At 44.3% G+C, this 71,658-nt stretch overlaps 1 protein-coding gene across 1 annotated transcript; it reads left to right on the forward strand.

The window, feature by feature from the left end:
- Window positions 1-1,625: 1,625 nt before the first annotated feature.
- On the forward strand, window positions 1,626-29,665 carry EGLN3 (egl-9 family hypoxia inducible factor 3). The gene is made up of 5 exons (XM_044230359.1): window positions 1,626-2,309; window positions 22,657-22,776; window positions 24,586-24,722; window positions 26,719-26,792; window positions 27,958-29,665. The coding sequence occupies exons 1-5, from the start codon at window positions 1,953-1,955 to the stop codon at window positions 27,987-27,989; spliced, it is 720 nt and encodes a 239-aa protein (XP_044086294.1). The 5' UTR covers window positions 1,626-1,952; the 3' UTR covers window positions 27,990-29,665.
- The last annotated feature ends 41,993 nt before the right edge of the window (window positions 29,666-71,658 follow it).

Here is a 71,658-nt window from a genome sequence, read left to right on the forward strand (position 1 = left end):
GAGACAGATACCTTGCGAACTGCCTCCTTCACTAGCCTCTTCGATTTGGTTCTGGACCAGGCTGATCTGGCAGACCCTCTTCCAGTGGCTTCTCTTTGAGCAGGTTCCCCAGGTCCTCAAGCAAATGGACCTTTCTTGTAGGCTTTCAGACAAGTCCAGACATGCCCCCAAACCCTTGTGGAAGTTGCACACCTATTTATTAGGCACCCTGGGGGGTCCCAGGAGGATGGGTTCCTGTCATCAAGAAGCTGCTGTGAATATTCTGGCCAAGTCAAGACTTAACCCCAGTCAGTGCAGCTCCTATAGAAGGGTCATGCGGACAGTGTCAACTAATCATCGTCTTGGCAGAGAACCTCCTCTCAGGATAACAGAAGTTCCACCAAAGGTTTCTTAGTGACTGCTCCTCTGGAACATTCCTTATGTTCTCACTCCACCAAGTGCCCCTTTCTGCTTCTTTCCATCATGTAGCAGCAGCCCCTTTCCTGTTCTACGCTTTGTTCTTGGCTTGGAATTCACCATTTCTTCCTTTCATATCTTTCCCCTCGCCTGCTGAGCAGAGAGGGCTATCGGAAGGAGAATGAAAGTGAAAAAGCTATAGAGGATTGTGTACAAAATACACAATACCTGTAAAACTTGTACATTCTTTTGTTCCATTTAAATGAAGAACCTGAATGTAATCTAATGTAAAATTTAAAATATGGAAATAACTTTGCATGCAATTTACGAACCTCTGCCCCCCTGATTCTAATCTCTGGTGTTTGGTAGGAAAGGGAATGAAAAAAATTCATAAAGCAGTCAGCTTACCTTTGGATAACTAAAAAGTTTTTCAGGTGGTGTCCATCCCTCCTGCGTAAGTGTAGTTTCTTGTAAAAAGAAAAAGTGAGCTTGGAGACCTAGAATTTAGAGTGTCTTTTGGGGGATATACTTAGATGGTTGTTATATGAGCATGTGATTAATTCTGAAGGCAGACTTTCAGAACACCCTATTTGAGTAAGCAGCTTGCAAGAGAAGTTGATGAAAACATCCAACAAAGCAAAATACAACATTTTCAGGGTTCAATCAGATAAGATCCAGCATTTCTTCATTGTGCACCTCCCCCTCTCCCCCCCATTGAGAGGACGCAGGGCTTTGGGGACACAGGGGTTAGGGAAATGTTTTGAATTCAAACTGGATTTCTCCCAGTCCTCAGTTGCTTGAGTCTCCTGACCTGGGTCAAACAGAATCAAGGGGAATAAGGAAAGGAACCAGGTGAAGCTAGAACCAGATCACGGTTAAATACACATACTTGTTCCTGAGTTCGTTATTCTGTTCAAGAGGTGACCGGCCCAGAACGCGGCCGTAAACTGTGCTGATTTCATTTACATTTCCCGAGCTGGGATCCAGGTTTTCAAGTTTGCGATGGGACTTTATGCAAAACATATGCAAATCGACCACAGTCTAAAAATTCCGTCTGTTCTCCAGCCCCTCCTCTAGTCACAAACAAGCGCGGCTGGCGCGGGGCAGCGGTAGTCGGGGATCGGGTGGGGGACTGGCACGGGGAGGGCTGTCCCGGAGGCGGGCCCGGGGCGGGGCCTGGGCGGGGCCCGTGACGCGCCGAGTCGGCCGGCTTGGGGGCTGGACCTCAGCCTCTCCCCGCCTGGGGCCGCCGCGGCACCAGTGGTGGCTCCGCATCTCCAAAAGGGGCCCTCCGACTCCTCGCTGGGCCAGTCCGGCGCCGGGTCGTGGAGCCCCGCGCAACTCCCACTGGCCTCTCAAGGGATTCCCCACTCCAGAGTTTAGAGCAACTTTCCCCTCTCCCCCGCGCGGCGGCGGCGGCTCGGGGACAGTGGCCACCTCAGGTAGCTGAACCCCGGGCCACGCTCCCCGCGCCTCGGCTGCGCGCGCGCGCGCGCGTCGGTCGCCCCGGGTCTCCGTGCACGCTGGGGATCCCCGAGCTCGGCTCTGAGGGCGAGATGCCCCTGGGACACATCATGAGGCTGGATCTGGAGAAAATCGCCCTGGAGTACATCGTGCCCTGTCTGCACGAGGTCGGCTTCTGCTACCTGGACAACTTCCTCGGCGAGGTGGTGGGCGACTGCGTCCTGGAACGCGTCAAGCAGCTGCACTGCAACGGGGCCCTGCGGGACGGCCAGTTGGCGGGGCCGCGCGCCGGCGTCTCCAAGCGGCACCTGCGGGGCGACCAGATCACGTGGATCGGGGGCAACGAGGAGGGCTGCGAGGCCATAAGCTTCCTCCTGTCGCTCATCGACAGGCTGGTCCTGTACTGCGGGAGCCGGCTGGGCAAATACTACGTCAAGGAAAGATCCAAGGTAGGACGCGCGGGGGTTCCCCGCCGCCGCTGTAGCCCGCGGGGACTGGGGACTTGCGGATCCCGCGGTCTGTTGGCTTCTCCGGGCTGCGAATGAACTTTAGTTTTTCACCTGAGAAGCGGGCAGTCGGTCTGCCTCCCCCTCCCCCACCCCTCCTTCGAGCGAAAATCCAGACTGAGGGACTCAGGTGTGTCGTTACGGTGACCTTCTGTTAACTGAAATAATGGGTCCGGTGGGTGGTGCGAACCGGACAAGCTCTGGTTTTTTTTTTTTTTTTTTTTTGGTCTGATTGTAACACGTGAATGTTCTCCAAGGTCCATACGAGGGACAGGTTATTGGAAACACTGCGTGTGATCTGAGACACGTGCGAATTCATGCTGCTAAATGGCCACTTGAAAGTCACCTACTGTTGTACTTCATGGTGTTCAGAGCTCTTTTTTGAAAAAAAGAGCGCGCTTCAATGCTTCTGGAGACGGTTGTGATTTTTTAGTGTGGCATTTGGTGTGTGGAGTTTGGCAGGTGGGAAGAAAGTTGCCCCGTGAAAGAGTAAGGCTGCTTTTCCCTTTTGAGAGGTGCCCTTGGCTTGTTGCGCCCAGGACGCTCCTAGATCAACTGCTTGATTAGAACATTCATTCTCTCCTGGTGCTGAGCCCTACACCGCCACCACCTTCCCTTTCCTAACTCTCAGATCCACTGAAAACAGCTAGTTAAGTGATGGGGAGTACACCTTCGGAAAGAAATCCCTATTTTTGTTCACAGGGCCAGAAGTGACTCCCTGGGTGGTAATTTATCTTGGAAACATTTACAGGTAGATTGGCAGAACTACAGGGGCCGTGTGGTACCCTGATGTTGGTCTGTGTACCTTACTCTCCGATAGTCCAGCTACTGGGGTCTTTTCTACAGATGGTAATTCTGCCATTTTCCAGTGGCAGTTCTGAGTGATTTGCTCTTTTATTGTGGACTGGTCAGGGGGCACGTGGAGCTATGGAAAACTTTTACATTAACACTAGTGAGGCAAGTGTGTGCTAGCTCGGGAAGAAAGGCGCACCATTCTTCAACAATACATGTAGTATTTCTCAGTTCAAGACTGACTCTTGGATAAAACATATCCTTATCGTCTCATCTCTCTCATAGATCAGGACAGTTTAAATAAAGGGCAAGTGGTGAAGACTGGAAATGTGTGGAAAGCAAGAGGTTGGAGTGGGGGAACCCAGTTGTTGAGAAAACACATTGCTGTATGCCTTCCAAGCCGGGAGGACATAAATAGAATGTCTGTGAGCACTTACTAATCAGACACAAATAAAGTAAATCTTGGGAGAAAATGCTGCTTTCTAAATTTTATTTTGATTTGGGGAAAATTCGGTTACCTGGACTCTGGAAGGTTGACGTTGAAGTGTTTCTTTGCTCCTTTATCGTTTGGGTGATTAGAAAGCCATTTGTCTCGGTTAGTTTTGGTTTTGCACAGAGTGACCTTGCCTCCCTGGGGCCGGAATGGGGAGGGGGGAAGGGCCAGCCTCAGTGTTGCAGAAGTGGGTGTTGCTTCAGTCTGGAAGAGCAGATGGCTGCCTTATCAGTTTTTCAAGTTTCATTTCAGCTCAGGTGCTAAGTTTTTTACCCCCAGCATTCTGGGAACGTAATTTGCTCAGAGGGAGGGCAGAATTAGCTGGTAGAAAGATGTCACGAACAGATTTGAAAGTTAGGTGTTTGTATTTACCTGTGACTTAAAGGACCGTCCGTGCTAGGGTTGTAGGCTAGAATTTGACTCGACAAATTGAATGAGAAACACTGTGTACGCCTGGGTAAGGGAAAAGAAAGATCTCTAGATAAGATTCTTCAGTTATAGATTCTCTTCTGGAGAGAACACATAACTTCTCAGTTAACCCTTTCAGAAGGTGACTGAAGTGAAAAGAGAAATACATGTTTTGTCCCTAGCTAGATCTCCAGCTTTTCTTTGGTTGTTTTTGCACAAAGCTCTTCATTCTGGTCCTTTAGAAAAATCACCTCTAGGCTGGGGTATTCCTTGGAGTAAAAAATAAAAAGGCTTGATTGGCTTGTTATACAGTTGTATTAGAGTAAAAAATAAAAAGGCTTGATTGGCTTGTTATACAGTTGTCCTTAGTTTTGTGGCCTTGGGTCTTATTAAAGCATGATTTACAGTAGTTTCACATTAATTTAACTTTCTTCTCTTCCCTCATCTGAGTGCCTTACTCCATGCTGCTTTCCAGAGTAGTGATGTAAACCCAGTTTCTAGCTGCATTCTCCAAGCAGGTTTTGAGTAGAAACTAAATTTTTGAAAGGTGGGATGTATACATTTATCTTCAAAAGTTATTTCTAAGGTTTTATTGTGGAAAATTTCAAACATGTATATGAGGTATAGAGGTCAGTGTAGTGAATTTTGCTCCTATGACCCATTTTCAGCCATCGCAACAGGGTTTTTTTGGATATTTCTTGGGGTTTTATCTGTTAACCCACTCATCCTAATTAAATACTTTTTTCCCCTTAGACTTTTAAAGGTCATTGAATAATGCAAGAATGCCCTCCATCTCAATGAAGCAAAAGCAAAAGCAAAGGCGTTGGGAATAAAATAGAAATATATATATGTTGGACCTAAAGTTGAAATTGTGAAAGAGACTGGAAAGAAATGTTAAAGGGTTCCTCCTTACTGCCAAACAAGGTGTTACCAGTCAGAATTTATCTTCCTCCACTTTGTTGGAGAAAAATCCAAGGGTGCTGGAGACCCTCTGGGGAAGGAGTTTCCTAAAATGCACAACGGCATGGCGCCCCCTAACTTCAAGCATGGTCATTGCTTCCAGGCTATCAAGAGATTTCTTATCTATTACTCCCTTTTGGAGAATTCAGACCCCATCCAAGAAAAACAGTGGTCATAATTTGCTCCTTTTGCTTTGGCTGCCTAGATCTTGGAAATGGCTGTTTTCCAGAGAACGTGTAATTTATGGAACCAAATGTTCTCCTGCTTGAAGCATCTCACTGTAGGCTCACTATTTAGTCACTTTCAGAATAATAACTACTTTTTATTGAGCTGTTTGCCCTGTCTGGCACGGTGCTAAGCACTTTATAAACACTGTCTATCTGATTTAGCCTTCAGAATCACAGTCTTCAGCAAACTGAGTGATTAAATCATTTCCCCAAGGTCGCAAATTGAATGGTAAGCCACAGTTTATCCTATAGGTGTTAGGGACTTAGGCATGGGCTCGGGAACTTTGTGGCCTCAGGTAAGTTGTTTACTTTTCATAAAGTGTAAAACGAGGGGTAATAATACCTTAAAGCTTTTGGGGGGAAGGAGTATTAAATAAGATAACGTACATAAAATTCTTAGCAGAATTCTGTACCCTGGTGAATGTTACGAGGCTGTAAGTGGAGGATTTAGAATTCTAACCCAGATCTGACTCCAGGGTTTGTGTTCTCGACTGTTCTCCTTTTCGCCCTTTGATTTGTTGAGGGGCGTTTGCTCTATGTGGGGTGCTCTGCAGGGCCCGAAGACACCAAGGTAAACAGGCATCAACCCTGCCTTATAGAGCTTCCATTCCCATGTACTGTGGAATCGTAGGATCCTGTAGTCCCCACTCAATTAATTCTCAAGCTTAAAACAGCAAAAAGACAAAAACCTAAGCATTGAAGAAGAAAGCGGAATGCTGGGCTAATGTTTTCCTTCTGTTATTTGCAGGGAAAGTGTTTGCTAACAAGGTTGGTTGGTAGGATCCCCTGCCTGGTGTAGTTCTGGACAGTGGGGTCACGGGAGTTGTATTGTGAACAGATAGATCAGCCCTCCTGAAGCAGCACAGACAAAAGATGACTCAGCGATAAGTTGTGAATGAAAGAAAAAGTGTTGCAAGGTAGTAGACCTGTTCCTCTCCAGCTGAGCACTGACAGTGGCCCGTTGTTCTTCCGTGATATCGGGAATATCTTTGCCTCAGGGGCGCTTCTCATGGTTGCAAAAATGGCATAATATACGTAAAAGATTAGGATATGTCTCGAGACCCAAATGCAGGAAATGCGATCAGGGTTCACAGAAGACTGGGGCCGTGAACTAGGAACCTGAAAGTCCAAAGGACAGCTGGTGTGTTAGTAGTTTTCTCTGAAGGTTTATGGCCCTCATCTTTGCTTCTCTGAGTGTGCTCTTGAATTCTGCCCCAATCTACTTACCATCTAGCTTCGGCTCCTTCTCCATGCATCTGGCTCAAGATGGCTGCCTCACAATAGCCACCTCAGCCTCAGTCTGAAATCAACAGAAACTTGACGAACATTCTAGAATCCTTGTTTTCATTCTCTGGAGGAAAGTCTGAGGGTTTCACCTTGGTCTTGGGGACCTGTCAGTCTGGGTTGGGGTGGTAGTGGGAATGTATAATCATTTGAAACCACAGTTGCCAGGGCCGAAGAAAGGTCTTAGAGCATGGTGTTTGAGGACTAGACACCATGCACAGTGTCTCTGTAATTAAGACTTTAAAAGTCTGTCTGTGAATAAGATATTTTAGGGGGAGAGTCACTGAGTTTGAAGCACTGGACTATCTTCTAGTAGGGATGTGAAGAATGTCTAGAAAAGGTTTTTATTTCAAAATAATTGAACTCCTGGAGGAAGGACATTAATTCAAGGAAATAATTTGTAGGATACAACCTCAGTGACGGGAAAGCAAGTTTCACCTTTGGGTGGGTTTTCATAATATTCTTGGTGAATTTTGTTGAAAGACACTTAGGAGCAAGGAAAAGACTTGGTGTGTGTGTGTGTGTGTGTGTGTGCACGCGTATGTGCATGCATTTACCTTGTAATTTCTTTTGCTCAGTTTTGGGTCCCTGGCCATTCCACCACAGCTTACCTGCTTGCATTGAAGTTGCAAATCAGTGGGTATCAGCTTAATTTATTTATTCACAAAACATTAAATGCCTTGCACTATGGTGGACCTGTACACGGATATGCAAAGGGATGTGGAAAGTGATTATAAAACTACCTAAAAAGAGGGGCATCTGGGTGGCTCAGTCGTTAAGCATCTGTCTTCAGCTCAGGTCATGATTCCAGGGTTCTGGGATCGAGGCCCAAATCAGGCTCTCTGCTGAGAGGGAAGCCTGCTTCTCCCTCCCTCTCAGCATGTGCTCCCTCTCTTGCTCTGTCTCTGTCTGTCAAATAAATAAATAAAATGTAAAAAACAAAACAAAACAAAAAAACTACCTAAAAAGAAGTGCACTGAAAACGGAGGAGGGTGAGATAGTTGTCACCAACTTTGCTTTTTCTTTTTCTGGTTAAACAGTCCCCTTGTTCACTGATTCGTCATGTTTGTTTCTCTTCTTTGGGCTCTCAACAGTTTCTCTGTTTACTTAAAATGAGAAGTGACCAAAATGTACTTAAAATTTAAGTGACCAGAAATACACAGACCTTTAATAAGAGGTCTTTAGAGCTAGAGAGGTATGAGAAATCACACCTATCTTGTCCGTCAGTCAGTCAGCAGGTAAGGTGTTTTTATATTTGGAGAGATGAGCTCTTTCGCAAGCCATGGGGAAGGGATTAGGGTGTGCCTTGGGCTGGAGCAAGGAAAGGTGTTCTAGAGAGGGGCTGGCCTCGTGAGTCAGGTAGACTAGGAAACAGGGTCCTTAGGTTAATTCAGCCACCTCAGCATGCAACTTGGGAATTTAAAATACAGTGAAGACTTAAAATTGATAGACACCCTTAGGTGGAATTATGTGCGCTCGACTTTTGGGTATCATGAATTATTTCCCTTTCTGACCTTGTTCAGCCTTGGCAAAATATGTAAATTTCTTCCTGTATCCTGACTCTGGCTAGAAAAATTTCAAATTTGTAAATAACAAGCAGCCTTGCAGGTTACAACACCATTCTGAAGACACACCATGTATAGACGATTTCTCTGCCGAAGCTCTAAGGTGGGGTGGTTTAACCCAGCAGGAGTGGAGGGCGTCTGCGAAGTATCTCCAGGCACCAGCGCCATGCCCTTCAGGATGAAACGTGGAGGACCTCGCCTGTGGGCCACGTTTGCTCCGTTTGGCAAGACCTCTGCCTCTGACACACCCTTGTGGCCTTGGGTACATTAAGTGACATTTCGACCCAAGTCTATTGAGCACCCAGGAAGCAGTTTGCTGGCTAGCCTTCTAGGCTTTGCAGGTAACCTTCCAGGGAGAAGGTTCTTCGTTCCTTTTTTCATTATTACAGCAACAGATTTGACCATTCCTTTGTAGTATCACTTCATAGTTGTTAAGTAATATTCCTCTAAGAAATGGGTGTCATTTTCCTCTAGTGTTTGTCAAATGCTGACGTTCTGACAGTAATGATAGTTCAGATGTATTCTGCTGGGCCCCTGCCAGGGGTGCCCAGCGGGTAGTGGAATCCAGAGGCACTGGAATTGTAAATGCGACAGACAAATCATTTTATGATGCCAGACTAAGGAATTCTGTTTTGGCAGGTGGCCAGGAGCCGTTGATTTGGCTCTCATTCAGAGCCCTGTGTCTGTTTGCCAAGAGAGATTAGTTAGCTTGGTTCATTATACATAGAATTTATACCCTGTTTCCCTTGATTATCTCAATCTTAAACCAGGGTGGCACTTACCTGAATTTCATATCTTCTTTCGATCATTATCTGTGGGTTACATTCCTATTCTTGGTTTGGTGAGTCAGGAGGGACTGAGGGTTGTATTTTTTACCCGCTCCCCCAACTTGATCCCAGCCTTACGGACCTGTGGGTGTTCGGTCTTATAATGCAGGCTTTTAGATCCGGGACTGGATTCAGTCCGTACCTCCTTGCTGGCCAGCCCTCCTGTTCTGTGCCACAGGAATCCCTCCTTATCAGGCCATGCCAGGTTTTCATTCTACAGGAGATAGAGTGATCAGTGTTTCTCAAGTTCTGGAATAAGTGTGCCTCTTTCATATAAATGTTATTTTTCCTTCCAAAATGAGGCCAAAATGCTATTACCATATTTAAAAAGTTCCGAGCTACAAAGGATCAGAGAATATGATGGTAGCCTTGATTAGTTTTTCACTGGGAAGGAAGCAAAATGACAAACTCAATTCCAGGTGTCAGTGACATCTATTTTTGGTTCTGCTGGGGGAATGTGAAGTTGTTTTGAAGTGTTGGGGATAATATTCTTTTGAGCATTGCTTGGAAGTGGTAAGGACCTACGGTTTTAAACAGTCTGGATTTCTCTGGGAGCTTTGCTCTGTGTTCTCCCGACACAACACAGCACATACAACAAAGATTCTGCCTGTGCCCCTCATTCCACGCCCTCTCCTATGTCTCCCTGTCTTTCTAGTTAAACCTGAAGAGCGCTTGGTGCTCCACACAGAACTGACAGGGAGTCTTTGTGTGTGTATGTGCTTCTGGGTTTTTCTGGATGGCTCCTTTTGGACTCATACTGTTCTGCAGGTTAATTTGAATTACTGGAGTAGGGGGAAGAACAAAACCTTTTCATTTTTCATTTTAAGTTTTTAATAATTTCTTTTAAGACTTTATCTTCTAAGGAATCTCTGCACCCAACGTGGGGCTCAAACTCACAACCCCAAGATCAAGAGTCCCATGCTCTAGTGACTGACCCAGCCAGGCGCCGCCTATACAGGACCTTTTTAAAACACAAAATATTGGGGCACCTGGGTGGCTCGGTCATTAAGCGGCTGCCTTCAGCTCAGGTCATGATCCCAGGTTCACAGAATCGAGCCCTACATGGGTTCCCTGCTCGGCTGGAAGCCTGCTTCTCCCTCTTCTAGTCGCCCTGCTTGTGTTCCCTCTCTTGCTGTGTCTCTCTCTGTCAAATAAATAAAATCTTTTAAAAACAAACAAATAAAATATTGAACACTCGGGCAGGAACATGCAATATTATTGGTTCAAACTTGGCCTGTTTTGGATTTTTGTTTTTGTTTTGTTTCAGGTTCATTGTGGAACCTCAGGTTTTGTCTTTTTTTCTTCAAACCTTTTAACTAAATTTTGTTTTGCTTTCCTAGTAGGAATCCCTGAGGAGGAAATTATTTTAAAGAGCTTTATTTTAACCATAAATCACCTACCTGCCTTTGTTTCTTGCGAACTATCACTCTGTGATCCATTTTAATGTGATTTTAATGTGGTTTTGCCAGAATGTAAGTAGTCCAAAACCCAACACTAATCATGTCATCTCCATGCTTTCTGCAGACTAAACCACGCTCTCACCCCAGTGTCTACCGTATGTGCTACAAACTTCTTACCGTGTCATTTAAGGCCCTCCATGTCTGACCCCATTTGACCCCATCTGACCCTACTATGCTTAATCTCCTGATGACCGACTTCTCCCTCCCACTCCCTGAAATGCTGGAAGCTGATTTGCCAGGCACACTGAGCATCCCTGTTGTCTTCTACTGTTCAGAATCCATCTTAGTGACTTCTCCATGAAGCTGTCCCTCCTGCTTCCCAGAACTCTGTGGGTAGCTCAGTCCAAGCCTCCCTGCTACCTACAGACATACCTGTATTTACTTACTTAGTTACCCTACCCTCCATATACTTACAAACTCCGGCAGAGACTGTTAAGCTTGAAAGAAACTTCTAGTGCCTTGGAATAGTCTCTTAAAATTCATAGGTGCTTGACTTAATTTCATTATCTTCAAAAGGAACTTTGATTTCAAAGGATGTCAGGGTGTCAGAAAAGCTATAAATATTTTGTTAGGTGAAAAAAAGATTTTGCAGTGTGGCCCCTAATTTGATGTCAAAGTCTTTAAATATTTTATTATATTAACATGCTATGAAGGAGCATCTCAAAGACAAGACTTTGGCTTTATGAGGTTTTTTTCCCCCTCAGTTGTGAAATTTTATTCTTGGCCCCAGCAAGTACCGGGGTCACGCCCAGATCTTGGCAGTTCACACATTCGGACGGGTCTGGCGCCGGGAAGAAAGAAAACCCCGGACCGTGAGCTTCGAGCCCTGGCTTCTGGCAAGTGGTGTCTCAGGACCTCCATCTCCACTTCTTTATGAATGAGATGGATTTTTTTTTTATATATATAAAGTTCTATTTAGTTGGTACCTACCACTAGACCCTAGGATGGGCATTTTACATTTTCATTCATCTCGCCTTGACTCTGGGCAAGCCTGTTTTCTGAGCCTTGCTTTCCTCATCTACACCATGGCTATGATAACTATTTCTCTGCCTCCGGGATTATAGGGAATTAGATGGAAAATTGAGACTGAATTTCCATCTGAGAGGGCAAATGGGTGCTCTCAGCACTTCTTATTTGATTCCAGAAGCGACTCCTACCAGCGGTCACACTCCAGCGCTGACATGACAGTAATCCTCAGCCATGCCACCGAGTTAAAATTGGGATGTTTCCTGCCAGCTTTAGGAATCACACTGCCAAGCCTGGGCCGGAAACTGCCTGAGGAATTCCTCTCCCTTCCTGCTGTTACCAGCCTCCTCCGGGTACCCACCACCCTCCTCAGATGAACGGGCGCCGGTGGTTTGTGACTCTCCAACGTCTAGGAGGAGGCGTTGCTCAAAAACTCTTGGTTTGGCCACAGAATCGCCATGGTTTGCAGAGTGGGGTGGTTGGGTCAGCTGCATCAGCCTCATCTAGAAACTTGCCGAAAATGCAAGTTCTTGGGCCTCTCCCCAGACCTCATCAGTCAGAAGCTTGTGAGCCCGCCAGGTGATTCTCACACTTGCTCAAGTTGGAGAAACAGTGAAATGAATCAGAGGAGGCTGAACGGGGGTGGGGCTGTATCTTCCTACACTTTCCCTATTCGTGAGAAAATTAGAGTTCAGTCGTTTGCTCAGATCTGAGTGTATTTATTGCTAAGACGAAAACATACAAGCACGTGAGGCTCATCTGGGAGATTTCTGAGAAAAACCCACCACCTGTGAACATGTTAGGACTTTCTTTCTGTTGTTTGTATCAGTAAACAAGTTTTCTAGAGCCAGAATTGGAGCGCAGCTTGGAACTGATGGCCCCCTCTTTCTGTGAAATGGCTGAGGTGGGGGGAGGGCGCAGTGGTGAGAATCTTGGTTAAGGACTGCGGGGTGTGGCTGCCCTCCACGTGCCCAACAGTGTCGCAAGAAGTGGGAGCTGAAGGCTCCACGAGGACGGTGGACAGGCCCCTCATGATTTTGAATGAGCACAGACCACACGCATAAACTGCCTGGCTTAGATGCTAACTGCTCCCTGTGAATCCCACATGGAAGCCTAGAATGGTCTCTGTCCCACCAGGTTTGGGGATGGCTGCCCCAGGGGAGACCTGAGAAGGCAGACGGGAGGAGCTCTTTGGGGGTGGGCTGAAAAGCTGACAAGCGAATCCAGCTTGATGGGAATTGATGATAGGACCTGGAGAAGGGCTGGCAGGAGCAGCTGCTTGGCCTTTTCTTCCTTCTGCGTGGAGGCCTTTGAATTCCCAGTTAAAGGTTTGAGTCTGCATCTGGTAAGTCAGGAGAGTCATCCGAGAATCCACCTCCTTGCTTTATCTTGGAGTTGAAGCGGTTGCCCTGGAAATAAGAGCACCTGTTTCAGTTAACAAATGCTTCCTGATATTTTAGAAGTGGTGTTTAGTGGTAGAAGGACCATGCTTAGTTCTACAACGTTCCATGAGTTACTTTGGGTTTCTCCCCTGCTATAAACTGGGGCTTTGTATAGGTCTTAGAAGAACACGGGGACACCTAAATGAATGATCCAAGTCCCCTAGATTCAGAGCCAGCCACCCCTTTATTTCTAGTCTCCTTGCTGCGCCCCCAGATAGTTTATACTTTGCTCTTAGAGGAGCCTTTTCCTTTCTTCTCCTCTAAGTTACCCCTGTGGGTCTCACCTCTCCTCTGGGCTTCAGTGGGCCTGTAGCCAGCATATTCTAGTTAACGTGGTTTTTAGAAAGATCTGTGTACAGTGATTTCTGTTTGACACCGTACTGCTGGAGGTGTCTCCTGAGCAAGCTCGGTGCGTGAGTAAGGACAGCTTCATCTCATCTCTGGCATTCCTTTGTGTTTACCAGGTGCCTCTCCTTTGACAAAACACTTTTGTATTTCCTTGAAGATTTTTTTTTTCCTTGGTCATTTATCTTCCAACTTTGAAACAAGTGTGAAAACCTTGGCGGGTGTTGACCTGAGCTAACAAGAAAAGGTCCCGAGATGCTGACCTCATCCCATGGAACCCCGGGCCTGGGAGCAGCCCCTGGGGGCCCGGGGTTTAGAGTGGGCGTGAGTTTGCCCTTCAGTGGGAGGATCTGAAGCAAAGACCCTGTGGACAGCTGGTGCTTTCCACCAGGAGTGAATCAATCTCCTTTACCCTGTGCTTCTGTTAACCGCTCTCCCGCCTTGAAGATTTCGTTCACAGACTCAATACGAGCGCCCTTCTTTTTCATATTTTTGTCTTTTTTTCCCCCTTTACAGTTTTCTACGATTATGGAATGGGTGCTAGGCAAGGGAGAGAGGGATTTAAAAGCTTCAAGTAGAACTGAAGATCTCTGTTCTCCCCAAACGGGTGACTTGGCTAGTGTCGGTCATTAGGTAAGCAGTACTGATGAGGCATGGCTTGGTGATGGAGGCTTCACACTCTGCAGCCAGAGTGACTGGGCTCGAAAAGGCAAGGGACTGAAACTCCTGGTGCCTCAGTTTCCCCATCTGTAAAATGGACCTGAAGAGGGCTCCTGCCTCATGGGGTTATTTATGAATATTGAGTAAGGGAATATTCATGAAGCACACGGAACAGTGTCAGGCACGTAGTAAGCACTATACAGAATGTTCAGTAAATCAGTGTGTTTCCTCAATGTCGTAAGTTCTAATTCCAGCTGATTTGTTGTGTGTCAGTTCTTTAATTGAGCTGATACATTTTGCCAGGTGTTGAAGGGCACATGTAAATATAAGATCTGGCTTCCTAGAAAATAATCTGACTTTATTTTCTCCAGCATAGCTGCAGTATCCCTAGAGAATTGCAGGTAGTGTTTTGGCTGGCTTCTCTTAGCTTAAGAAGATTGTTTCAAGGCATTTTTCATGATGTGTTTTGACTGGTAAGTTTTTTTTTTATTACCCATTTATAAAATCTTGTCTTCCCAATTATATTTGAGTTATGATTTTCTTAATATATTTGAGGATTCATGGCTGAAGAGAACTTAAGGACAGACGCGCCTAGTTTCTGAGAGTCCTGCAACCACAAACATTCTTGTTTTCTCTTATTTTCAGAGCCTTTCTGAGAGCTGCAGGTAAAGTTTTGTTCTTCTGATAAGCCTATTTCTAACATCAAAAGAAGTCAAATATTGTGAGTCCCTGCCCCCATATTGCCTTAAGGATTAGTCATGAATTTGTTTTTCTATACAAAGAAGATAACTTGGAGGTGGGGGGTGTGGTGGTTAATGACTTCTACTGAGAACTTGGGGGCAGGGAGACTCCTGGCCAAGGCTGCTGCTGACCGTCCCCATAATCAGGAAATGAAACAGGATGGTGCGTGGAAAGTGCCACCCCAGAGGGCCACCTGGCTACACAGGTCCTCAGGAAATGGCAGCTGTTAAAGTGTGGAGAAAGGCATTGGAAAGGATATGGTTAAACGCCTCTCTTAATGTCCTTCACCCTGAGTCTGGCTGACTGTTGCTGATTTCATAAGTGCAAGGAAGCCCTTATTCAAAACATTTCTCTGGTGACTCGGGGAGCGCCGGGGGAGGGCTGTCCTCTACCGGTTCCCTCCGCAGTCTGCCCTGCGGTGTGCTCCGGGCGTGGGCTAGCTGCCACCCTCACGCAGCGCACGTAGGCCTGTCACTCAGCCGTCACCCTGCTGGCCGGGAGCCAGGCCTCTGGGGGGGAAGGGCTGCCTTTCCAAACCCAAACAGCCTGTATTGATATGTCCATGTTCCCCAGCCCGTTTACTGTGTTTAATTGCAGAGCTCTGGCTGAATCCTCTCCAAGGAGAGGAATTAACCACAATTCAGAAAGGAATGACAATAGTTTCTGAAATTCTTGGCCTCACAGAGTTTCCACGGTCTCTCCAGGGAGGGTGATTCACTCAAGTTCATGCACGAAGTGCAGGATTCCCTGGAATAGAATCTTGATATACTGCAGTCAGACTTTACAGGCGTGTGAATCCCCTGTGATTTTATGCAGACTTGTGTGTGTGTGTGTGTGTGTGTGCGCGCACGTGCATTTCTGGGGTGAGGGTGGGAACCTAACTCTTTAATGAAGAATTTCAAGGAGCTTTGGCATCTGGTAAAACTGCCGTCATTGAGCTAGGAGAACTAAATCGAAGGTTCTGGAGTCTGGGTAGTTGGTGGTGGTTTGGATGATTCCAGAGCTAGGACCAAATTCTTAGTAGAGTTGAACAAGGGCACGGATGGAAAAGTCTACCTGGGGACAGGTTTTTTTTTTTTTTTTTTTAAGGAAAATGTATTTTTTATTCATATTTTTACTTAAGTGTTGCCAGATCCTTCCTCATGTCCCAGGATTCTTTTTTTTTTATTTTTTTTATTTTTTTCCCAATTTATTTATTTTCAGAAAAACAGTATTCATTATTTTTTCACCACACCCAGTGCTCCATGCAAGCTGTGCCCTCTATAATACCCACCACCTGGTACCCCAACCTCCCACCCCCCCCGCCACTTCAAACCCCTCAGATTGTTTTTCAGAGTCCATAGTCTCTCATGGTTCACCTCCCCTTCCAATTTACCCAAAAGCACATACCCTCCCCAATGTCCATAACCCTATCCCCCTTCTCCCAACCCCCCTCCCCCCAGCAACCCACAGTTTGTTTCGTGAGATTAAGAGTCACTTATGGTTTGGGGGGGACAGGTTTTCAAGTGAAGATGGTAAATTCCCTGCCTTCACATGCACCATGCTCTCACCTGACCCGAAAGCAGTGGATAGACCCTCATCATCAGAGCAGCTGAGAGTGGGTTTGGCCTTATTACTTTATATTTTCAGAATTACCAGTGCTCTTGCATTTCAACAAAATCCATGCATGGGGGGGCATGATGATTATTGCTGTAAATTGAAGGTGAGGTTTTGTGTCCCAGTGCTCTGGGTTCAGGAAGAGGCTTTTCTTTTTTCTTTCCTTTCCTTTTTTTTTTTTTTTTTTTTTTTAAAGTCAACTTAGGGCTTGAACTCAGGACCCTGAGATCAAGATGAGCTGATATCAAGAGCCAGATGCATAACCCACTGAGCCATCCAGGCACTCCAGGAAGAGGTATTTCTAGTGTGGATTTAGAACAAATGAGGAAGGCAGAAGTGGTTCTCATTATAGAAATAGAATAGCAGAAAACATTTGAATGAACAACTTGAGGTTTATTGAAAGGATTACTTACTTACGGTTGTAGTTGTCTGGTGTTCTGACTCCTGAATTGTCTGGTCAGATACTGAGACTTTGGGAAGGGGACATGGTAGGTAATTGGCCAAAGCTCATGTTATTGCCCACCAAAAGCATATTTCCTATTTTTTCGTCATTTCGTTACATAAGTCTTTAACTAGAAGCACTAGGCGGAAGGAAACAGCTAGGTTTGCTCTTAACCAGCCAGATAGACAACAAGCAAGATGCCAAGATAATTCACGACAGTTTGCAGAGTTTCCTGCTTTGTTCTCAAAAATGCCTACATGATCTACAACTAATTTCTTCATGCCAGTCTGGATGAAGTTAGAGTGAGTGTAAAAGGTTTCAAAAGTACTTTTTATGTTCATGAGCGGTTCGTCATCACCTTGAGAGTTTGCTTTTTTTGGTTGTTGTTCAATTTCAGATGAAGGCTAGAACTGTCAGAATTGTGAACTTTGCAGAGTGACTTTTCTGGAAACTCATGAAGGAAACCGTACATGGTTGCCTTTATCTTGCAAAGATGCCTTATGAATATTGTACAGTAGGAATTTAAGTGACAACAGTGGGTCCCATGAGCGGGTCCTTGAAGATTACATACTCCTGAACAAAGAATACAAGGAAAGGCTAATGCAGTAATCCCACCATTTGCTTTCTTGTCCTCTGGATTTGAGTTCCTTGCCCTTGCAAAGGATTTTTGTAGTTCTCTTCTCTCAGTCCTTGTCAGAGCCAAGTGGAAAACCATGGAAAATGACATTTTGGCTTAATTTATCTTTAGTTTTTTGTTTCGTTTTGTTTTGTTTTTCTTTTCTTTCTTTCTTTCTTTTTTTTAAGAATAAAACTTGGAAAGATCATGCCTCTTCCAGTTTCTCTCTAGCCTTTCTTTTGGTTTACCGGCATATAGCAGTTTGAATACTTCTAATTTTTGCTTTTCTTTTTAAATAGGAGAACTTCAATTTTAGAACTAATGTCTTTGTTGCAAGGACTAACACTCCCCCTACCCCCTCCCGAATTACCAAATGGGACCCCTTCCTCAGTGGGGGCCTCTGTGAATACAGGATATAAAGCATACAGCCCGAGGACTGCCCTGTTCACTGTCCCCATAAAATGTGTGTGTTTAAATATGTGCTGAACTCCAAGCACCCAGAAAAATGATCCTGGGAGTATAGCCTTCAGCTCCTTGGGCCCAGATCTGACTAGGAAAATTGGCAGGTTTATCGCCTTGGCGGTTGTCACCCATCTATAAATTGGACCCATTTTTAGCCAGAAAGTTTGAACTCCTACCTTTTCTACTATGGTGAGCTGCTTGGCTATTTTTGCAAGCTAACAAAGCTACATGATCTCCTGTATTTCTTCTCAAGTCTTTACACACTCGAGTTCTCTGTGTGGTTAACTGTCTCATGGTGGAGAGAGGAAGGACCCTGTCCAGAGCCCACATGGGGGAAGGACCAGAGGAGGCCCATGGGATGTGGATGGCATTGAAGGATGAGGCCTTGCATTTGGACGGGGTACATCTGAGCTGGGCGAGGAGAGATGGGGGAGTGCCCCCCTGGAGCTCAGGAGCTGTCCCAGAGTAGCTTGACTTCTTAGGAGACCACAGATGGCGACCTCAGAGTACAGCCTGATGTAATTTTTTGTGACCTTGATTAAAAAATTGGGATAAAAACCATTCAAGAGAGTTTATACGCAGATCTGCTTCGGTTGCTCGTGTGTCTCCTAAAATCTGTAGATTTGGAACACTGGGCCTCCGTTGCTAAGACCTGCAGATTTCCTGGTTGTAGGCAGCAGAGCACACATTCCGGAGGTCACACATTATATTCCTGATTAGCTTCAGTCATTTCTGTTACTTGGAAGCACCAAAGCTATTTGAGTCAGCCAGTCCTGGATTTGAAGCTGCAGAGTACTTAAGTAGAATCTGATCCTTGAAGGGGAGATACTCAGAAGCCCTGGCTGAGGGGAATAGCTAAATATATAGTGAAAGAAGCAGCGTTTAGTGTATGCCAGGCCTTGAGCTCAGCATTTTACAGGGCTTAACTCCTTCAGTCCTCATAAGCCCATTTTACAGATGAGAAAACTGAGGTAGGAAGAGGTAAAGTACAGGTTATCCTGTACTTTGGTTGCATTTTATTCCATGTATGCGTGTGCTCAAGGGCATTCATAATTGAAAGCAAATCCTTACAAAGACTGACTGGTATTTCTGTCTAGCAATGAGAGGGGTCTAGCATTTGGCAGTGGACCAAAATACAGGCTTGAAGGTCACTCAGCCAGGCAGCTTTGAAGTTATGCTATTCTTGACACATTTTTTTACAGTGGATTCATATTGATTGCAAATTTTATGAATAAAATGAGTTGATTAATATTTTGATGTGCTACATTCAATTTTACGTAAAAGGCCACTTTATAACCTGTTTAAGACCAAGTCATACTAGTGACTCTGACTCCAAAGTCATGAGCTATGTGAAGTATGTTTCTCTAAAAATCTAGGTCATTCCTGAGGAAGTGGTTAGTCTAATCAGAGGTTGGATGGGGCAGATGTATCACCTTTCCACCTAGGGATCTAAAATGATCGTCACTGCTGAGTAGACAATGTGTGTCCCGGCCTGAATGTGGCCACCCAGATGTCTGGAGCACCTGTCTCTGGTCCTAAAGCCGGCCTGGGAGGGTTTCACCCCTGCACTCATTTCCTTCTGCTACAGAGCTCTGGAAAGGCTTCCAGGGGTGGTGGTGGTGGTGGTGGGTTGTTGTGGGGCACAGTGGGGTTGGAGGAAGAAATGATGAATGCATAAGGGAACACGGGATTCATTTGCACATCCAAGAATGCAAATCTAGGGCTGTATTGTATGGACTACTGTGGGCCACGCTAACATGTCACTAAAGTTCTATAAATTTCAGGTATCAATCTAGTCAGGAAGTTTTGGCAAATAAAGAGTCTGCCATTAATGAGTCATCCTGGTTAGTACCAGTGTTACTGCTTGGCATGTTGATCCTGTGATAATTCAAGTGCTCTGGCCCCGTTTTTACTATTCCGAATCGTTCTCTGCCTTTATACGTTATAAATCCCTTCCCAGCGTCGATGAGACTTAGATCGCCTGCAGTGGAACCAGTCTGTTTCCTGGGTTTGTTTCTGTCCCGTGCACAAGTTGGCCCAGAAATGCATGCCCAGTTGTTGAACGGAGCTTTGCTTCTCAGGACATCCTTACCTCCTGGTTCGAGACTGTATCAGAGACCAAATAGCTGGGAGCATGCCCAAGCCAAGACCTATCGCCTGTGGCTCATGTCCAGAAAAAACTGATAAAATTGGCCTGTGTCGTTTCGACAGGCCCACTGAGGCCCACAATAATTTCCTTCCATTGTTTCAGACTTGATGCTGTGGCTTCAGAAAGCAGGAGAGAGGGCGAAGATTTGCTCTGGCCAGAAAAATTCCCTCTGCTCCCCTTCCCTAAGCAATCAGATTCTCTGCTGACACTTAGGGGTTTTGTCCTAATAAGTCCCTGGGAGGGTCTAGCTCTTTTTCTGTGTGTCTATGTTTTATGGATGCAAATATTTGTAAAGGAGGTACTATTGTATACTTTTTTCAGTATTTACTGGAGACTGCATTCTGAGGTAGACAGGTGTTTCGTAACACCCTGAAGAACCCCGGCGCTCCTTCTAGGGTTGCTGCTTAGCTGGAGTCTCAGACCTTCAGAGGCCCTCCAACCTGTGCCCCTCCTTCTAGAAAAGAAACTAAGCCTGGGATCACATAATTAGTTGCTGAGTGAACCAGATGGCAGGCATCCAGACCACTGACCTTTTCCGTAGATTAGGGCTGTTTAAGAATATAAGATGATATAGCATTGACGGAAAGCTGCTTCTTTTCAGGGCTTCACAGTGGGGAGAGGCTGAGATGGTAGGGAATCTTGCCTATAATTGTTTGTGGCTTAAGTGACTTTCATTATTGGCTCAGTGGTGGCTCTTATAATCCTAATAGCTGCTTCCAGGGATGAGTAATTCCCTAGTCATTATAGGTGACTTCATTTATCTCTTCTTCCCAGCCAGGCCCATCATTTCTGCCTGCTACCGGTCAGCTTTCTCCAAGCCGTCCTTTGCTTGATGGTACCATCATTTGTTAAATCTTGATTGCAGTGGCCTCAGAACTCCACTTTCTGGATGAGGTTCAGGCCAACAGCCTCACGTCAGCTCCAAGATATGACATTGCATCAACATTGTAGATGGTCAAAGGCAGGATACGGGGATCGATAGGTGCATGAGGGATAGGTGGTTTCAGTGTTAAGGTCATTGTAAAGCCAAGTTACTGTTGAGCCTTACTCTTCTAGTATATGCAGCGTGTGTGATGCCTTTAAAGTGACACTCTTTGTTCGTGTTTTCATGCTACTGCTCACGGTGACTTGGCAGCCACAGCATGGAAGCTGATTCATTGAGCCGCTCGTGCATTAATTTGGACCTCTACCTGACTGATCATTTTACCAGCAAAACAGCCCTGCCTTTATGAGGGACAATACCAACTGATCAGTACATGTATTTTGAGGATAGGTTTTTAAAATGATGGAAATCTTGGGGCAGCTGGGTGGCTCAGTCAGTCAGCGTCTGCTTTCCGCTTAGGTCATGATCTCAGGGTGTGGGATCGAGCCCTGTTTTGGGCGCCCTGCTCAGCAGGGGAATCTGCTTCTCCCTTTCTCCCTGCTCATGCTGTCTTTCATGCTCTCTGTGTCTCAACTAAATAAATAAAATCTTAGAAAAAATTAAAAAATAGCAGAAATCTTGGGGCACCTGGGTGCCTCAGTTGGTAAAGCATCTGACTCTTGATTTTTGGTTCAGGTCTTGATCTCAGGGTCTTGGGATCGAGCCCCATGTTGGGCTCCATGCTCAGCAGGGAGTCTGCTTGAGATTCTCTCTTTCTCTTCCTCTGCTCCTTTCCCCTACTTGTGCTCTCTCTCTAAGACACATAAATCCTTAAAATAAGATGACAGAAACCTCTGTTGATCTAGGTAGAATGTAAACTTACTCTGTAGAGGACAGAGCCATTTGCTAATTTATTTACTTAATCACATTTTAAACAGACACCTTCCATGTGGCAGGCACTGTGTTAGGCACTAAGAAGGCATCAGCCAATAAAATAGGAAAAATATCCCTTTCCTCATCTTATGTTGCCAGTGCCAGTATCTTCCCTGCATATGTCTCATCCCGATGAAAATATTTTAGGAATAAAGGCAGTATCCTGTGAAGAGAACTAGTTTCTGCGCTTTGCCCATTGTTTCTACTCCTTGCCGTAATCTTCCCATGGATCAATTAGAGGTTTGGTACCTGCATAATAGTAATTCTCTAATAGTAATTTTTAGTAGGATTTCTTGGTATGGCTTTCTACTTTATTCCTCCGCCTGGCTGATAGAGGTAGTGCCTGGGCAAAGGAAGAGAAGAACTTCTCTGTCTGATGTGATAGTTATCAGTAGGCAAGAAGACAAGCATTGAGAAACATACTCTGATGTTTCTGTGGCTTCATCTATGAATTGGACCTGATTACGCTGCCTGTGGTAACAAATTGGGGCACAGCTTCCTTCCTTCCGACTGACCCTTCCCTCTTTTTTCTGTCCTAATCATTTTATTGAGCAGGCCTGATCTTTTCCTTCGTTGTGATTGGTTCCTGTTTCTTTGTCAAGGCCAGGATCTTTAGCCATTATTCTAAGACAGCGGGTGATTTGGTGAGATTTGGTGATTCAGGAGCACTTCTTATAACGTATAATTCCTAAACTCCATTATCTAGTGGTCTGATTTTGTGGGTCTAGGATGGGAGCCCAGAACCTGCTTTTTCAAAGAGGAGGATTAGAGAAAAGAAGGGTATCCTCATGATGCTGTAGCTGGGTTACTGTCTAAAATATTTTAGGACTGTGGGAATATTGCTGAACCATTTTCCACTGGGGCTGAGCCATAAGGTATGACTTGGCTGTTAATCCTACATGACGAAGGATCTCGATTTATGTACTGTCCATGCAGTTAAGGAGCCCACGGCTGCCTGTAATGTCACATAGCACCCAAAGAGATTTCATTACTCTGCTGTTCCCCAGTGGGAGAAGGTGTCTCAGCTTTGTTAACCGGCTTTCTTGGGATGTCTCCACAGGCAATGGTGGCTTGCTATCCAGGAAATGGGACGGGTTATGTTCGACATGTGGACAACCCCAATGGCGATGGCCGCTGCATCACCTGCATCTACTATCTGAACAAGAATTGGGATGCCAAGGTACAGTGGAATAAAGGGAGTAGCGCGCGGGGCTAGAGAACTCTAGGGAAAAAATTCAGATGACTTAGAGGAGTTCATGATTCCCATGGATGACTCTTTTCTACTTCACCATTTCCTTGTTTGTTGTTGTTTTTTTAACCATTTCCTTTTTGTCTCCTACTGTGGTGTTAGTACTTAAATTGACCAGATGAAAATAATGGATGTGAAGTTAATCGGGAGGGGTGGGGGTCTGTAGGGTGGGGGGGCAGTAGGAGAGGGTCATTATTAGGTTATGGGAAGGGTGGTTGATAGGAAGAAGGTAATTTACTATTTCAGGAATGGGGAATCAATTTTTTTTTTTTTTTTTTTTTTTTGCCTAAACCAGAGCTGATAGGACTTTCAGTGCACAATAAGATACATACTTTTTCCTTCCAGCAGCAACATTGACAGAGTCCATAAAAATAGAACTAACTGTAGGATATAAAACCGGCCCAAGTGAGATTTCCCACACAGCCCTCTCGGGGTGACCCGTCTCATTGGTGGCTGCTTGCCATGGCTCACCATGGTTTGTGAGTGTCAGAGGCATTCTGGCTTATTTTTATATTTTTGAACATATAGATAGATACAGATAGGAAGTCTGGTTCCACGCTTACGGACGTTTGTCTGGAATTTGTATGCTTTCCGAAACTAAGGATGATTTAGGAGTCTGAGAAGTCAGAGAACTTTTCAAGCTCATTTGGCTTTTGAACCTTCTGCATCTCCATTTCCTGTTCATTGGGGCAGATACTGGTCATCCTGAAGCACAAGGATATTTTATCTGGTGTCAGGGAAACAAAACCTGGGAAACCAGTGAGTCACATGTCTCTTCCCCTCTGTAGTAACATGACTGGAATACATCCCTTAGTTGTCTTTTAAAATCTTTAAAAGGTAGTGTTATAGGCAAGAGAGTAAAGTTATCAGGTCAGTGATAAAAAATCACGAAGTATGAAATCATGCAACAAATACATGAGTGCCTGTTAATGCCAGGCCTTGTGCTATGCAGAAACATTGATGTGTGGGGCCTGGATTCTACCTTGATATGGTTATCCCAGCAGGCGTTCGGGTGTACATAGATAGAGATCACAAGTAGGCAGAGAGGCAGGCAGCAGCGGTGGGGTGGGGGGAGCAGGCTCCCTGCCGAGCAGAGAGCCCGATGTGGGGCTCGATCCCAGGACCCTGGGACCATGACCCAAGCCGAAAGCAGAGGCCTTAGCCCATGAGCCACCCAGGTGCCCCATGGGTGTACATATTTTTAAGAAGAAATCCAAGGAAGAGAGTGATGCATGTCCTAAAAAGTGTAGATAAGGTAGTCGGAGTTCAGAAAAAAGAACATGGACTTCAGCTGCTGAGATCACATAGGCGCTTGAGCAGTTCAAAAGAAAGCTGTAAATTCTAATTGAAGGGGATGTTATGTGTGATGACTGTCCTAGGACGTTCTTAATATTAGATGGAACCCTATGAAATTTCCAGTGGGTTTTTGTAGGTCAAAAACACTCAGATGCTGATCGTTTTGGGTGATTGGACCTAATAGCACTCCATTTTGTGTCCAGGGGTTTCATGACTGGGGGTGGGAAGGTTTCATTCCATGTGAGGTGGATAATAAGGAGAGATGACTAGCTGAGTTGGAAATAAAACGAAATACAAGGTGTAAGGCTGTGGAGAATTTTGGGAGTAATGCACTCCCGGACTGGAGGTTGGAAGATGGCATTGTCTCCAGATGAGGCTGAAATACTATTGGTAGTTAATTATGTGTGAGGCTAGGAAATAATCCATCTTCTTTGTGGCCCTCAGCTACACGGAGGGGTCTTGCGGATATTTCCGGAAGGGAAGTCATTCATAGCGGATGTGGAGCCCATTTTTGACAGACTCTTGTTCTTCTGGTCGGACCGCCGGAACCCGCATGAAGTCCAGCCTTCTTATGCGACCAGGTAATAGCCAGAGCCATGATGCCTCCTGAGAAACTTCTGTATAAAACCCAGTTCCCAGAGAAGTCTCTAAACTCATGTCCATGTATACGAAGGACCAACCGCTCTCCAAGGCTGATAGCTAACCTGTTTGGAGGTGATCACAGTTGAAAGGGAAACTAGATTCCTTAGGTCAGCTGGAACTATTAACATATTGTTTTCCATAATGTCAGCTGGAACTAATAACAAATAATTTTCCATTAGGTGAGCATGGTGGATTCTCGATTTCCCATAGTGCTTTTCCCTTTCTCCTTTGCTACTCCTCCCGTAAACCCGTCTAACTTTGAAGTAGATCTAGAGAGTTTTGGTCATCACATATCAGGAATTCTGATGGTGAACTCTGGATGAATTTATAAGTTGCCTATTGCAAACAGAGAGAGAACCTTGAGAAAAGAGAGAGGAATTTGTTCTGACTTCTTCTCTTTTTACCCTTTCCTTCCCTTCAAGTTGGTTTGGGCCCAGTGTACCCATCATGTCCCAGTAATGGGATTTTTAAAAGCCCCTTCTTGAGTTGAAGCCTGAGAAGATTTTCAGGGGAACATGACAAGTTCGTCATTAGTATTAGTCTAGAAACTGTTGATGTAATCTTACTTTCGGAATATACCTTTCATTATCTTTGTTTTATGGCCGGAGCTGTAAACTAGGCGGTGGCCCTGTGCTGTGGGGATGCAGCCCGAACTGGGAATCGCAATTGGGGGCAGGAGGAGACAACTGCGGTAGAATAATGACTGAACCTTAACAAGCCTAACTAAATTAGAATTGCATTTAAGATTTATAGGTGTCCCCCCCCTGCCAAGGAATCCCAGATCTGAGCCCCACACAGTGTTGCATATTAAATGTCAAATTGGAATGCGCCCTAGGTGAGCAGGTAGCTGATTCTTCCCCCAGAGCCTGGTTGTGGCTTGTTTAATAGGGTACGATAATTGGGCCCTGTCATTTGTGCCAGCATTCCCTCGGTATTCCCCAATCTCTTGATCACCCAAGTCACAGGAGAAACATTAGCAGATGTTGATGGGAAGCCCTTGAAAAAAAAGAAAAAGAAATCAAGGGCTATAGGAATTCCAGTAGCTAATAATAATTAGAAAATGAAATTTTCTGAAAACTCATGCATGAAATGATTTCTATTACAGTCTATCCCATAGATGGGATAAAACAAATTAGTGGAAACACAATAGAAAGCTTGAGGGCATCATTATTCTGTTGCATCCTTGCCTCAGTATCCAAAACCAAAGAAAGCAGGTCGAAAGAGTTTAAGTGTCCTGTTGTTTAAATAAGTTGCTCTTCAAAGCTTTATGCATCTGTCACCTCCTCTTCTCCATGTCCCCCCCCCCACTAGCTTGGGTCTCTCAAGTCTTGAGCAGAATGACTCCCTTTGGGGTGCCTGGGTAGCTCAGTTAAGCACCTGCCTTTGGCTCGGGCTCAGGTCATGGACCCAGGGTCCTGGGATGGAGCCCTACATCGGGCTTCCTGCTCAGCAGGAAGCCTGCTTTTCCCTCTCCCCCCGCTTGTGTTCTCTCTCTCTTGCTGTCTCTCTCTCTCTCTCTCTGTCAAATAAATAAATAAATAAATAATCTTAAAAAAAAAAAAGACTCCCTTCTAGTCCTTTCTGTGTAGATCATCTTGACCCGTTACATTATTCGTTGAATTGTTTGTCTCCCCTATGAGAGTCTGAGCTCCTTGAGAAAGAGGCAGATTTATTCACAAAGATCATTTGAATTCCCATTGCTCAGGATAATGCTTTCTTCATACTTGGAATTCCTTTCGTGTTTTTTTACATTTAAATAGAATTGAAACCAGAGACGTTTATTTTATAAATTAAAATTGGGCTGAACTTCTAATAATAGGGAGAACTTTAAATGTTGGCTTTATGAATCACTGATGTGAGATTTATAATAAGTATTTTTTATTTTTTTGGTAGTATTTCTAAACTTCTTTTCTTATATCTGCTTATCTTTCACAGATATGCTATGACCGTTTGGTACTTTGATGCTGAAGAAAGGGCAGAAGCCAAAAAGAAATTCAGGAATTTAACGAGTAGGTGTTTAAATTTTTCTGTGACTTTTAATGGGGTCAGTCTGTGACTTTTATTTAACATTTGTCTATGTATTCTAATAAATACTTGACCCTTGAATAATGAGCGTGGGATTAGGGGTGCTGACCCTCTCTCCAATAATCTTCATATACCTTTGGACTCTCCAACACTTAACTAATAATTGCTTCCTGTTGACAGGAAACCTTAAATATAAACCGTTCAATCAACACATATTTTATATGTTCTATATGTTATATGCTGTATTAGAATAAAGTAAGCTAGTGAAAAGAATGCTATTAAGAAAATCATTAGGAAGAGAAAATACACTGCTGCGCTGTATTTATCGAAAAATACATGTGTAGAAGTGGACCCATACAGTTCACACCCACATTGTTCAAGGGTCAGCTATATTCTGTTTGGTCTTGACTGGGGCTTAGCTTCATAAGTAAGGACATCTTGGTGGGCTAAATCCTGAAACCCTGGCCTTAGCTGTGCTGGAAAAATCAGAAAAAAATGCAAAGGACCTCCCCTATGAATGTCCACTGATTGTGTGACAGTAAATAGTTAACTTTCTCTCATTAGTGTTCACCCATCAAACATAACATTCAGTTTGGCCCATGATTTTGGCACATTGCATAGGGGATACAATGGAGCCCAGCTAGAATGGTTAATGTATTATATTGGTGTGGGACCGTAACTGTGTCTACAGACACTCACGTAATATAAACTGAATATGTCCTTTCCAGTGTTAACACCATTCCTGTCCTGCCTCTAGCTATAAGGCAGCATTCCCAAAATATGTCATACTGAAACATCCCGCTAGTGGTCTCGCCATGTTGGTTTGCGAAGGGAAAACTTCTGGACCCCTAAACGTGGGAAATGTTACATGCTGTGTCCTTCTCTCGAAGACTTACAGTGGTCATTGGCATATTAATAAAGAGAAGTTAATCAAAGATTGAAATAAAGATATGTGTAGCATTGCCTATTACCCATTTGGTACCAAAGAAAACACATTGTGCTAAGTCCTATGGGGGTGGGCATCATGCTCAGCTTTGGATTATAAAATGGGAGGTGTTCACTGGAGGCTTTTTTGATGCCATTTGTGGCATTAAACTCATTAGATCTGGCTCCTTACCCTCTTCATTTTCTCTTCTGTCCCCAACTCAGGGAAAACTGAATCTGCCCTCACTGAGGACTGACTGTGCTCTGAAATCTGCTGGCCTCATTCATTTTGGTAATGGTTCCTTCTGTCTCTTGAAGAGTTGAGATCCAAAGAAGGCCTCTTCCGTGACTCGGTGACAAGAAGCCCCCCTACTGCTTGCGTCATTCACATCCCTGTCTTACGTATGGTACTTTGTGTTTTCTTGCCAAGACTGCATCCACCTTCAGACACTCTCTTTGCCAGATGAACTCATTTGCTAACTCCAGAAATACCTGCGGATGACCTAGCTGGCCAGCGGTTGAACTGATAGATTTCATAATACTGGCTACCAACATAAGATCCTGGAAGCATGGGCAAGGGAACGACTCTTACTTGCACTTTATGTACACTTCCTGGTTTGAAAGGAGGAGGTTTGCAAAGAAAAACAAAATGGCGACAGATGCCGAGAGGCATTCATGAAGCCTTAACAGCAGGAAACAGAAATTTGTGTCATCTGAACAGTTTCCAGATATTCTTAATCCCGGGCTTTTTTTGGGGGGGGGGGTTCTGGAGAATTATCACAACCTAATGACATTATTACCTCTAGAAAGAGCTGCTGTCATTGTCATCAATTTAGAAGTATCCTGTGGGTGGACACTCTCTTTTTCCTGGTCCTGTAACCTGGATTTGCTGCCTGTGCCCCATTTTGCTGAAAATAGAGTTTTCTGGTCAAAGGTGATCTACCATCTATTTTTTGTTTTCATTTGTTAGTTGAGAACCTAATTCCCCAAAAGCAAAAACTAGACCTTAGTTGTTTGGGTTACTTTGTTGAAATGGAATTTGAATTTCAAGCAAAGGGGAAAAGAACCCACTTGGTAGGTAGTGCAGAGGCAACAGCCTTTGGGAGCTGGTATCAAAAGATGTGGGTCTGCTAATACACTGGAAACCTGTGTGCATCTTGGATTGTCTGAGAATGGCGGTGGGGTTGGAAATGTAGGCGCTCCTGCATTCCAGTTTTCCTTTTTAATGAGCTCACCCTTCTTGTTTAACAGAATGAGAAAATAAGAAAAAATGGGGTGTTGTGTTTTAAAAAGGAAAATGAAAAAAAGGAAAAAATCCCAGAAGGCTATTTTCTGTCCCTAGTAGCCTTTCTTCAACAGAATTGACTCTCAGATCCACTGTGGTTGGCAGTATGTCCAGAACTATGGAATATACCAGAAATGGGGAAGGTCCTACTATTGCAGTGAGCATAGGTCCCACTGTCTCAAGAATCCTGAATTGTGCACCTATTTTATGAAAGTTAGTCTTCCTAGTTTTCAATTCCATTCTCATGTTTTTAACTCCCATTAATTTCTTGCATACAAATCCCGTGAACATGAAAGAGCCAGAAGTATATTCTTTTGTCATTTATAGATACATATACTTTCCAAGAAAGAAGCTTTCTCCCCCCACACTCCCCATTTCTGGAAATGGAAAGTTCCCAGATAAGACTTGTCTTCATTCTCACAACTGCTCTATTTTTTTCATAGTGCTTATCACCTTCTAACTTCCTATGTAATTTACTTATTTATTATGTTTATTGTCTCGTTTTCTTTCTCTAGAGTGTAAGCACAATGAAGACAGGGATTTTTTATGTTTTTAATCAACGGAATGTACTCCCAGCACCTAAAATAGTGCCTGGCACGTTAAGGGCTCAGTAAATACTTTATTGAATAAACTTGCTTTCCTACCTTAGCGTATTCATGGTTTGATTCATTTCCTCCATCTCTGGGGAAAAAAGGGACTGCTGGAAGTTTTTATATACCTCTCTCTCTCATTGACTTACAGATTGAGGCTAAGAGTATTAGGAAGTTTTGGTCATAGTGTCATTCTGTATCTGTTTCCCTATTGGAATCGGTCTTTGACAACTAGGAATCTAAAAACAGAACAACGAAAAATTCTGCCCTAAAACAGCTTGGGAGTTCAGGAGGAACCTCAGAACAGCTTCAGATAGGACAGAGTACATCCCTCCTTTGAAACAATTTTGAGACACTTCAGTAAGAGAGAAAGAAAGAATGTTGTTCACCAGGAATTTTATATGCCATTGAATTGTAATCAAGTTTTTCCTGTGGTTCTTGATGTCATGAGGGTGCTTGTGACAAGATTCTGAAGGAATGTTGTATCATTCCAATAGTATGTCTTGTATCTTTCACTTGAGACATTATTTTGACTTGCCCAAAGATCTGACCTCTTGGGCCTTGCTTATTCCTTTCAGACAAAAGTCCTATAAGCGAATAGACTAAATAACAAATCAATTTTTAATGCACTGATTTTTCTCAGGGTTGACTCTGAGCCCTGGAAGGTTGAACCTAGAAAATAAAACTGTAATAGCGTCTGCTTTTTGCTTTTCTCTTTGACAGCCCACTTAGGGGAGGACTCAGCCCCGACAAAGAAACATTATTTGGCAAATAATCTGATCAATTTTCTTTATATTCCTGGCAATGAAATGTTAAGAGCCCACCTCAGTGTTACATCACCTAAAAAGTGCAGAGTCCTTGGCAGGAGATTCAATTTTGAACCAAAGATCCAATTTCATGGAAATAAAAAGTCTTACCTAAGTGCATTAAATAGATCTTTAGTAGAGTAGTTAATACCAATTAAATGCTGGGCTGTCTGAATCATGAATTACCCATTCAGACATGATTTTGTTTTTCTCCTTTAAATAACGGGTTTTTTTCGAGGCTGGGTCATCCTCATTTCTTTGGGCCATTCAATCCCGAAATTTCCTGTGTTTCAGAGACCAATGATGGGAAATGCCATGCTGGGTCAGCAGCTTGTATTAAAGAGGAATTTGGACATGTCAGGTACTTTCATATTTGATTAACTACAAGGACTAGCCCAAAGGATGTTCTTGGTCACGTTATTTTAAGTAAAAAGAATACAAGACTGACCTAGCTTCAGTCTTGAATCCTTTGAATGACATGAAAAGAATACGGCTGGTCAGTGAGGTGGTTTAGAGACTTGTCAAAAGAGTAGAGAGAAATAGTTTTTCTCAAAACAAAGCTGGTTATAGTTGAGCTCTTTTGGGTCAAATATGCTGGTTTGTATTCAAGAACCAATCTATTCTCAGACCCACTCCACTCCCATCTGAATGTGACTTTTTAAAGTATGTTTCTGTTTCTCTACGTTGATAGGTTAGGTCCTCAGAGAGGCTGCATTTACTAAGGCCTGTCTTTACCCTTGCAAGTCCAGGGTCAGAGGTCAAGGATTCTCTGCAGAGAACAACTGGTAAAATGACACCCCTGCCCCCAAGAATACCTCTAGGCCAGGCCTGTGCTTCCGGCTGTCACGGGTTTATTCTCTGCAGCTGCTGTGACACAGCTCTTCTCTCCACACGAGGACATGTTCTCAGAATAGTGAGGTGGCTCGTCTGAGATGACAGGGTAACGGAGCAGCACCCAGGATTTGACTTGGGACTTGCAGGCTCCTCAGTGACTGAGGTCTTTGGTGGTCTCTGCTTCCTGTGGAGGAGAGGCCAGACCGAAGAGTAGGATTAAGTGGATTTGAGAGAAGGGGAGATTAATGCTTGGATTCTTGCATAATGTTTTGGTTATCCACAGGGGTCTGCTGCCCAGCCTCCTAAAGGAATGTCAGTTATTCAATGTAAAGGACAGGAGCAGAAATTCCTTGACTGGCAATGGGATATTTTCCTCCTGCCGCTCAGGATTTGGATGAACTTTGGGTTTGTGTCCAACATTGGCCTGTCAGGCTCAGGCTTGACAGGAGCAGGGTGGGGCCACCGGAAGGGAAAACAGTTTGGATTTCCTGGGCACCATTTGGAGGCCCCCTAGCAGACCACGGTTCCTCATCAGGATGTCTGGGCAGTGTGCAAAGTGCTACCACCTCTTGTCCCTGCTTTGATGCACTTTGGAGGAGGAAAGCAGATTTTTCTTCTTGATGCACCTACCTTACCAATTTGGGGTTGAGGTCAGGCTGAGATGTCAGCGTAGTTCTGTTACTGATGATTCTCCATCTGATAAGTAGAAACTAAGGGAGAAGGGGCGCCTCAGTGGGTCGTTGGTTAAGCATCTGTCTTGGGCTCAGGTCATGATCTCAGTGTCCTGGAATTGAGCCCCGTATCTGGCTCAGTGGGGAGCCTGCTGCTTCCCCTCCCAGTCCCCCTGCTGTGTTCCCTCTCTCGCTATCTCTCTCTTTGTCAAATAAATGAAATCTTAAAAGAAAAAAAAAAAAAAAGAAAGAAACTGAGGGAGAAGACCAAAAAGACCTTGGCATCTTCAGCAATACTTTCATCACCTCTCAGTGACATTGAGTGGGGATTTAGAAACATTTTTAATTCTCAAAGGCACTTGGGCAGTCCCTGCCTAATCTTTTTAAGGTGGCTTGTAAGAGGCTGTCATTTTAATTTCTTTAACACAGCTCTTTTGCTTTCTTAAATGTTCTGAGTGACGAAAAAGCACCAGATTTCTTTCTTGAATCCTGTTTGTTTGACCTTTGATAAACTTCGCACTTAGAAAAGTCAGCTTTTTTTTGGAAGTGGTTGCTGCTCATGCTCCCGAATGCTGAGATTTTTCAGCAAATTTACAAAGACCATTTTGTGATTCTTTTTTTTAAAGCTAGAGAAGGAGCTCAGAGAGTGGCCATTGGGTTTTATTGTCACGATTTCTCGTCGCAGATTTAAGAGCAGTTGTAGAATGAAAATTCATAATTTCGGGAGTGGATAAACACTGGGTCATTAAAAATTAATTTAACAAGTAGTCTGTTTTGTGCCTTTTTTTTTTTTTTTTTTTTTGAGGGAAAACAGCATCATCCTTATGACAGATGCCTGGTGGGTCTAGAGGCAGAAGGTGACTTGGGATGAAGAAATGGAAGGAGCATTTTATGGATCATTTGTGAGGTTCAAGGCAAATGGGAGTTAAAAGGGAACAGGAGCCAGTTGGTCAGCCCCTTGCTACGGGAGCTTTGGGAGTAACCCAAATTCCTGTCAGGTGTCCCATAAGCTGTGGGTGGTGGTGGGGAGGTGGGCAGCTGTTCCCTGTGTCCAAGGGCTGGGCCAGGATGAAGGAAGTGGTAGCAAGCAGCTGGGGAAGACGTAAGCACTTGCCAACTTTTGAATCTTGAAAAATTCACTGGGGACAAGGTTACCTGCCATAAAAATGCTGGTAAGTAGGAATTCCCCAAGAACATTTTCCATAGACCTTTTATTTTTTTTCTGAAAAGAGAATTAAGGCACATGGCAGTGTGGCGGGGGAAGGGAAGGGTTAAAGCAATTGATTTGAAAAAAGTACAGAGGGGGAAAAAATCTATCTCAGCCTGAGAAACGGTCCATTGGCCCATGTCTTGGGTACCCCCTTGGGTTCCTGGCCTGTCCTGGAGTGTCAGCACCTCCAGAAGGGCCCTCCTCTGGCAGAGTTGGCACATTCCCTTGGTCATTTCCTCCTATTTTTATGCTTATTCATCCTGTGGCCTGTGTTCTCTTTGACATGCCTATTTTTTTTTCCCACCCTCCTGCGGGGAGAGATAACATTCTCCGGACTTAATTCTCATCTGATAAGTTTTATTTTTAACCAACCTCTACATCCTTTCTTCTTTGCTTCTTATTTTCCTGAGCCCACGTGGGCCTTGGCCTTCCCCAGCTTTCTCAGAAGGTGTGAGCACATCTGGTGACAACGGGCGGTACTGGGCTGGTGGGAGTCCCCCTCTTGGAGCAGGCGCTCAGGGTGCTGGGAACCTGGCTTAGCTTCCAAGGGGAGGGAAACTTTCTCCTCTGCACATGTTCTTGTTTTTAACTGGGCAATTCACTCTTAACCTCCTGCTTCCCTTCTGGGCTGTCTGTAAGTTTCCTTTGTCAATACATTTCTGTTATCTTGATGAAGGAAACACGCTTTAAAACAAAACAAAACAAGACAGCTGTGACTTGCCGTGATTAGCATGGACTGTCTTCCTGGCAGCCACTTAAGGCTCCTACCGTGTGACAAAGCCATGACTGGACTTGATGTTTCTTGGATTGAGATGAATGAAAGCAGCCAGTGTCCACCCAACCGAAGGGAGAAGTTTCTCTTCTGGTTGGCTTTGTTGGCTACTTGACCTCTGACTGAGGCTTTCCCAGACAAAGATGCTAGGAGTAAACGGATCTCAGTCATGGAAGTATATATACCTTCTTTATTTTTCCTTTTAGCTTTTAACCAGCCCCTCCCGCCTCCCCAAATATGACTGAATATGGTTATGGCTGAAAAATTTTCCAAACACCACCACCAGGGTGAAGAGGAACCTTTTAACCTGGAGAGGGGAATGGGCTCTGCAGCTACTGTGACTGCATTCCCCAGAGAGGGCTGTGCCTGGGAATGCCGCTCAAGACTTGAACTTCATGGCCTCCAACTGCATTCTGTTCTCGGTAGACCAGTTGTCTCTCAAGTATCACGTAGCTCCATCATGCATTGTATCTATAGTTTTGCATTTCCTATAACACCATCAAAGCCCTGGAAACGAAAGCTAAAATAAAAACGATCTGTGATACAGTTATATAATTTCACAGGATGGAAGACAATTATTAGAGGATCCGAGAATAGGGCTAATATAATGTAAACACTTTATCCTGTGTACCAAGTAGGCTCTTGGGGGAAACAGATGACCCATACGAACTGAGATAATTGGAGAGGAGTTAAGTGAAGGGACTTTTTTCCAATGTGGGGAGCATGTAGGGAAACCATAAGAGAGAGAGTAAAGTACCCAAGGCTATCTCAGCAGGTGGGCTCACCCCAGGCTTGAAGGGGTATGGGAAGTGGGAAGGCAGGGCAAGAAAGTGGTATACAGAAACAGAGGCAGGGCTGGAGAGGATCCCTGGCAGGAGCTGGGATCTTCGCTGGAGGAACCCAACTGGCTCATGGGACCCTGCAAGAAGGGAGCAAGGGGAATAAAAACCCTACCCTCCTGCTTTTTCCTCTTCAGACCTGCTAGAGCACACCCTTGGCTAAACGCATCTAGAAGTCACCTATCACCCAAGTCCACTGACAGAGACACAGGTCATGCTCCTGAGGCCCAGGACAGGACATAAGGGTGAAGAAATCAGCACAAATGGCCTTCAGAATTCTACACAATCCAGCCCCTGGCTATCCCCCTGTCTTATAGCCTCTCTTGCTACTTTTTTCTTTGTCTGCTATGTGTCTGCAACACTAACATTGTCCTGATCTTCAAACAAATCAGGTTTGTCCCTGCCTCAGGATCTTTGCACTTGTTTCCTCTGCCTAGAGAATTCTTGTCCTGCCACTATGCCTGGATACTGATCATCTCAGCTCCATAAGGAGGATTTCTCAGCCTCCCATTTCACCCTCCAGTCATATTCTATCTCACTACCCACTTCTATTTTTACATTTAAGAGAATAAAAAAACAGTTTTATTTTGAAATGTCAACATTTATTCTGTAAGTGACATTGTTTGCAACTGTTTAAACTGAAAATGAAATGCTTAGATATTAGCTTAAAAATATGCAAGGGTTACCTATTTTTTTTTTTTATAAGTTTCTTCTGGGTCTGTGCAAAACTGGACATCACTGGTAGAGCTCAACAGGGATCATGTGAAGGAGTGAGCGATCCTCCTCTATGAGAGACAGCATGCCTCTGCTTTTCACCAGGACCACTAATACTGTACGTCTTTTGCCACAATCTCCCCCAAGAGCTTCGGCGAGATTCTCTCCCTGCTCTGAAGGCCATACCCTGCCTCATTTGAACTCATGTGGATACAGAGCAACCAAATTTTGAAGTGACTACTTGAGTACCACCTAAGGATTTGGTCTGGCCACCAGACCGGGGAGATTTTCCCTGTGTTTCTGAAGGGTCCCACCCTCACTCCTTTCAGGCACCATGGAAAGTGGGGTGATGCTGGAAGGGCGGAGTCTGGTTGGGAGAAATGTGAAGACTGTCTCACACTTGCTAATTTATGGTAAGCTCTTGCAGCATGACCTCATTTAGGAAGGTGTGAAGCTATTGTGGATGGCCTCCTTTCAAGTGCCCTGATCCATGGTCCCACCTTAAGCTGGAGGCCAGTACATATTTGCCAGCGTCTGACCGGGCAGACCTTCATTCCCAATGAAGTGGGGCCTCTGCCATGCAGTTGCTGGGTGTTCGCACAATCGCCCCTACTTTTGAGGGTAGATTCATCAGTTTTGGTTTGGAGGCCAAGATTTTGCTCTGACCTCTGTGACTAACTGATGAACCCCTTGCTCACCTGCTGTCACAGTGTTGAAATTCAAGAGGAGATGTCATAGACATCTAAGAACAGGCCAACAGAAGAGGACTCCTTGGACTTGTTCTGGAAGCCTAGAAAGCAGCCATGGACTAAGGAAAACTCTCAAGGCTGCTATCCCCCTCAGTTTCTCTTTTCTGCCCTCCTTCTCTTGGCTGGACAATTTCTTCCAGAACATGATAGCCTAGCTAACTGCCATTCTAGCTGCCTCCAGTTTTCCAATTTTCCAGAAAAATATGATTTTCAGAGCTCACCTTTTTGGGCCAGACCAGAAGCCTGGACTGACCATCCCACGGTCAGGTGTCTGCCAGTGCTGTGGCTGTGTTCCCTATGAGGCTGTTTCCTCTGAAAGAGGATGTGGGCAGTGTGGGCCCTTCCAGATCGCATAGGATCACTGACATTCCCTCTTTCTTTTCTTTTTCTTTTTTTTTTTTTAAAGCAGAAATGAAGTTATTGCAATCACTTGTCACTTAAGAGGTGAAAGCTAGATTTTAATACACATCTACTTAGATGATGGTACATTGCCTATTTGTTGTTCACATGTGCTCTGATCTGTGAATTAGATTCACGGCTCTCCGTATTGTCTGAGAGATGTAGGAAATAGGTTGCAGAGGGGGAAAGCACAGCAGAAGGGGATTGGGCTCCAGGGAACGGAGGGAGGAATGCAGGGGGTGGGCGACGGCAAGCACTTGTTTTCATTTCACACCATTTCCGGAGGTGGGCTCTGCCTTGTCCCTCCCATGGAATGAGAGGATGGATGAGACATACCAGACCCTGGCTGAGAACTTAGAGCCACACAAATTAGATCGCGTTTCTTAAACCCACATCGGAGTCTGGTCTTGGGGGTGAAACATGTGCTCCAGAGAATAACTACATCATGGCCATTTCTTTCACTATTAGATTATGACCAGCTGCTTCTAAAACAAACAAACAAACAAACAAACAAAAAAACAAACAAAAAAAAAAAAGAAGAAGAAAAAGAAGAAGAAGACTCTGTATTAGACTCAGAAGGACCTATAGGATCTAATTCGTATTTTTCCCTAAGTCCGAGCCATGTGTTTCTCTTGCATTCATCAGGGCGCCGCCAGTTAGAAATCATCATAAAGCAGAGAGCTTGAGGCTGCGTCAGTCACGCCCACCATCTCCAAGGAGAGGCATTAGTGACAGCTAACCACCTGGAAGGGCTCCTTCGAAGCTGTGGCTCCTTCCCTCAAACAGCCAGGCTCGTGCTTAGAGGCGTTCTTAAAGGTCAGGGTTCCTCCCTCAGCAGCTTCAAGTTTCTCCGGCTCCTCTGGGTTGCAGGTCGCGCGCTTTTTCTCCCCTGCAAAGTCACTGTCGCCACCCTTGAGCCAGACTCTGTGTCCGCTACCCGCAGGGTCGGAAGGGTGGTGACACAGTTGCTGACCGTCTGGACCTGGGAGCCTGTGCCGCTGTCGTGCTTTCAAGCTTAGAGCGAGTTGGGCTCTGAGATAAGGGAAGAGCCCTCCGGCTGCACAGGTGGGACGCCCAGTTTCAATGTTGTTGGGGGAAATGCCGTTTTTCGGGTGATGAGCAGCGTAGACCCGCAGGGGAAGCTGCAGGCAGCCAGGTGCGGCCATGGGCGTCATGTGTCTGTGAGATGTTGGCGATTCTCCTGGGTGCTGAGACGGAGCCCAGGAGGCTGGGGTGTGATGTCGTGGTCATCGCGGATACTTCACAGCAGCCCAGCAGATAGCGGGGAGGCCACATGGCATCGTGGAAACGACGTGGACTTCGGGGCCAGGCATGGTTTCGAATTCCTGATTAGCAGTCTGTAAACGTGCAACCTCTGCAAGGTACCTAACCTCTGTATGCTTCAGTTTTTTCCTCAGTAACTTTCCCTCCATTCCTGCTGATGATAAGATAACTCACTTAAAAAGTGTTTCCTGTCCCTGTGAACCTGGGCTCAGCGAGCTCTGAACTGTTAGTGCCCGACAGCCACAGGCTTCCTCCAGGAGGCACAGGGATAATGCTCTTTAATTTGGACGTTGAGAGAGCCACCTGGCTGTCCTGGCTTCAGGACTCCTACCTGGTACGTGGGCAACCATGAATGACAACAACATGACCCACTGTTAACTGGAGCAATTGATTAAGCTATCAGGGGAGTTTCCTTGCCCAAGGAGGATGCCGAGAACCATGGATGACAGACATCTAGGGCTCCGCCTGGGTTCTCTCCTGGGACCACTAGGTCCATAATACAGGTTGGCAGATGGCTCTGCACTCTTCAGGCAGCACTGCCCAGGGCTAACCCCACTGGGAATGAGAGGTTTGGTTACTGAGCCAGGTCAAGAGCCCTGGGACAGCAATAGAGTTGGGTGAAGGAAAAGGGGCTGCATGGAGAGTGAATAAGTTAGTTACCAATTTACTGTCTCCAAATGGACCCTTCTCTGTAAGGATAGTGGAGCTAGACTCTGCAAAGCCTTTCTCCTTTGCCAGTCGGCACAATGCCAACCTTTGTCGGTAGAGGGTGCTATAGGGACGTTGCAGGAGGCAGGGGCACCTTCCCATTGGGCTCGTCTCTGGCAGTCCTGGGACTATGTAGGACACTGACAGAGGCTTACCCTCCAGCAAGCTGTGTCCCCAGCCCCCAGACCATCTGCTCGGCTTGTGGGCACCCAGCTGGAGGCTTCCTGACCCTAGCCTCAGCTCCCCCCACGGACCAGGTCTGGCCCTAGGCCATCTAGAATGCTCCTCCATCATCCAGTGGGCTGTAGGCTTGTCCTCTAACTAGAGACCTGAATCTGGGGATCTCTAGGGAAGGGGGGGAACCTGTTTGTTTTTTCCTTGGTTGCTCTTCCTTAGCCCTGTTCTCTATTACTATATCCTCCCTATAGAGAGTTTCTCCTACTAATCTTCCCTGATCAAATTCCTATGTAGTTTGTCTCTTGCCTGGACCCTGAGTGATAGAATCGGTACTGGGAGTGGTCCCAGAAACTAAATCTCAATCTCTCTCTCTCTTTCTCTCTCTCTCTCTCTCTCTCTCTCTCTCACACACACACACACACACACACACACAGTATTTGCTCTAGGCTTAAGTGCAGTACTCTGCTCCTTGCTAATGGGAAATGGGATGCTGGCAATCTTTGGCATTCCAAGGAATCACAAGGAATCGAGCTATCACCTGTGGTTACTTGTGATGCAATGTCATTGGAAGCAAATGTCTTGAGATCCCCAGCAACTGCTGAACTGGAATCTTAGATAAAGGACTAAAGAATGGAGCCATGGAAGTGGATTGGCCTGAGTCTACTAGAGCGTTTACAGAGAGGAAAAGTCCATTTGTTCTCAGCTCAGATTCTGGTCTGATTATAGGATAGCACAGAGTTTTTCTTATAGCACTCCAAGGATTAGTACTTCCATAGTCACAGGGCTAATATTGCTAAAAGTCAGGTACAAAATGTAATTGTGTGGATTGGAGAGTTAGGAGTGCTAAGTTCATAGTGTTGCCGAGTTTCTTTCATTCAAGTTGAGGGCATTGACTGGGAAAGGATGGGATTCCAAAACTAGGAATGGAAATGTCTGGTTAGACTGACAAAATGAACAGTCTTGAAGCCCCAAATCACTGCAAGCTTCCCGTGCCCACAGAAGGGTCGTGCCCATGGAAGGGCTTGCATTCCTTTGCTTTAAACCTACACGATCAGCTAGGGTAGATGTCTCGAAAGGGGATATTCATTCTCCTGAAGACCCACCCCAGCCATCCTTGTCACACTTAGCTCTATCACTGGGGTCCATTCCTAGCAAGCTCTGGGGACAGAAATATACTGACACCTGAGAAAAAGTGACTTACACACTAAAGAGCCTGTAAGACTTTGCTAAGAAATCAGGAGAAACCTGGAAAGGAATATAGGGGTGGATTCCAAGGATGTTAGACCTACTCCTGTGCTTAGGGATTTTCCTTTTTTATATTTTTATGAAGATTTTTTGCTTTCTGTACTTGGAAGTTCTGGGGCTAATACACAACTGTGTGTGACCATTAGGGTTTTTGTAGACTATGATTTTTTAAAAATATACACCTCTTTGTTTTCTGTTAGTGACTGTTGCCTCTAACTCTGTATTATCTGACATTACAGTATTCTTGTAGAATTTTTCTGATAGGTGGTGGGTTTTTGTTTTTGTTTTTTTCCATTTCTTTATTTTTGACTTTGTGGTGGTGTTTTATTTTAGGGGTATCTCTTGTCAATAGCTCCTGGCTTTGTTTCTCCTCCTACAAGCCCTCTGTTGGAGTCCCTGATGTGTTTGGAGTGATGTACCTTATTTTACCCTGCTTAGTTTCTTGTTTTGTTACTTTCCTGTCTTTGATCAACTTCTTCTTTGTTTGCTTTTGTTCTTGTTCCTATTTTTCACTGAAGTCATTCAGAAGCAATATGCTATATTTTTCTAGTAGTTAACCTTGAATTTTTGATGTGCATCTAAATATTTTCTTATCCCCTGGAGTTCATCAGAATCTGTAGCTTCCTCTTGTACAAAACAACCACGTCTACACATCTGCAGATCCTTCTCGATTCCAACCACCTCTCCTATTAAGAAAATCTCAGATACTCGTTCTAGGGTCATTATTATTTTTTTTTTCCTGTAATAAGGAATTTTTAGAGGGCTTTTGTTTGCTGGTTTTGTAATTGCCTTCTTGGTTGCCATCAGTTTCTATGTTTTCCTTTTGGATTTATTTTTTCTTTAACGGGGGATTATCCCATAATATTTACTAATGAAGAACAGAGACCCAGACTCTTTTTTTTTTTCTTTTTTAAATTTCCATCCTTAGGTTTTTTTATTTTGCCTGTGTGTGTGTGTCTCTTGTTCAAGATCCCAGCTCATTTGTTTTGCAGGCTATCCCTCTATTTTTATTTGTCTGACTCCTTCCCTGTTTCAGGTTCGGCCTAGGGAGATATTGCTGGCCGGAGTACAACCCAGACAATGCTGTGTTGGGGGTAAGGGGCACTTGGGATGGTTTGTCTTGTTATAGTAAGTTTGATCCCTTGGCTAAGGTAGGTGTCTGTAGGGTTTCTCTATACTCCGCTGCAATCTCTTAACCCCATTATGTTACCATCCATTGGTGATTTTTGCAAAATAATGATTTTCGATTTTTGTCTTTCCCTTGACAGTCACTGGTTGGCATTCTAACTCTCCAGAAAAGCTTTCCCTTTCTCTCCTTTTTTGTGCCATTCCTTTTAAAATAAGGTTTTGCGATCAGTGTGGATGGATTCGTGAATGATTTTGTTGATCCAGTGTTACAATCTTCTCCTGTCCTTTTTCATTCTGATGCTTAAATTGTCCCCAGTTTGGCCATCTTGAGCCCTTTCAAGCTCCGGTGTTCAGGGAGCCTGTTCTTGTGAGACTCCCCACCAGGCCTGAGCGCACTTCCTAACTTTTCCAGGCAAGATCTTTTCAGCTTCTTTTAAACTTACCCAGTCTTAGCCCTGCAATCTCTCCTTTCTCTAAGATATCCTAATGTTCCTTTAAAGTGGGGAGCAGTGTTCCAAACTAAGGTCTGGATACCACCGCACTCGGTACAGAGATGTAATTGCTTCTAGGGCCTTTCTGTGGAGGGCTAAGCCATCTCAAGTTGACAATGATGAAGTCTCTTAATTCTATTTTAATATCACAGGGTTTTTTTTCTGTTCGTCCACCTTCGACAGTTATAACTCTCATCTCCCACAATGAGAACCTGGGTTCCCAACAACAGGTTGGTTCCGTTCTGTGATAAATTGATAGTATTTCATAATGGCTTCTTCAACAGCAAACTAAGTCTTTTAAACATTTTCTTGGCAGCTTTCTTTCAGTCCTTAGACTAAACTGTGTTCCACTGAAAGTATATTGTCAGAGTACTGCGTTCAGAAATTATTTAGATTAATTTTTTCCTTCTGTGTAATTATGTGTATAATTATGGATACAGTCAATGTGATATATGGTTGAGTTCTTTTGTTTCTATTTGCATTCAGCTTTCGTGTTTTCCCCATTCTTGTTTCAATTTAATTTTTGAATGCATAAAATATTAACATGGTTCAAAAGTCAAAACTCTATGAACAGGTGTACTCAGAAGTCTCGTTCCCTCTCTACCACTTCTACTTCATAGATGCTAACGGCCTCTTCCCCCACAGGCCACTGATTTTCTCATTTATCTTTGGTTTTATTTTGCAGAAATAAGCATGCACATTTCCATTTTTCCTTTTCTTCTACAAAAGGTGAGAGGTAGCTTTTTTGCCTCTTGCTTTGTCACTGATGGGGTGATATTCAGGATATATTTTTATCAGCTCGTAGAGAGTTTCCTCATTCTTTTGTTTATGTTTCAGTTAAATGAAGTGTGATCACTTTTTTATTTGAATTTAATCTTATTTTGTACTTTATACTTTTTTCTTTTCTTGAATCTTTAAAATTTTTTATAAGTTTACTTTTCCCCTACTAGTTTAGGCATTCTACATTCTTTCTCTATTCCTCTTATGTTATCCTGAAAAATCACAGGATGTATCAAAGTCTAAAGTTCATCGGTAATTCTATCCTCCACTTAGAAAAGGTAATGACTTTTCTATATTTAGAAACCACAAGATCTACTTGATGCGTTCAGTGTTTATTTACATGAACTCACAAATCCTTTTCATCTCTGATCAACAGTTTGGGATCATATTTGCTATTGCCCAAAGGGCATTTGTTAGATTTTCCCTTGTTTGGATGATAAACTCTTTTTCTGGAAATGTCTTTATTTCACCTTCGTTCTAGGACTATTTTCACTGGGAATGTTAGGTTGATGATGATCGTCAACGTACTAAAAGATTATCCTACTTTTTTCTCTCTTGTTGCTGTCAGTCCAGCACTGTTTTTAAGAAAATCTTTTTTTGGGGTACCTGGGTGGCTCAGTCAGTTAAGCATCTGCCTTCAGCTCAGGTCATGATCTAGAGTTCCAGGATTGAGGCCCACGTTGGGCTCCCTGCTCAGCAGAGAGCCTGTTTCTCCCTCTCCCCTTACCCTGCTCATAATCTCTCGATCTCTCTCTCTGTTTGAAATAAATAAAATCTTGAAAGAGAAAGAAAGTCTATTTTGGGGGGGGGTGCCTGGGTGGCTCGGTGGGTTAAAGCCTTTGCCTTTGGCTCAGGTCATGATCCCAGGTCTTGGGATCGAGTCCCACATCAGGCTCTCTGCTCAGCAGGGAGCCTGCTTCCCTCTCTCCCTCTGCCTGCCACTCCCCCTGCTTGTGCTCTGTTCCTTTCTCTTTGCCAAATAAAAGAATAAAATCTTTTTAAAAAGTTTGTTTTGGGGTGCCTGAGTGGCTCAGTGGGTTAAAGTCTTTGCCTTCGGCTCAGGTCATGATCTCAGGGTCCTGGGATCGAGTCCCGCATCGGGCTCTCTGCTCAGCAGGGAGCCTGCTTCCTCCTTTCTCTCTGCCTGCTTCTCTTCGTAGTTGTGATCTCTGTCTCTCAAATAAACAAATAAAATCTTTAAAAAAAAAAAAAAGTTGTTTTTTCCCCCCTCAGACTTCATTAGAAGTATACTCCTTGTTTTTGCTTTTTAGAAATTTTAAATTTTACTGTGATGTGTCTAGGTATGGACTTATTTTTACTTACTATAATTGGAATTCACTGAGCTTCTTGAATTACGGTTAAGGAAAATTCTCAGCCATTATCTTTTCAAATGTGGTCTCTGTCCTACTTTCTTCTTTGGAGACCCCGACTGGATTCCCTTGTTCTTAGATCTGTCCTCTTACTTCTTACCAGTTTTTCTGTTTGTTTCTCTGGGCTACATATTATGGAGAACTTGTTTTGGTTTTTATACCTGCTCCTGAGCTTCTGTTAACTTCTCCACCCACTTCTTAACTTTGGCTATCACATCTTTTAATGGTAGAAGTTCTATTTGATTCTTTTGTTCTATTTGATTCAAGTGATTCAAAATCACTTGATGAAAACTTCTTGTACCCTGCTTAGGCATAGTTTACATATTTCACTAAACATAATCAGAATTCTTTCACAGGCCAACTCTTTTGTGGATTTGCACACACGTGTGCACGTGGGTGTATGTATATATCTGCTTTTCTCCCTCAAAGTAACTTTTTTGTGTGTGTGTTTTGTTGTTGTTGTTGTTTTTTAGTTTTATTTTATTTTTTTCAGCGTTCCAAGATTCATTGTTCATGCACCACACCCAGGGCTCCGTGCAATACGTGCCCTCCTTATTACCCACCACCAGGCTCTCCCATCCCTCCACCCACCTCCCCTCCAAAACCCTATTTGTTTCTCAGAGTCCACAGTCTCTCATGGTTCATCTCCCCTCCGATTTCCCCAAGTTCATTTTTCCTTTCCTTCTCCTAATGTTATCCTCCATGTTATTCCTTATGAAGGTAGCTTGTTTTTAACATGCATCCTCATCACCGATTCCAGACTATTACCCTTGGACGATCTCTAAGAACCAATGGGGAACTAGAAGAAAGCTACATTGCTCCAGAGGGCATTTGAATTCGCTTCTGCTTGGCACCTGAGGGAAATTCTAGTCCAGGACTATCCTAATCCTAGTTTGAGCCTTGAGTTCAGGGCCTGTCTTGGACACAAGATCTCACAGAAGGCCTGGATTCCTCTGGTTCATCCTCAGCTATGGGTCCTGGCTTATTGAGGGTAGCATCTCCCGTTAGACTTCCCATCTCGTGTGAGGGAGGGACTTATGTCCCTTTTGTGACCAAAATTCTTTCCAGTGCAAGCTCAAGTCTAATGGGAGCAACAGATCTCCGGACATAAGTGGTTTCTGTGCTCATTTATCTCCAGAGTTCCTTTCCTTCTGGTTATTTCTCTGTTCTTAGCTCCTCCTGCTTTTAAGAAAGATGTGTCTGTGTTTTATTTTTTTAACATTTTACCAGGTGACTTTAGGTTTGTTTTTGTTTTGTTATCAAGAGGGCCTTGCCCAAATACCCTAGCTGATCATTATGTAGACTCTGAAGTCTCATGGTTTCTTCTGACACTTTATTTCTGTCCACTCTGACTTTTGGAGGGTGGATATTTTTCAATTTTTGGTCTGCTGATGGCCATTTATCTGCCAGTGCTGTGCTCTCTGTGTGTGTGTGTGTGTGTGCGCATGTGTGCGTGTGTAGAACACATATAAAATGAGAGAATGAAGCTCTTCTGTGCCAGGTACTTTAGTGTTTAGAGTTAGTTCTTACAACTTCAGGAGATGGTGTGGTGGTGGTAGCTATTGTTTTCCCCATTTTTTATATAAGGGGAAAGTGAGGTTCAGTAACTTTACCAAGATCCTAAGACCCACAGGTGGCCAAGCCATAGTCTCAAGGCAAGATCTGATACAACAGCCTGGGCTCTTAACCATTTCATTCTGGAAGTTCCCCATTTGTAGCAATTTAGCGAGTGACCAACATCAAAATCATTAGAGATGTCATCACAGAACTCAATTTTGGCTCCATATACACAGAAACAATTTTGACTCTATATGCATGGATGCTGTAATCCTCATGGGATTGCTAGTCAAAGCCACACTCTTATCCATCCTTAGCTTGTGTCTTCATGTCTCACCTCCCCACCATCACATAGACACTGACAGATCTTCGGCCTGGGCAGTACCATTTCCACTTTTTTCCCCCCCTTTTCCTTCCCCTACACATTTAATGCCAAAGGAGGCAATGGGCTCCTTTACTGAGTTGGCCATCATGTTGCGATCTTGTCTCCCCTAATCTGTTTTTTAAACAATAAAAAGCTATTGAGGGTATGCATTTTCCTCTTTGTGACTTTGGCCATTCCTGTGGGGTTTTATGAAATTTTACTGTCGAGTGGTTAAAGATGTGGGCTTTAGGATGTCTGGTTGGGGAAGACAAGATCGCAACATGATGGCCAGCTCAAGTTCTGATTCTGCCACTTGACATTGGGCAAGCTATTTGACCTTTATGTGTCCCCATTTCCTCACCTGAGATATAGCTATAGTAATAACGTCTCCCTCATAGTGTTATGAGGATTAAGTGTAAAGTAGTCTTAAAAAAGTGACACACAGGTAACAACTGAATGCTTCTTCCTACTAAGAGTTTCATTATTTCTGAACAGTCTGACTTTAGAGGTTTTTTTGTGGTTGTTGTTCTGAACGAAGAATTCTGTTAAAATTCTTATATGTGCATGTTTTTACTTATTTCATTTGAGAATGTCTATTTTCAGAAGACTACAAAGTTAGCAGTATGCCTATAGATCACTATTAAATCCTCTTTGTTCATGTTAATTTTTTTATATTCTTTAATCTACTAGAGCTGAAAATCAGAAATTCTCTACCAAGTCTCTAAGTACAGGTGGTCTGGATTTAGGTGTGTCTCTGCTTTTCCGTCTCTCTTTTAAATATTGCTCTCTAATTGGCGGATTTTTCTCCTCTCTGCTCAGGGAAATATTTTCCTCTTCAGTTATTCTTTTTCTACTCGTTCCTTGCTATTCCTCAGAACACCTGAAAGCCACACTTGGCTTAAAATTAGGAAGGTCTGCGTAGCCGCTGGGGGAACCCAAGATGGAGGGAGCAAGCGGTAGGGGGGATCGGCATCAGCAGGGATGGGGATTGTCGCGTCGAAGTAAACGAAGTGAGGAGGTGGTGGAAACTGGTGCTGCTAAGCTTCTTGCTCTTGCTGATTTTTCAACCATAGTAATCTACCTCTGGTTTCAAATAATACAGCATCTTTGCCCTTTCTCCTTGCAGCCTGAGGAAGAGGCCCGAAGAACCAACGGGGAAAGAAGATGGGAGCGAAGAGACAAAAAGAGGTAAGAACGCTTTCTCAGACCTTATTGGTCAAGGGAGAGCTAGCTCTTCAGAGTTCCTGTCACTAAAAACCTTGCCCAGGTTGTGTTCCCCAAGCTCAGGAGCTACGTGCCTGCTCACTCTGGGGCTGGCCTCAGAATTTTCCCTCCGCGAGCTCTACCTACGAGGGTAGCTAGGCAGCAAGGAGATGAAAGTGCTGGCAGATGTGACTGTGTCTTGCAACTCTTTGTCTCTTTCTGCCTACACGGAGCAAAGCAGCTTTCCTGTGGGGATTCAGCTTCAAAAGCAAAGCGTTCTTGTCTCTGCTTTTCGGCCTACATTATTAGCGGTAATGGAGTGGCTCTGTTTTCTAAGGCTACAAAAATCAAGGGAGGGCGACCTCCGCGTTTAACTGCCAGTGCAGGGCCCGCTGCCTCGCGTGCCTTCCCCCTGAATCCAAGGACTTTCAAGGTTGCTCAGTGCGGGTTGAGGGGGGGCTGAGGGGGGAGGGTGAGGGGGGCTGCTGAGGCAGGTGGGGTTGGTACTGCACCCGGAGAAGGAGTTGGTTCTACTGGTTGACTTTGTCTGGTGCAGCCCTGAACTTGTCACTTGTATTCGTGCATGGACACTGGTTTTTATTTAACAATGCCATCCTTGGTAGCCGCACCCCTCCTCCACCCAGCGCTGGATTTGGGTTTTGAAACTGTTGTTCCAGGAGCAGGGATGGGTTTCTTTCTTTCTTCCTTTCTTCCCTCCCTCCCTCCTTCCTTCCTCCCTCCCTTTCTTTCTTTCTTTCAAAGATTTTATTTATTTATTTGACAAATAGAGACCACAAGTAGGCAGAGAGGCAGGCAGAGAGAGAGGAGGAAGCAGGCTCCCTGCCAAGCAGAGAGCCCAATGCCAGGCTTGATCCCAGGACCCTGGGATCATGACCTGAGCTGAAGGCAGAGGCTTTAACCCACTGAGCCACCCAGGCGCTCGGGGGATGGGTTTCTTTTGACTTTGCAATTTCCAGTGGAAGAGAAAAAATCTTGACTCTCCTGTCCTTTTGCCTGCCCAAATCTTATCTGTTCAAGACAAAATTAAATACCACTCCAGTCTTATCCCGGGTCTTAATTTCCCTTTACGCTATGTGACGAATTTCAAGGAATTCCTCACAGACTGCCTTTGTAGCTACTAATGAGCATGTTTTATTTTACTTGGTTCTGTATATGCCCTTGGGGAAACAAATTACCTAGCTGAATTAGCTTTTATAAAGTAGTTGCTTAATAACATTGCATAACGGTGATGACGACTCTCCTGATTCCACTTCTGATCTCCAGCTACGATTCTGACACCAATTCTAATGTGTTTGTGTTTTCTTAACACACCACCAAGCAATTCTCTGACACCAGTGGGGTGTCTTCCAATTGATCTCCATTCTGACACTACCTGGAGATAGTGTCAGATCCCACAGATGGGAAGGCTCCGTCCTACAAGACTCTCCCCACTGGTGCCCAGCTTCAGTCACCAGTTGTGGTCCAGGTTGTCAGTCAGGCTACTGAAGAGCTGTGGATAGGAAGTTTCAACAATCCCTGCCTTGGGTTTGACTGATTGGCTAGAACAGCTTTTAGAACTCTGAGAAGGATTTTAGTAGATCACTATTTATTATTATAAAAGGCTATATAACTCAGGAACAGCCAGGTAGAAGAGAAGTAGGGCAAAGTCAGGGGAAAGGGTGGGTAGCTTCCATGCCCTCTCTAAGCACACCACTTTCCTGGCACCTCCATCTGTTCTCCAACTGGGAAGCTCTCCAGATCCTCTCCTTTAGGGTTTTTACAGAGGCTTCATCACACAGGTATAGCTAATTAAATCCTTGGTCATTGGGGGTCTCGATCTCCAGCCTCTCCCCTTCCAGGAGGTGTGTATTGGGGAGGGATGGTACAGTAGGGCTGAAAATTCCAACCCTCTAATAGCTTGGTTGGTTCTGCTGGTGGCCAGCCCCCTTGTGTTGGTGCTTTTCTGGGTCTCTTCCTTAACCTAACAAAAGCTACCTTTATGGGTGCCTGGGTGGCTCAGTGGGTTAAGCCGCTGCCTTCGGCTCAGGTCATGATCTCAGGGTCCTGGGATAGAGTCCTGCATTGGGCTCTCTGCTCAGCAGGGAGCCTGCTTCCCCCCCACCCCGCCTGCCTCTCTGTCTACTTGTGATCTCTGTCTGTCAAATAAACAAATAAAATCTTTAAAAAAAAAAAAAAGCTACCTTTATTGGTCTCATCATATGAGAGTCCAAGGGTTTTGACCCTCAACAGAGTAGGTATAGATGGAACATACCTCAACATCATAAAGGCCATATACGAAAGACCCCCTGCTAGTATCCTCTTCGATGGGGAAAAACAGAGTTTTCCCTCTATGATAAGGAACAAGAATGTCCACTCTTACCATTGCCTTTCCACACAGTACTGGAATTGTTAGCCTCCGTTATCAGACAACAACAACAAAAAAAACAAAAGGCGTCCAAATTAGCATGGAAGAGGTCAGACTTTCACTACTTGAGAACGAAATGATAGTCTATGTAGAAAACCTGAAATACTCCACCAAAAAATTGCTAAAACCAATACACGAATCCAGCAAAGTTGCAAGATACAAGATCAATATACAAAAACCTGTTGCATTTCTATTCACCAATAATGAAGCAGCAGAAAAAGAAATCAAAGAAGTGATCCATTTATAATTGTGTCCAAAACAGTAAGATACCTAGGAATAAATCTAACCAGAGAAATAAAAGATCTGTACTCTGAGAACTATAGAACACTTATGAGAGAAGTTGAAGAGGACATAAAGAAAGGGAAAAACATTCCATGCTCGTGGATTGGAAGAACAAACATTGTTAAAATGTCTATGCTACCCAAAGCAATCTATGTATTTAATGCAATCCCCATCAAAATATCCCAGGGGCACCTGGGTGGCTCAGTGAGTTAAGCCTCTGCCTTCGACTCAGGTCACGATCTCAAGGTCCTACGATCCAGCCTGGCATCAGGCTCTCTGTTCAGAAGGGAGCCTGCTTGTCCCTCTCTCTCTGCCTGACCCTCTGCCTACTTGTGATCTCTGTCTGTCAAATAAACAAATAAAAAAACCTTAAAAAAATATTCCATCATAATATGGTATATTACCATAAAAATATACCACCAAAATATACTATTTAGGATGGAACAAACAATCCTAAAATTTCTATATAAAATTTGCTATAAATCACAGTATCACAGTGTTCACGTGGGAAGTGTTGGTGCTCTTTCGTAAAGTGTTGTCCCCACTTGAGCTAAGCAGCCACTGAGCAAAATTGGATATTTCCATTAGCTTCCCTCGTAGGGCTTCTGTGCACGTGCTGAAATCTTTTTTTTCTTTTTTTTAAATGATTCGGGATACCTTTCTCAGGTGTCAGAGGGTTTTGGAGGAGGGACTGTAGTGTTTGCCTCTGCCACTCTCCCTTTTCTCTTTCCTGTGATTTCCCCTTTATGGCATGTTAAGTTGTAGCTACTGACCGTGTATAGTCATTTCCTATGGGCCCAAGAGCTATTCTTTCACTTGACCATCTGTCTCAGCCTTTTCTTTATTTCTAGTTTAACTCTGTCAAAGGTCTTCAGTGCCAGTGTCCTACAGCCCGCAATAATAACCAGATGATCATCTGGTCAAATTAATAGATGGTACTCTCTCATAGAGTCATTTCTACTATCCTATATGGGATGAAGGTTTTTCCTCCCCTTAGGCAATGACTTGGAAATCTTGTCCAGGTCTCTACTGGTTAATCACTCCTCCAGGATTCTGAGAATGGTCAATACGCCTTGTACCATATATACACTACACGCCATGGAGAATGCAGAGAAGGCTTGTTCCCTGAAGGAATGTCCAGTCTAAGTGATTAGGCAACGTACACCCGTATGCAATACTGAGTGGTATGGGATGGTCATATATAAATTAATATTATCAACTGCTCCGAAGAAGTTCTTCATCAGTTTTCATTATGCCTTAAGTCTTCACGAAGCCCAAACTGGGGTTGGGAGAGGGATAGTCTCTACTGTCTTCCTGTGTGTATAGGAAGCCAACATCGAGGGGAAGGTGGAGGCAGAAAGACATGAGGGTGTAGAAGGCTCCCTTTCAGTAGACCATGAATGAATGGGGAAGAGGAGATGCACACCAGCAGGCGGGGGGATGACCCAGTGAATTCGGGGCATTAATGTTGCTTCAGTGTTAACTGAGTCCACAGGATGATGGGGCCTGAGGACACTTGGGTTAAAATCTAATTTCTACTCCTTTCTTTCCATTCCTGCTGCCACCACTGAAAAGCAGGCATTTACCATTTCACACCTCCACTCTCCTCTCCATAACACGCTCTCTACCGGTCTCTCTGCCAGCCCCAATCCGTCCTGGTCCACTGGCAAGCTGGTCCCTCTAAAATGCTGTTTTTGTCATAGTGTTAGAGACTCTTGAAAATAGGAGGTGGAGACACTCATTGGAGCTTCAGGGCAGAAGAGATGGAGTGAAGGATGGGACAGGGATGACTGGGGGAGCAGGAGACCTTTTCCCTCCTGTTCTCCAATCCCTTCTTCACTATTAATTCACTAACGTGTAAAAGGGAATTTCACTTTCATGAAAATCCTGGCATGCTAGTTGAGTTTGACCCCTCCTTTGTTGTTGTTGTTTTTAACCTCATTAAAAATATGCATGAATGGATCAAGAAGATGTGGTATATATACACAATGGAATACTATGCAGCCATCAAAAGAAACGAAATCTTGCCATTTGCGACAACATGGATGGAACTAGAGCGTATCATGCTTAGCGAAATAAGTCAAGCGGAGAAAGACAACTATCATATGATCTCCCTGATATAAGAGAGTTGTGATGCAACATGGGGGCTTAAGTGGGTAGGAGAAGAATCCATGAAACAAGATGGGATAGGGAGGGAGACAAACCATAAGTGACTCTTAATCTCACGAAACAAACTGTGGGTTGCTGGGGGGAGGGGGGTTGGGAGAAGGGGGGAAGGTTATGGACATTGGGGAGGGTATGTGCTTTTGGGTAAATTGGAAGGGGAGATGAACCATGAGAGACTATGGACTCTGAAAAACAGTCTGAGGGGTTTGAAGTGGCGGGGGGTGGGAGGTTGGGGTACCAGGTGGTGGGTATTATAGAGGGCACAGCTTGCATGGAGCACTGGGTGTGGTGAAAAAATAATGAATACTGTTTTTCTGAAAATAAATAAATTGGAAAAAAAAATATGCAATAGCACTGGGAGAAATCTTGAACTAATGCTATTTAACAGCCAACCTTCTTAATTAAGGCAGAACCTTACTAGAAATTGGTAGGAAAAGTTTCATCTGTCCACAGATTTTCAAATAGGAGTCCTATCCCTATCACAGATGTCTAAGTTTGATGCTTGAAGCAGATCGTGAGACACGGATTCAGGTGCATGTATTTTATAAAAGGAAAAAAAGAACAAGGAGGGGTAGAGGGAAGGGAAAGAGGCAAAGCATGAAATGTACTTTCAGGTAAAGGGTAGCTATTTGATGGGGTAGGAGAGGTATAGTCTGGAGCACAAATGACACTGTCTTTGTTGATAGCAGTGGGGAGGTAGGAATTGTAGCCTTCTGGGAAAGATAGTTGCCTTTAGTTGAAGGCAAGTTTCCATAAATGGCATGCCTATGAGCTATTATCAGCCAACACTCATAACAGCTGAGAGAACTGGGTACACAGTCCCGTCAAAATGATTTGGGTGGGACACTAACAGTATCAACTGAAGTCTACCCTATTCAGATTCATTGCTTCTCACATTAAATTCATTTTATTAAAGCATAGATTCTTCATGATTTTGGTTGGTTACGGTTTCTAGAAAAAGCATACAAGAGGAGAGTTAGTGGAAATAGTATAGCACCATGGATCAGCTAGTCCTGAAGTCACAACTAATACTCATCATCTCCTTTTTTTTTTTTCCTCATTCATTTTAGATTTTTTCGTACCCTCAGCTATCCCTGCTTCTGGTCTAGATGTCTTGTTTGATGGGATGACTGAAACTCTCATCGCTGAGGGGTCTGAGCCCAAGAATCAAGCTCATGTTTTTCTTCTTTTGTTTTTTAGCTAATCTTAGGGAACTCGCACTGTAAGGTCTAAGTGTGAGCCAAGGGAGGGGCTCTGTGCATTACTGGTAGGTGTCATGGGAATCTGGGCTACCTGTTTTTGTGGATTCTTTGTGATCTTTAGGCCTGCTTTGAGCCTGATCCCAGCTGTCCCACTTTAATTTTATGGTGGGTTGCTTCTGAGCCTGCATGGGTCATGACAGGCATTCACGGTACATGGTAACTCGATACTCCCTGATAAGATGCTCGATCTCTAGGATGCCAGGAGCTGTTTTTCAAATAGTGTTTAATTCTCTCTACTCCCTGTATATGTAGAACCCTAATGATCTGTGCTGTGTTCTCTTCTTGGAGCTTGCCCACGACTTCATAAGGTAACTTTGGCTACCCCTAGTCCCATGAAATCTGCCCAATAGTGTGACCCAAGTGTCAGAATTTCTTTTACTATGGTCTGAACTCACTTCTGATTCCTTTCTTACTCTGGGTGCCATTCAAAACTGGAAGCCTTCAAAATCATTTGATAAATGAGTCAGAGCAGTATTCTCAAGTATGGATGATGCCGCCCACAAAAATCCAAAAGGGCTATCAAGCTTTGGGTGTAGGAGGTACAAGGTAAAATAAATTGTCCTTTACTTTGGAGGTGCTATCCTGGACTGGTCCAGAGCTTTGGATCCCGAAACTTTGGAGGGAACAAGACTCTGAATGTTCATAGGGTTTCTATCTCTCCCCATAAACCTCATATATCTTACAAAGATCTCAAGAATACTTTCCAGTTGTATAGCTCATAAAGACCCATTAACATGATGTCATCTATACGGCAGATCAATGTGATGTTCCACAGAATGTCCAGATGTTTTAGGTTACTTTGGGAATATGATGCATCAGAGAGTAGGAGAGTTAAGAATTGAGGACAATACCATATATGTACATTGTTGGCCATCACATGGGAATACAACCAGATTCTGATCTTTCCTCTTGAGAGATACAAGAAAGAATGCATTGCTGGCCCAATACCTCCATGCCCCATTCTGTAGGCTGTATTGATTTTGTCTAGTACAGATGACCACATCTGGCACAATAACTACAGTTGAGGCTACTGTTTGAACTTATGGCCGTCCACTGCTATCCACCATGATGCATCAGGTTTTTGTAAGAGACATACTGGTAAATTAGAAAATCAGTGAGGTTGTTGGTCATCACCATCACTTAAGTCTAAGAGTGGCCCTAACCTAATTTTCTCTGGAAGCAATATTGGTTTTTAATTTATTGGTTTTTCTAAAGATAGGTCTAGTTTTAGGGGCTCTCATTTGGCCTTTCCTACTATGATTCCTCTACTGTTTAAGGAACGAATGTCCAAAGTGGGAGGTTTATAAACTAGTATGTCCATTCGATTCACACATTTAGGAATTGCAGAAATGACCACCATGGACCCATTGTGAGTTGGATAGGATTAGGTTTGAAATGCATTTATTACCCAATGCCAAATACCTCTGCTCTAGCAGGAGGTCTGAAGAGTGCTTCAATCTTCTGGGTATCAAAGACCCTGTGTACAGCAAGCCTTTAAAGATTTAGGTCCTCTACTTCTTCCCAGTATATGGTTATCTGAGTACATGACCACAGGCCTCTTTCAGGAAAGACTTTGGGAATCATTACTATGTACATTTGTTGTGGTATTAAAGCATTGTTTCCTCTCTATACAATTTTTACATTATTTAAAACTTACAGAAAAGTTGGAAGAATACAAAAAATGTCTGGCTATCTTTTATTCAGATCCCTCCTATGTTAACTACATTAGCTTTATCCTTTTCTCTGTACATAGATGGATGTGGTGTGTATGTGTGTTGTATACATACAGACTAACCTGAAACATGAGTGCCTTTTATTTCTAAACACTTTGGTATATGTTTTCTAAAAACAAGGAATTCTCCTAACTAACCGTACTACTATGATCTAGCTCAGAAAATTAACATTGATATGATACTCTTATCTAAACTTACTAGGGCTGTAGAATTCATCCTGTTAGAGTTTTGGTGTTCTTACAATTGATTCCTGAGCTTGGGGGCAGAGAGAGCACAAAACAAAACAGCATAAGGGCGTTGGAAGGAAGGATCGGGTCGGTAATGGTCTAATTTCAGAGGTTTCATGACTAGGTCTCTGGTCAGTGCATGGCTCCAAGATCTCAGCACCCCCAGGAGCTACAGATTAGATGCTGGCTGAAAAGCCTGCCCAGAGCTGGCAAACTCCTCAAAGTGGACTCTGGCTCCCCATGTAATGTTACCGCCACTCCCGCTCCCCAACTAGTAGTCCTTCAGCCAGGCTGAAATCCTCAGGGTCTGGCCAATTGCCATGTGTGTTACTCAGTGATTTCTTCTTTCATGCTGCTCTTTCTTTCCAGAGTAGCTTGATTCCCCTCTGGCCCTCCCCTCCCTGCCCCGCTTCCCCCCACCCCCTCCCCAGCAGGCATCTGAAATCCAACTGTGTTTTTAAGCCAGAAACAAATGGACCTACCTGTGGTTTTTTAAAGGCATCATTCCTAGCTGGGCTACATCTCGCCCACTGGACTGTGAGCTTTGTGGTACATCATTTTCCTGCAGATGTAAGAGTTGAGCAGTACGGTCTTCCTTCCACCTAGCCAGATCCCAGCTTGCTCAGTTTCTCTTAAGTTTTTTAAAAAATAAGACTATATTTGGGGCTCCTGGGTGGCTCAGTGGGTTGGGCCTCTGCCTTCAGCTCAGGTCATGATCTCAGAGTCCTGGGATCGAGTCCCATATCCAGCTCCCTATTCAGTAGAGAGCCTGCTTCCCCCTCTCTTCTGCCTGCCTCTCTGCCTACTTGTGATCTCTCTTTCTCTGTCAAATCAATAAAATCTTTTAAAAAATAGGACTATATTTAATTGATTATATGGATATAGTGTTTGGTCAGATTGTCTTTCCCCATTCATGTTTGCAACACGTAATTTTTTTTTTTAACTTCTAATGCTGTTCCTTTGGATATTTACTTTCATATTTCTGGGTGATATGTTTATACTATTTCCTATTTAAGTTTGGAATATTGTTGGCTTCATACTTAAAAAAAAATGAGGATTTATATCCTTCTTCACCACCAACCATCACTATTATTGCCCTTCCTTCCTTCCTTTGTCATCTTAATAAATTTATACCATGCCTTTTGATTAGTCTAATGCTCAGGGTTTTAGCTCAGGGTTTTAATTATTAGGCCTGTGGAAATGTTACTTGAGACAAACCATGCAGTGTTCTAGGATTACATTTTCACGCTGTGTAACTGCTTTCCCTTAAGGTTAATATTTGTTATTTATTTATTTATTTGAGAGAGAGAGAGAGAGAGAGAGTGAGAGTACAGGCAAGGGGAGGGGCAGAGGAGAAGATGAAGCAAACTTCCTGCTGAGCATAGAGCCTGAAGTGGGACTCGATTCCAGGACCCCGTGATCATGACCTAAGCTGAGGCAGATGCTTAACAGACTGAGTACCCCTCTTCCTCCTCACCCTCATCCAGGGGGCTGAGCAGCACTTTTTTTTTTTTTTTTTAGAGTTGAATGGATGTGAATTTTTTTCTGAGCTTGTCTGAGGATAGTAACTATACAAATTTAGACTTTTGTTTTTTTTCCTAGCTCCCTGCATGATTTCTTGTTCTTCCAATCTCTTCTTGCTTGACTGACTCACTTTCTTTCACATGGAAGTCTTCCTGAAGTTTTCTGCTGATTCTTGGGCTATCTCTTCCTATTTACGAGTGAAGTCTGTCAGATCTGTCCGAAGCTCTATTGGCGGGTTATACTTTTTGACTCTCAATCTCCTTAGGTCTTTTCTATGGAGTGGCCATTTTCTCCTAGAGGACAAGGTTAATCTCTTGCCTTTAGGATATTGGCTGCTAGGGATCTTGGAGATTTGAGACAAGGGGACTGAAGTATCTGATCTGATATGAAGATTTGCATGAAATATACCTGGTGTTGTAATGCTACCCCTTAGCTCCGCTATGCTTGGTGTGCCTGAGTTCAGTGTGTCAGACCCCACAGAGGAAGGAGGGACAGTCGCATGTGGTCAGTAATAAGGATGGGGTCAGGCTGCTGCCCTTAACATTCAACCTGTTCAAAGCACTCCTGTCTTCAATTCTACCATGCCATAATTTGAGAGATACTTGCCTCCACTTTCCTGTGTGTGTGTGTGTGAGTGTGTGTGTGTGTGTGTGTGTATAAAGATTTTACTTATTTTTTAAGAAGATTTTATTTATTTATTTGACAGAGATCACAAGTAGGTAGAGAGGTACACAGAGAGAGAGGGGGAAGCAGGCTCCCCACTGAGCAGAGAGCCTGATGTGGGGCTCAATGCGGGGCTTGATCCCAGAACCCTGAGTCCACGACCTGAGCTGAAGGCAGAGGCTTTAACCCACTGAGCCACCCAGGTGCCCCAGATTTTACTAATTTTTTGAGAGAGAGAAAGAGAGTGAGGTAGCATGAATGGAGAAGGGCAGAGGGAGCAGTAGACTCCCTGTTGAGCAGGGAGCCCAATACAGGATTTGATCCCAGGACCCCGGGAGCATGACTTGAGCCAAAGGCACACGCTTAACTGACTGAGCCACCCAGGTGCCCCCTGAGTGTATTTTTGAGGGCAGTGGTCCTGCAAAGAGGATTGGCTTGCTTCTCGGTTCCTCCCATGTCAAGGTCACATTTCAACTAAGTCAGAGACTATTTCTACAAAAATTCTGTGGCTATTATCTCTCCTTTCTTTGTCGTCATTATTTTGTGCCATTTAAAAAAATTCCCTATATTATGATTTTAGGCAATATCAGGAAGGAAAGAATGTGTTCAGTTTGCCATATTTAACTGGAAGCTGCTTTTCCCTGATACTTTTCTGTGAGATTCCATTCCAGATGAATCTTCCCTTTTTCTAAGCTCTGAGTACTTACTGTGTACATTAATTTTGCACTCATATACTCTTAAGGTTTTCTTATAGTTCTGTGCATGGGAGCTTGCTTCTAGATTTTCTCTTTTATGAGAAAATACTAAATTGAATTAAATGATTTTTAGATTTCAGGAAGTAGGGATTTTTGTCTAAGTAACCAAATTTTAAAAATAATGAGATTAGGATTTGACAAACTCCATATAGTGGTGTGGTGTGGCAGTTCCCCTAGGCTATCGACTTAGTTCACGGCTACTTCTTTTTCATAGTAATGAAAACTTGTCTACAAATCAAGTGTTTTACACTTAGAATCACATTTTTTCTTTCTTTTAAGAAAGATTTTTATTGATTTATTAGAGAGAAAGAGAGAATGAGCAGGGAGGAGGGGCAGAGGGAGAGAAAGAGACAGAGAGAGACAGAGAGAGAGAGAGAGAGAGAGAAGCAGACTCCCCACTGAGCAAGAAGCCCAATGTGGTGCTTGATCCCAGGACCTGCAGATCATGACCTGAGCCAAAGGCAGATGCTTAACTGACCGAGATACCCAGGCACCCCTAGAGTCATATTCTTTAAGTATTAACAGAGGAGTATCTTTATAGAAAACAGATTATCAACCTCATTTTATACAAAAATCTAGATTTTCATGTATGATGTTTTTGTTAATATATACTTAAACTAAACGATGCTATGCCAGTGTTTGTGGGGTACAGAGAAGTCTTTAAGAGCGTGAACATGTCTTTACCTAACTGGGGGATTGTATCAGATTCCTGTTACTGCATAACAACCCACCCCCAGACCTAGTGGCCTTAAACATTCAAACAACAATGTTTAAACCCTCACGCAGTTACATTTAGCTGGTGGGTGAGCTGGAAGGTAGACGCCAGGTGCTGGGAGCACTTGAGACAATTGATGCCTTTCTTACCCCAAATCTGGGGTCCCTCACAGCATGGTGGCCTTGGTCTTGAAAGCCAGCAAGCTGGGAAGTGCAGTCACTTCCCCAGCCTCTGCTTTCATCACATTTGCTGATGTTCCATTGACTGAAGCAAGTTGCGTGGCCAAGGCCAGAGTCAAGGTGGGAAGGAACTAGCAAAGTATGGATACTAGAAGGTGTGATTCATTGGAAGTCATTACTATAAGAATTTTCCACGGGATACAGAATATATGTGTGTGTTATCAACATAATTCACATATCACTAGAAATCACTATAAATCTTCTAGCTTATATACGTAATATAAATACAATTCCCTGGAATTGCTACCTTTATTTTAGTATGATAGGGAGGACTGATCTATGGCCTGCAAGTCCCCACCCACTGAGAGGATGTGGACTTCGTGCTGAAAGACACAGCCCATTTCCACAGCTGTGCCCATGCCTCACCGGGGCGGTGGTGTGTGCCGGGCTATAATCTAGTGTGGGCCATCTGATGCTCCAGTCAGCTGCATTTCCTGGTCCCTACATTACATCACTGTTCTCATCAGCTTGAGTGGCACTATGCTGAGCCCCAACCAGGCTGCAGGGCTCTGGGACCTACAGAGGCATGTGGGGGTGGGGTGGGACGTATTTGGAAGAGTCCAAACAAGGACCCTCTGGAGCGCTGGATCCAGGGCCAGAATCTCCAGTCTGATGGCAGTAGACTGTAGTCTCTAGACTCCAGTCTGATCCCAGAGGTGAGGGGAGAATGTTGATGGCAATATTCTGGAGCGGGTGAGATTTAGCTCTTCCTTGGGAAACTCACTACCAGATTATAGTGAAAACAAGTTTTCTCATCAAATTTTGTCAGATGGTCACTTTTTAGTAATTTGAAACAAAAGCTCCTCTTGTGTAATCTGTCAAAGGTTATTTTTTTCTTTTATTTTTGATCCCTGATCTATATGCCCCAGTCCCCAAAGAGTGCTTGATGGCTAAGTTAAGGGGATACCTAGTCCAGCATCAGGATTCAGTTAACTATGTTTGTTAATGCCAGTTAACCATACTTCTACTGGAGGCCTAGAGTCTACTGAACCAATGTAGCACTCACGACCATTTAGAGATCAAACTCAGGGCACCACCTTCACATTAAATGAGCCATATTTAATATAAAATTGAATAATATATTTTATGGAATTGAGTGTATCCAAAATATTGTGTTGACATTGGAACTAGCTACTTTTTGATTACCCAATAGCCGCGTGTGTCCGCCATATTGGACAGCATAGTTCCAGATTCTTAAGACCTAATCATTTTAAGAGTTGGGAATGCCTCTAATCCCGTTTAGCCACAGCATATGTGTTGGATACTACTACTTTCACTAATGAGGGCCCAATTCGAACATCTATTTGTGTTAGCAAAATGTCTGATACCTATAAGAAAGGAATAGCTGAAAATCTGGTAGTAGCTACTTGGGGAATAGACTTTTTTGAAGGATCGTTCAGCTAATGGCGACTGGGATGTGTAATCCTGACCAGCACGGCTAACTACCTCCTGAGTGGGACTTAAAGCAACAGTGTAGAGTTTATTCTAATAGACAGTATTTGGAACATAATTTTATATTGCCCTTACTTTGGAAACAGATCTAAAGAGCTCTGAGACAGAGCTTCAAGAATTTTGTACATATATGAACACAAATATTCTAAAATTATGTGTGCACACATGAAACATACACACTTAAAGTCATGCTGTCTTCAGTGTCTAAAGCTAAAACTCTTCCCCATAACTTAAAAAAATTAAAAAAAAAATATGCTAGCATCAGGGAGTCAGCATCAGCATGGCCCGTGAAGGTAAAAACAGAGTAATGTTTTGAGACGCTCACTTGGATTTTGCTTGCTGCATATTTTTTTTCCTCTCCTGAATCCTAATTAGGTAGCTAGACCCCAACTATTTTCTGCCTGAGGGATTTTTACAGGACCAAAAAGCAGAAGCTGCTTGAAGTCAATTCCTCTTCCTCCCCTTTTCATAACATGCCAAGCTTCTTGAAAAGAGGATGCAGGGGATCCCAGAGGTGAGGGGAGAGAAGGGTTCAGTGGGGACATGCAGTGTCCCAGTGGCCAGGAGATCAGAGACAGTTGGCAGGTAGACGAGTGAAAGGCGAGGGCAGGAGCGGTGCTCTGTGGCATTGCCCCAGGGAGACGGACAGCTCAGGCAGGCTAGGTCCCAGGCGATGAGGGTTTTTAGTCTTGGCAAAGATGCTCTCACTTTGGTGATAACCAATGTGGATTAGTAAGTAGAGGGGCTTTGGGAAAGCCTCAGTGGTGTATAAAACTCCCATGAGCTTGGTCCAACCCTACGTGGTGGGAATAAGGGGAAGGAAGCTCTGGTAGGGACTGAGACTGAATCATGGCTAAGTAGTATTCAGAAGGATTTAGAGAAATGAGTGCTTCTTTTGCACACCTGAGTTTGGATGGAGTCGTCCTGATACAGATGACTGTGTAGACACATCAAGAAACTTAGGTCAAATAACTGGATGTTTTTTCTTTGGTGTCGTCATCCCCTAGTCCAGTGGATCATAAATGGATGCCAGCCCAGTGCTAATTACTAACATGAACTTAGCACTGAGTCTAAAAATGGGAAGTCAGTGTGTAAGCATGGTTCTGCCTTGAGCAAGTCCTTCTACTCTTCTGGGCCTTGGCTCCTTCTGAGGCCTCCAAGATTCCATGAGACGTTCATGGGGCCCTTTCTCTAAAGAGCACTGGGCAGGAGCTACAGCATAGAGGGAATCAGCATGTCTAGGTTTATAGGCAGGGGCTGCTGCTGCAATTTTCCAGTTTCCTGCAGATTTTCCCAATTTCAAAATCAAATTGAAAAAGCACTTCCTAGAGAAAACAGCTCAACAGACTTAAACTCACGTGTCATTAAAGGTTTGTGTGAGGCCACATGTAAACCCTTCAGCTGGAAGGCTCTGGCTTTTGTATCGTGAGAAGCTTCCCATATCCTGGCTCTTGGATTCGCTTCCAGTTGGGTGTTTGCCTCATGTCAGGTCCGCTATCCATGTCCAGAGGGTTGGAAATCCATGTCACTTCTCCTAAAATGGCTGTTGGATCTCCTTTCTTTGTAACTTGGGAAAATCAGTGGCCAGAACTTGACCTGCAGCCCTATGGTCTGAAGGATCTTAACTTGATGCTACTAGCTGAACAGTAGAGCTAGGTAGACAGGCCACCAGAATCTGGGGTTCACTGCTATTTTTCTAGTAAGTGGCTCTCCAGTGGCAGTTTTCATGGTATTTTGAATGCATCCCTTTTTACTCCTCATTTTGTCACCCAAGTTAGAAATATTTCCAAATAATCACTAGCATTGGACCAGATACAACTTTTAACTCTGATAAACTTCAGGTCCTGAGGACTGTTAATCTTTACAACTAGATGCCCTAGAATATGCTGGTTTTTAAAGATTTTGCAAATGTAGTCATGATAACTTTCTAAGAGTGGGAAGGGTATTGCAGTGGGTAACACACGATAATTTTTTTTGACAGGAAATACATGTGAACAGTTATGAAGAGCTTATGCTGTGTATTGAGCATCATGTTAGATGTTTGACTTGGACCACTTCCTTCAATGCTCATGATACCAGGGAGATCCTTATCACTCTTCCTTGGCACCCAGGGAAAGAGGATAGAGAACCTAGGTATCTAAGCTGCAATCACACAGCTCAAGTGGCAAAGCTGGGTTTAGCCCAATGCCATCTGCCTTCATGTTTATTCCCCCCGATTCCTTTATGTTCTCTCTCTCTCTCATATATCTAGATCCCCACACACACATACAGAGTGCCAGCTGCTATTCCAGGTCCTGGGTGAGAAGCGACAGATAGGAGAAGATCAAGTCATTGCCATCAGTAGGGAGAGGTGGGACATAGGTCAATAAGGTCATTCCTGAAAAATGAGTACAATGAAGAAAATAAAATCAGTCCTGTGTTGAGATGAAGTCCTGCGAGGGGGTTTAATACTGCGGTTGTGGAATGCCTCTTTGAGAGGATGACATTCGAGCTCAGTCCTCAATGAAGAGAGAGAATCCCTCATGCCAAGATCTGGAAAAGGAACTTTCTAGCTGGAGCAGAAGACTTCAGGTGAGAGAAAACAGGGTATGTTCATGGGACAGAAGGAAAAGCAGTGTAGCTAGAACATCATTGGCAGGAGGGAGGGTAGGCAGCTGTGAGGTCATAGCCAGATCTCTGAGAGCCTGTGGCTCTTGGTTGATAAGCAGGGGGAGGGGGAGGACCCTGTGTGCCTGCTCGCCTCCTCTGGACAGGTGATGGCCAAAGGTTGCTCATAGTTCTCTCATTTATTCCTCCCAACAATCCTGGGAAGTGGAGACTGCCATCTCTACTTCATAAAGATCAACTGTGAAAAGAGCCCCACGGAGTTCTCTTTTCCTTCAGGATTTTAAAGATGACGGCGGAATCCTACAAACCCAGCTGAATTCACACACAATATGATCAAAATACCTACTGGTTGCTTGTGACGGATTGTGTCTAGTTGCTATTCTTATGTTTTTCTTCAGTCTAGCTCTATTGGTGGTCCTCGGAATATCTTCACTCTTCTTTAACACCAGAACATATGCTCCCGATCTTGAGCTTCTGATGATACTTCAGGAGGGCAATATCTGCTTCCAGACTATTGCTGACTGAGGATAAGAGGGGACTACTTTGTTTGCAAAAGTTGCCCCTTGACACAAGTTTACTTGTGGTCAAGGAAACATTAGAGTATCACTTCATAAGTAGGGGTATTTAACATAAAAAAATAACAGCTTATATTTGGCACTATGCTTATATCTAAGAGTTGAAATGGGAAAAAAACAATTACCAGATATACATACCTCATGAGAGAAACCCTGCATTGAGAAAAATACCTGGGAAGACTTCGCTGCTGTGGGATGAGTCTCCAGAGTTCTTCTGTGGCAGGTAGGCTGTGGGCTATAGGCCCATGGATAGATCGACATAAAGTGGATCGTGAACTACATCCTGGTGATGTTACTTCCTGGTATTCACCTACCTCTGATGCCTACATCCTGGTATTTGCTCCCTTATATTATCCTTTCCTCTTTAGCGTGGGCAGGATGTGTGAGTTGATTTTGACTACTGGGATATGACAAAGGCCATTAGGATGTAGATGATCATGTTTACATGATTATATAAGATTGTAGCATCTGTCTTGCTGGAGTGTCTCTTTGTATCTCTGCCACTGGCTTTGAATAAGCAAGCTGCCATGTATCCTGTGGCTATAATGAATTGAATACTTCCAAAACCATGAGCATAAGGAGGCATGTACTTCCCCAGTCGAGCCTCCACAACAGACCTGATCTTGTCTGACACCTTTGATTATCACCTTGGTAAATCCTGAACAGAGGACCCAGCTAAGCTGTGTTCAGACTACTCTTTTTTTTAAAAAATATTTTATTTATTTATTTGACAGAGATCACAAGTAGGCAGAGAGGCAGGCAGAGAGAGAGGGAGAAGCAGGCTCCCTTGCCAAGCAGAGAGCATGATGTGGGGCTCGATCCCAGGACCCTGAGATCATGACCTGGGCCGAAGGCAGAGGCTTAACCCACTGAGCTACCCAGATGCCCCCAGACTACTCTTGATTCTGGGAAATTGTGAGATAATAAATGGGTGGTGATATAAGCTAAATTGTTGTAATTAACTCTGTGGCGATAGAAAAGGAGTCCAGTTCCCAAGGCCACCTCCCTCCCCACCAAAGCAAGGGTGGCTTGTTATAGTTTCACCATTGGATAAGGCAACAGAAGAAACAGATGATAGTTTGAGGGAGGAGGAGCAGGGTGAGCTAGGGAGGCACACTGGATTTTGTCCAGGCTAAAGCATTTATACCTAATCCCAAAGGCACTGGAGTCCCTTTGAAGAGATTGATTTATTTTTATTTTTTTTAAAGATTTTATTTATTTGACAGAGAGTGAGCACAAACAGAGGAAGTGGCAAAGGGAGAGGGAGAAGCAGGCTACCCAGACAGCAGGGGCAGGCCGATGCAGGACTCCATCCCAGGACCCGAGGATCATGACCTGAGCTGAAGACAGTTGCTTAACCAACTGAGCCACCCAGGTGACCCCTTTGAAGTGTTTTAAATGAAGGAATAACAAGTTGAGATTTATGAACTCTTATTCCCCTCTCAATAAAAATGAGGGAGCAAGGGGCGCCTGGGTGGGTCAGTCAGTTAAGCATCGCCTTCAGTTTGGGGCATGAACCCACAGTCCTGGGGCTGAGTCTCATATTGGGCTCCCAATTCAACGGGGAGTCTGCTTCTCCCTCTGCAGCTCTCTTGTTCTCCCTCTCTCTCTTTAAAAAAAAAAAAAAAAAAAAGAGGGAGCAAGACTAACCCTTAAATTCTCTGCGCTTAGAGCCCATTACCCTTGTGATCTTGCCCCACCCCAGACTGAATGCCTTTGTGGTGGACCCTTTCCTGCCCGGTGCCCCAGGGTCTCCTTCACACTCCCCATCCCCACGCCTCCATCTTTTTCCAAACTCCGAACTGCTATTTCTGAATCTTTCTTCAGATTTACTCTACCACTTTGAAAGTTTCTGAAGATAAGTGGAATGAATACATTATTGGCCTTTAGAAAGCAGCTTCAGACATACTCCAAACAAAAGCCTGCAGAGCGGAGACATTCTAGATGAGTCCTTAAGGGAGTTGGCATTTGATAGGCAAATGAAGCTGAAGGGGGCTGAGTAGTGTGCCTGGGGCCCACAGGCCAGCTAGTCTCAGCTCTAGTAACTACTTTAAAAAATCATCTATTTCCATTATTGCCAGTGATATAGCTTTGTTCTTACTGACACATTTTCAGTAAATATGTGAGAGAAATAATTCTTGTTCTACAGCTGTGGCACTTCAACGCTATCAATTAGCGTGTCTCTCTCTTCCATTCTGGCTTAGTGCTGCTAGCTTTTAAACTTGGAGGAAAAGACCTTATTTTCCTAAACCATATCAAATTTATTACCATGATTAATCAGTTGTTTTTAGATTCACACCACCTTCCTTTCCCCCTTATTGTGGTGGTGGTTCTGGTGCTTCTTCCTTCTCTCCTCACTTCCCTCCGCTCCCTCATGGATTCCTCCTTCCTCAGGCTACCGTGAGCTCTTCATACACTGTGTCTGCTCTTCAAGGTTTTAAGTGGCCTGGTGGCCTGGACATTGAGAACAGGACACGGTGGAGAGTCCTCACTCCTCTTATCTCTCGCCAGATGATTCCAGTATCCTCCTGATTGGTTTTTCTGCATTCCCCTTCTGTCCAACTCCCATCCCTTCTTCTCACAGAAGCCACATTCAAGGACAAATCTGGTCAAGGTACACCACTATTTAGCATCCCCCCATGGTCCTCCCTGGCCTGGGGTGGAGGCCCCACTCCTGAGCTCTGGCTCCTGTGTCCCCTCTGGCTTCAGGGCTCGCATCCCTCTCCACTCCAGCACAGTGCAGCTACCTGTGGATCGTAAACAGAGGCATGTGCTTGCTTCCCCAGGCATGTGCTTGCTTCCCCAGGCATGTGCTTGCTTCCCTCTGGGGCCCCGTGGGTGTTGTCCCCTCTTTCTCACAGGTGCCTGGGGCCCCATTTTCCTCTGTACTCAGCTGCCTCACAGGGAAGTCCCTGACCACAAACTCTTTTGTGCTTCCTTAGGTTAGTCCTTCCATGATAATGGCCTGTCTCATTTCTTTTTTGCTCCCCGCCACCTGCCCCAGGCAGGGTCTTAACGCCTAGTGTAGCTGCAAGGGCAGTGTCACAACACAACAGGTCTAGACTACTGAGCAAATGCAATCTGGGGTGGTTTAATGGCTTAGACTTTAGACTCAGGGATCAGATGGCCCGGGGTTCTGCCTCATTGGAACAGGTGGGGAAAGGCAGAGGGGGTGTGCCTCCAGCCTCTGAGGTTTGTGTTTTACAACTCAAGGCTAACTGCTCAGCCTCACCCTGGTCTTATAGGGCAATGTTCCTGCGTGGCTGGCTGAATTCCTCATGCCCACTTACTGCCGGAGTTGCTTCCGGCTCAGAAAGGGAGCTCAGTGGGGCCCTCTACTGGTGATTTTGCCCCAATGCCCTAAGGTGCATCCTTGCTCTCAGGGCTTGCTCCCAGATCCCTCTCAGCCTTGAATACAGCAAGCAGAAGAACTCCTCCTTGGAGGAACTAAGCCCGTCCCAGTGGCCCCCTTTCTATGGAGGCCTTGAGGTAATTCAGGCAAATGGCATTTCTAGACCAGCTGCCAAGGAGGGATTGAAGGCAAAAAAAACCCGAAGACTCTTTCTTAGAGGTTGATTTGAGGTGAAAGTGTCCTGAGGCAGCCCGGGAAGTTTGGGCCTTTGCAAAGGAACCATCTCCCCTTCTCCTCTCCTGTCCACTTAGCTCCCTACCCATGCAAATCTCTTCCCTGTGGAGGACACAGGGAGAAGCTGTAATTTCCCTTTCCATGTTGATTATGCCTGTTATTTTGGAACTAGGGTAGTCGTGCAGTGGGAGGGTAGAGAGTATGAGGCTGTGCGTGCTCCCCCCAACAGCTGCTTCGTGACTGGACTCCCTGCTCTCATGACCTTCTGTCTTCAAGCCACCTGAGTTCTTGTTTTATGACCTGCGGTCTGGTTCTTCCTTCTTGCTGGCCTTTATTTTATTTTGACTGTAACAACAGAGAAATAGCTTGTAAACTCTCTCCAATCATGGATGTACACGTTACAGAGAAAAGTACAGGAACATCTAATGGGCCTGAAACCACACAGGAGAATGGAGCATTGATCGCTCAGGTTCTGGGCCCGGGGGGGAGGGGGGGACAAGACTTCAGTGCTAGTTCTCTGTTTCTGCCTGTAAGAATGTGGAAAGTTCTATTGCCTTCTTTGCCCCATCTATAAAATGGAGGCAGTAAATGTACTTGTCAGGGCTCTTTGCTGTAAGCCATGGAAATCAGCGGTGACTTCAGTTAAAGGGGGGCAGGGATAATGGGAAGGACCTTTGGGGATAGCTGTTTCATAGATTCGGTGTAGGGTGAATTTAAATAATGGATAAAATCATTTAGCACAATATGTGGCATATAGAGAATTTGACCAGTGAAGGCTCTTCTTGTACCATTATCGCTGTAGTATTCTTATTCTGAGCTGTGTCCTGACTTTTGTGCCTATAGCTCTGTCTTGTTAAAAAGCCAGTGTTGGCCTTGATAGTAAACATTCTTTGGATTTTAGGGAATTGGTCTGTAAACACGTAGTCCGTTGTTCTTTAAACTATCTATTTAAATAAATCTACTTATTTATTTTGTTATATTTTATATTATATATATATATTTTACATATATTAAAATATTTATTTATTTATTTAGTCATATTTATTTATTTAAATAAATCGATTTAAACTTTGATTCACTGTTGCCCAAAGTGGTAGGGTCATAGGGAAAAAACTTGGCCTCTAGTCTCTCACTTCATCAGAGACTACAGACAGGGGATAGTTCTCTGAGAAGGGCAAGCAAAACTAATTTATCTAAATACTTGCTCCATAGGGCCATTTCCAATACTATGTTAGAGGTGCTTAAGGAATTCGAGCTCAGTCGCCAACATCAACTCTCCTCTTCTGTGACCTTTAGTAACTGGGTTCTTGTCTGAGTCAACTCAACATTTACCAAGCATCTCCTACATATTAGTGGCTGATTATACAAGAACGGTGCCTGCCTCCAGTGTGCTTTGCTGTTTCAGGGAGGAGATGAGGGATAAGATGACTTAATTATAATACCATGCTGAGAATGTTGCCGTAGATGCCTATAGATTACAGAGGGCACATGGAGGAGAATGGAATTAGCCAAGGAGAGCAGTGCGGGGGAAGCAATTGGAGAGGATCTCATGGGAGAGATGACATTTGGTCTGGGCGGTTAAGAATGAATAGGAGCTTGCCAAGGTGACAAAAGAAATGTAGTATTAGCAAGAGCCCAAGGACCTTCAAATTCAGCCTCTGTGGTTTGTTTCATGGTTTTGAAGTTCAGGAAGTAAGAGAGGTGACATGGTCAGATTGGAGCTTCAGAAAGTGAACTCTGGTGGCACTGCAGAGTGAGCTTTAAAAGGGGGTCATTAGATAGGGAGAGCAATGAGGACGCTGGTACTCCAGTTGGGAGAGATGACAAGGGCCTGACCTGTGGCAGTGGAGGAGGGAATGGGTGGGAAGTCGTATGTCTGGGACCCATTAGGCATGGATGGTAAGGGACAGGACAGAGCTGGGACTATTTTGAGGAGTCCCATTTGCCTACTGGTGTGGAAGGTGGTGCTAGTCTCTGACAAGGGACTCAAGACCTTTGTCTTGAAAGGATGAAGAGTCTGATTTGCTGAGTCGAGGTGCCTGTGGGACATTCACATGAGAAGTCCATGGGCACACGAGGATCTGGAGGTCCGGAGAGAAGTCTGAGGCTGCTTAGAAGGCGCCCAGGCCTGGAATCAGCCCTCCTGTCAGAAAAGGACAGATTCAGATGAACTCCAGACTTGTCCCTTGGACCTGAGCCTCCCCGTCTCTTTAGGCCTGGGGGCCCTGCCTTGTTCTTTTTCGTTACCTGACCCAACCCAGAGTTCAGTCCTTTACATCTCCCTGTAGATGCGGCCTCGCTTCCCTATTCACCTCAGTGGTGGCCGCCAGCCATGTCCTTCGATTTCTCAGCTGTTGCCTACCCACCCTTCAGAAGGGCCAGAAGATAAAACTGATCCTTCTCGTTGCTGGTGATCATTCTGGACTGTATTGTCTTCTGACTCTGGAGACTCTCTTGGAAGCCATGGTCTGTCTGTATGAAGAATCCCCTATCACCCTTTGTGGGAGATTTCACCACCTACAAACCAGTCTTCATGGCTGACATTTGCCTTGTCCTGTCCTGAGACAAATAGAAAGCAATGTGACTTTAAATAAACCAGGAGGTAAACAGGTCCAGAGCTCTCAGCTGGCAGGCAGTTTGGGGGCTTACTATGGCTGTTTAAAGAAGAGAAGATGGTTGATTTAAAGAAGAGAAGATGGCTGTTAGATTTGCAACTTTTCTCAGCTTTCAGAAGGCAGAGATGAGACATCTCAGTAAATCAAACATGTAGGTGTTGCCCCCAAGTGGCACAAAGGAGATTAGGTTCCAACCATCATTCTTTATGAATGGTACCTTAAAGGCTGGATGGAAATGGTGTTTAAAAAAAAAAAAATGACATCAGTCAAGTACTGGATTTGTAAATCAGGAAGCTCATATCTATGGTTATCTTGGATTGGGCAGAATAAAAATCCAGTTACCCCTACCCTAGCACAGAAATTTATGTCCTGCCCCTCCCCCACCCTCCCACTTCAGGTTTTTAACTTAGGACTGAGTCTGGTGGGGATTGGTCGACTTCTTTCTCATCCTTCATGGACGCATCTGGACTGTCTTTACCTTTTATCCTGGTGTGACTATGTTCTTCTGACTAGTCTCTGGTGACCTTCCTTTTCATGGCTCTCTTGGGTGGTCAACTCACTTCTGGATGAAAGAACACTGGACTAGGAGACAGGAGCATTTAAATTTTAGTCCCAGTTGGGTGACATTGGGCAGGTCTGTTGACCTCCCTGGGTCTGGGTTTCTTTAACCATACAGTAAGGAAACTAATTGAAACACCTGGGCAGGATATTTCCCCTCTCGGTTAGCTATGTCACCTGTCCCTTTCAGCCCATCCTCCCACACACTCTTCCCATTTCTCAGGGAAACCTACAGCTTGCCCACAGCTCCTCCTGCCTGGCCAGCTATCCCTCGCTCCCTCCTTCCCTCCCTCCCTCCAGCTCATCTCTCTTCTTCTTCCTGGCCCAGGGATAGTTAATGGCCCAAGAACAATCACTTCAGAACCTGGCTTTGCGGTCAGGCTTAAAAAGATGAACTGGATTCATCTCTTTTTTTTTTGGAGGGGGGGTTGGAATTGGAACAGAGGAGCCTAGAAGGAGTTTTTCAGTTCGCAGAATGGATAGAAGAGATTCTAGATGCTAAAAGTCTCAGCTGGACTTCTTTTCTATCCTTGGCTATTCTTGAGGATTTCATGCTCCATCCATTGAAAAATCTTACCTGGACACAGAATCTTGGGTAGGCTATAGTAGGGGGAAGATGAAGCTTCCCTGCAGAGTTTCTAATGTTTAGTGGGAGAAGACAGACCAGTAAGCCACCTTTGGCTTCTCCGCATATCAGGACTCTCTTCCTCTCATAGATTTGAGGAAAAGAGACTTGCTCTCCTGTCTGCTTCTGAGTCGCCTACATTACAGCTGCCTTCGCTATGGTATGCTCAGGGGAATCTGAGTTCAAATCCCAGAATTGTCACTTACCAGCTGTGTGCTATGGAACAAATTACTTACCTTCTCTAGACCTCTGTGACCATATCTAGAAGATGAGGATAAGAATCCAATCTACCTCATCAGGTTGTTGTGAGAATTATACAAGCACTATACCTGACTCTATAGCTCATGGCTTTTAAACCATGAGCCTGGGAGAAAATGTGTCCCTCCTTACCTCTCCACTGCTTCAGTGTATGGGTCGCCACTGTTATCCCTCAAGTGATTTGGAATGAGAACTAAGGAATGATGGAAAAGGGAGCCTGCCAAAATATTCACAGCACATCGAAGACAGCAACTGATAGAGAATTTTCTCTTTGGTTCCTGCCCTAGTTTCTTATTCTTCAAGTTGTATTGTGTGTGTGTGTGTGTGTGTGTGAGAGAGAGAGAGAGAGAGAGAGAGAGAGAGAATGTGTGTGTGTGCATGCATTAGTATGTGAGCATGTTTGTGTGTATGTGTGTGTATGTATTGATTTCAACTTTCACAAAATAGCTACCAGGTGATAATCACTCAGGCTCCGTGGAGGAG

This window comes from Neovison vison, chromosome 13 (genome assembly GCF_020171115.1).
Source record: "Neovison vison isolate M4711 chromosome 13, ASM_NN_V1, whole genome shotgun sequence".
Taxonomy (NCBI): Eukaryota; Metazoa; Chordata; class Mammalia; order Carnivora; family Mustelidae; genus Neogale; species Neogale vison.

Excerpts from the sequence above, each read along its gene's own strand:
- EGLN3 (XM_044230359.1), top strand. The coding sequence starts at position 1,953 with ATGCCCCTGGGACACATCATGAGGCTGGATCTGGAGAAAATCGCCCTG. Across the intron at positions 22,777-24,585 it reads ACAAGAATTGGGATGCCAAG|CTACACGGAGGGGTCTTGCG; the intron begins GTACAGTGGAAT and ends TGTGGCCCTCAG. Across the intron at positions 24,723-26,718 it reads CAGCCTTCTTATGCGACCAG|ATATGCTATGACCGTTTGGT; the intron begins GTAATAGCCAGA and ends TATCTTTCACAG.